General features: G+C 41.6%; 1 protein-coding gene and 1 long non-coding RNA gene across 5 annotated transcripts; one reads left to right on the top strand and one right to left on the bottom strand.

Moving 5' to 3' along the window:
• Window positions 1–30,018: 30,018 nt before the first annotated feature.
• Ptp4a1 (protein tyrosine phosphatase 4A1) lies at window positions 30,019–62,496 on the bottom strand. Of its 4 annotated transcripts, none has more exons than XM_052745241.1 (6): window positions 62,376–62,496; window positions 34,664–35,273; window positions 33,496–33,588; window positions 33,140–33,270; window positions 32,528–32,602; window positions 30,019–31,918 (listed from the first exon to the last, which is right to left on the bottom strand). In XM_052745241.1, exons 2-6 carry the CDS (start codon window positions 34,766–34,768, stop codon window positions 31,801–31,803), a joined length of 522 nt encoding a protein of 173 aa, XP_052601201.1. In that variant the 5' UTR covers window positions 34,769–35,273; window positions 62,376–62,496; the 3' UTR covers window positions 30,019–31,800. The 4 variants fall into 4 exon arrangements, with proteins under 4 accessions (XP_052601201.1, XP_052601204.1, XP_052601200.1 ...); XM_052745244.1 differs by lacking the exon at window positions 62,376–62,496 and adding an exon at window positions 38,150–38,269 and having other exon boundaries at window positions 30,019–31,914; XM_052745240.1 differs by lacking the exon at window positions 62,376–62,496 and adding an exon at window positions 38,150–38,262.
• Window positions 62,497–62,562: 66 nt separating this feature from the next.
• LOC128114885 (uncharacterized) lies at window positions 62,563–64,242 on the top strand. Its single transcript, XR_008219930.1, has 2 exons — window positions 62,563–62,676; window positions 63,965–64,242. It is a non-coding gene; the product is annotated as an uncharacterized LOC128114885 (long non-coding RNA).
• The last annotated feature ends 7,847 nt before the right edge of the window (window positions 64,243–72,089 follow it).

Genomic DNA, 72,089 nt, shown 5'->3' with positions numbered 1-72,089 from the left:
ATTGCTAATGGATGTAGGAAGGCCTAGTCTACTATGTATGGGGTGGCCTGGGATGTATAAGAAAAGCAGCTGGGGGGCAGGGGCTGGAGAGATGGCCCAGAGGTTAAGAGCACTGGCTGCTCTTCCAGAGGTCCTGAGTTCAATTCCCAGCACCCACATGGTGGCTCGCAACTCTCTGTAATGAGATCTGGTGCCCTCTTCTGGCCTGCAGTCATACATGCTGTATACATAATAAATAAATAAATCTAAAAGAGAGAGAGAGAGAGAGAAGAAAAGTAGCTGGGGCTGGAGAGATGGCTCAGAGTTTAAGAGCACTAACTGCTCTTCCAGAGGTCCTGAGTTCAATTCCCAGCACCCACATGGTGGCTCACAACCATCTGTAATGAGATCTGGTGCCCTCTTCTGTGTACATAAAAAATAAATCAATCTTTTTTTTTTTTAAAAGAAAAAGAAAAAGAAAAGCAGCTAAACAAGCCAGAAATCAGCATTCTCCTGTGGTCTCTGCTTCAGTCCCTGCCTCCAGGTTCCTGCCTTAAGTTCCTACCCTGGCTCCTCTTAATAACAGATTGTACTTTGTAAGAAGAAATCACCCCTTTCCTCCCCAGGTTGCTTTTGGTCATGATGTTTATCCCAGCAACAGAGAGCAAACGGGACAGTGCTTTTCCCTACACCTCTCTATTCCTTTCTCATTTCCTCAGAGTGCAAGATGCTCTCCCTTTCCTCTTTCCAAAATGCCTTAAAGTGGGTTTCTGTTGTTTAGGTGCTCCAAAACGCCGGACCCCTCTTCAGACCCCGCCACACTTTGTTCTTGAGTGCTCCGGCATTCTTGCGCTCAGGCACCTAGCCACTACGTCTCTTAACGCCTTCCTGTGCCAAAGGTAAGAAAGTAAGTGTAGATTGCCAATAACATGGAGGTTTTGTGAAAAATAAAGTATACCTGGCAACTCAAGTTTCTTTCTTTCTTTCTTTCTTTCTTTCTTTCTTTCTTTCTTTCTTTCTTTCTTTCTTTCTTTCTTTCTTCCTTCCTTCCTTCCTTCCTTCCTTCCTTCCTTCCTTTCTTTCTTTCTGTTTTTCTAGACAGGGTTTCTCTGTGTAGCTTTGCGCCTTTCCTGGAACTCACAGAGTTCTGGGATTAAAGGCCTGCGCCACCATCGCCCGAACTTCTCAAATTTATTATGTCTCAAACTGTCAGTGTTTACTGACACAATTAAAGAATAATTGAAAAATATGCCTGCAGACCATATAGGCATTAAATGAATCTTGTGGCCTCATGGAACAATCTCAGTCTCAGAACCTCTCTGGGATGTCTCCCCCGAGAGAAAGAGCAGCTTCACTTACTGTTTATAATAAACATGGCCGGCTCCCTGAGCACAGCTCCAAAGCAAGCTCTTCTTATGTATTGTCTGTTTGACCTTCACGCTTCTTACTGCATTGTAACGGAGTCTTTGACCCTCATTCACAAAACGGTGCTGCGCTAACTGGCTGCTTTGTAAGAAAGGTAAAATCAAGTCCCCATACTTGGATGTCAATAGCTAGCACAATCATTATAATCACTCTTCCTTGTTCATCACATGCTGAGGCCTCAAGTCACAGATGACACTGCGTTGACTCCTCAATTACAGTTGCACCTTAAGGAGGACAGAAAAACTATAGTGATCTACTGAGCTCCTCTTTGTCCTGGGTCCTGGAAGAGGTGGCAGTGGTTACCATCATCATCATTTTACAGACAAGAAAACAAGTATCTTAGAGGCTAACACTCTACATGGTTTGTTGTAGTGCAGTAAGACTCCAACCACAGTCTTCCTGGCTCTATCCCATGCTTTTAGCATGTACAGATCATGTAACCAGAATAAAAACATGGCCATTGAGACAACAACCAGCATGGCATGACAACCCCAAAGGTGCAGTAGTGGTACACACACCTTAACAATACAACAGCTCTCTAGTTGTACTTAAGACCCATTCAACGAGAGGGAAATTGTGCCTGTTTCTGGAAACCTAACCAACTACCTAGGACTAGTGAAGTCGTGGATTTTTCAGTAGACCCCACAACCAGCACTATATTAAAACCAGCATAGTCCCTAACTAGATTCTAAATATGTATCCCTATATCCACAGTTTAAGTGTAGTCCCCAGCCCTCAAGTAAAATTCTCTTTGTAACAGACAGAGACCCCTACAGAACATCACAACCAATCAAAATGCAGTTTTGGAGTTGGGGAGCCTGGTCCTGGTGGATACATATACAAAACAACTGCAGGACTTAAGGCTCAGGGAACATTGTGGAAGAGGAGGCAGAAAGATTGTAAGAGGCAGAAGACCGGGGAATTTGCTATAAGACTGTGTCTCCTAGGAATGTTAGAAGCTGCATCCAGAAAGTCTCACCCACATGACTGCCCAAACATGAGCTGAACAGGGACAATAACAACGGGCATGCCAAAGTGGATGGGGCAAGCCCATGGAGCTTCAATTGAAAGTGAGATAAATAGTCTTTCCCAGGGGAGAGCAAACCAGTTAGTTATCCAAATGGTCAGCCATGAAAATACACATACAAATAACAATATGTAGGATGAGCAGGTGTTGTATTTATAAATACATATATGCATGTAACAACAATGAAGGGGAAAAGTGGCCATAAATTTGAAAGACAGCAAGGAGTATATGGGAAGGCTTGGAGAGAAGAAAGAGAAGGGGGAAAATGATGTAATCACATTACAGTCTCAAAAGATATTTTTTCAAAAAAAAAATTAGTGGCCATAGTCACATTAGCTTGGTAAAGAATCCATCTGAGGTTTTGTTATTTGTAAATTTGGAGATTATTTTGCAGTGTTCAGTGGGAATATAACATCTAAAGCGTAAAAGAGTTAACAAAAAATTTTAAGAAAAGATTGGTCTTTATTTTCTTCAAATAGGAACACCAAATACACCCAGATATAGTAATTTTGGAGGATGTCTTAGGTTTCTATTGCTGTAATAAAATACCATGACCAAAAGCAGCTAGGGGAGGAGAGGGTTTATCTGGCTTACATATCCATATTTGATAGTCGATCAGTGAGGGATGTCAGGGCAGGAATTCGAGGCAGGAAAAGCAGAAACTGAAGCAGAAGCTGTGGACGAGTGCTCCTTACTGGCTTGCTTTCTAATACAACCCAGAACTACCTGCTCATGAATGGCATCAACCACAATGAACTGAACTCTCCCTCATCAGTCAGTAATCAAGAAAATGCCTCACAGGTTTGACTACAAGCTGATAGAGTTTTTTTTCTTAGTAGAGGCTTCTTTTCCTAAATATGTCTAGGTATATTTCAAGTTGACAAAGACCAACCAGAACAGAGGACCTGAGGAGATTTAGTATATGTGCATTTAATTGAGAACTCTGAGCTGCAGAAATGGCTCAGTGGTTAAGAATGTGTTGTGCTCTTGCAGAGGACCTGAGTCTGATTTCCAGAACTCATGTCAGATGGCTTACAACTGCCTGGGTTTGTCCTGGCTTTCATGGGCAGCTGCCAATCATAGTCACATATACATACATATAATTTAAAAAATACTTTTTTTTTTTTTTGGTTTTTCCGAGACAGGGTTTCTCTGTGTAGCTTGGCGCCTTTGCTGGATCTTGCTCAGTAGACCAGGCTGGCCTCGAACTCACAGAGATCTGCCTGCCTCTGCCTCTGAGTGCTGGGATTAAAGGCATGCACCACCACCGCCCGGCTAAAAAATACTTTTAAATGCTGAAGTAAATATAAAAATGTTGGTATTTTATCTCAGAAAACAAGAACATAGCTTAATATCCTGCCTTTTTCATCCAGTTCACAGATTACAAAATATGAATATCAGAAATTAAATGTGTTCTCCTGAACATTTTCTGGAGATGACCCTTCAGCAGGCCTATGGTTACCATTCAGTAGAAACATACACTTGTCCCTTGATTGTGACACCTTAATGACCTCTCTCATTAGAAGCTGAATTTTTGCAGGATTAGACTCTGGCTCGTTTTTCTCACAGTTTTGCTTTGTGTCAGGTAAGATTTTTTTTTCTGTCTTTCAATTTTCACTCCTTGTCTGACTTCTCCCGTTCAGAGAGAATGTAATAAAATGTTCTCCACATGCCAAGAAATATAATGGGGAGAATCCCTTCATTAAATGCAGGCCTTCATTTTGTGATTCATTATACCATTGCCTTCATCCACTTGTGCCAACTGCATTTTATGAAAGATGAAAAATTTATAAGTTAATGTAGGATGACTAGTAAATATTACAAACAGCATAGAAGCCAATAAGAGATGCAGTTCTCTTATTTAATTCTTCTTATATTTATCAGTCTAGAATTTCATGACAGCATAGAGAAAATTGAGCAATTTAAGCAAATAATGAATTACAAAGTGATAAGATAAAGCATATTCCAAAATAAAGTCATTTTATGCTTCATATACTTTGGATAGATAACTTTTGGAAGTTCAAAATAAATTAGCATTCTTAGCTTTGGATATTCATATATGAAAATATAGTGTACTAGAGGCTGGAAACTTCTTAACATTCACAAAAAGTGTTATGTCAGCAAATTTATGTTTAATTGATGATTTTGTTTTGAAAGTGCTTTGCTTTATTCTCTATTAAAAATGTGCTACGGTGGATGTCTGTCGCCTGTGTCAGGGGGCCATAGGAACCATACATGATGAAATCAGAGGGCTGTGCTGAGCTGGCCCTGTCCTTTGCTGGCCCTGGGAAAGCTGGCCCTGCCTTGCTCAACACTGCAGCAAGAGACCTGGCCCTGACTCTCATGGGAGAGCTGGCCCCCGAACTTGGGAGAGCTGGCCCCACCCCTCACCCTGGGTGAGGGAGAACTGACCCTGATGGCATGGGTATACGGAGTTGACTCTGCCCCCTCACCTGAGGAGGGTGGTTCCAGTGTCCTGTTTGGACCAGTTCAGCTACTACCCTGAGCCAGGTCTCGGGTTGGTCCATCCTAACGTCTACCCCATCTAGGACCTGCTAGAGCTCATGAAGGGACTGGTCCTGTGGAACAATACCCATGGGATCTCCATGATTCAGGGCTGCCACAGGAGATCCAGGAGGAGTTTTGATGAGGATGCAGTGATGATGGTGTACCAGAAACCAGAAATCAGACCAGTGACTCATGGCAATGAACATTTGCTAGAAAAGCTGATTGGACAAAGGGTGTACGGTGTGGCACACCGCTCCCAATGCCACCAGGATGAATGAAGAGCTGTTGGAGAGGTGGGAAATGAGAGTCAAAGAGGTTTTTGTGTCGTTGTTCTTGTTCATGTTTGTTTGCTTGCTTTGTTTTGATTTGATTTTTAAAATTTTTCTTTTGCGGGGAGGGGTGCCACAGGGGTGAGGGGAGACTATGGGGCTACTGGGAGGTGAGTGGAATTAGGGTGTATGATGTGAAATTCCCAAAGAATCAATAAAGAAATTATGTTTAAAAAAAAAAAAAACGAAAACATACTACAGGTGTGATAGTCCACGCCTTTAATCCCAGCACTTGGACAGCCAGGGTTACACAAGGAAACTCAAAACAACAAACAAACAAACAAACCAAAACCAAAACAAACCATGCAACAATGGCTGGAATGTGCTTGTTTAATTTAATCCCAGAACTGAAGCAAGAAAAATTGTTCTATTGTAAAATTCTATGATTTCCAGCCAATGATTCTTTCTCGCTATATACACAGCTACTAGATTTATTTCGTATCAGATTCCGGTGCTATGCATATACACAGTTATTAGGATTATTGTTCTTTTTGTTTTGAGCCAGTTTCATATAGCTCAGGATAGTCTCAAAGTTTCTATGTAGCCAAGGATGACCTAAATACCAATCCTCCTGCCTGTGACTCCTATGTGTCAGGATTACATTCCTGAGCCATCAGGCCTGCCTCTCAGTATTAGCTATGTTTCTGTTGCGGTGATAAGAAAAGTATAACCAAAGGAAACTTAAGAAAGACAGAATTTATTTTTGCTTATGATTCAGGATGGGTGAGTCCATCGAGGTGGGGAGACACATCAGGAGACAGGCAGAGAAACGGTTCAAACACACCTCAGTTATCCACAACAGTTTAAACTTTGAGCCCAACCCTGAGCAGTTTATTGTAAGCATTTTTAAGCACAGTACAATTTGGGGGAAAAAGAAAGTTTCCTGGTGTGACACAATCCTCTGTGCACCAGGAGGCATAATGACATAGAAACTCAACTCAAAGTCCATGTCACTTCTTCCAAGAAGATGGAGATGGAGATAGAGATAGGCTACATGCGCTATTTTAAGAGCCTGGGGGAGGATCTGGTGTGGTCTTGATCTTACACATAGTGTAGAGGTCATTTGGGATATTAACCACCTCCGGTCCTGGTTGTGGGAGCTCAGGGGAAGTGCCTAACCATGCAAGTAACCCAAAGGTCACCTAGACTATTAGCCACCTCTGGTCCTGCTTATGGCAGCTTGATTTGGTATGGCCCTACAGAGAGCACAAACCACAGGGTTGTCAATCACCTCCATTCCCAGCCTTCTGAGTGAAAAAACAAGTTCTACATCTTTCTGGTTGAAAAAGACAGTCCTGCCTGTTTAACATTCCTGATTTCCTTAGTGCTTATCTGTGAGGGCAAGGACCTTTGTGCTCCCAACAGTGGCAGGAACAGGAAATTGAGAAATCACATTTTCGACCACAAATGTGAAGCAGAGACAGCAAACTAGGAGAAGGGCAAGGTTATGAACTCTGAAAACCTGTCCCCAGTGACACATTTCCTCCATCGCTGTCTCTCTACATAGTGCCACCAACTAGAGACCAAGTGTCCATATATCCAACCCTATGGGTGACATTTCTCATTTAAATGACCATACTCTCATTTCAAGTTTTGTTGACACAACAGCAAACAGACCACAGTCTTTTTACTACCAAGATCATACATACCAAATAAATAAACATTTTAAATGTTTTGCTAATTCTTGCAATCACATTAACCAACACAAACAGAAACTCAGCAAAGGGAGAGATATTTAGGGCCTTAACACATGACTTTTAGAATATCACTTTCTGATATTCCTTGTAAAAGGCTGAAATATCATTTCTAATATATATTACATATGTATAATTATATGGTTATACACATATATTTGACTACACGTAAAAAGCCAACTGCTTTAATTATAGCAGCACTAACTAGTGTTTATATCAAACCCAAACATACTAGAGAATTCTTCACATCTCCAAAGACAGAGCTTTTTCTGAAATGTTTCAGGTTTGAAGACCAAGGAGGACAATGAGATTATTCTTTTGAATAAGAGATTTAGTAAGTCAATTCTTTCTTTCTTTCTTTTTTTTTCTTACAGTGCTGGGGATTGAAACTGAGGCTTCACACATGCTAGTACTTTAACAATGAGCTATGTCCCCAGTCATACAGTATTTATTAGAAGTTATTAATGTGATGAACAGTCAGTCAACAGCACGGCAGGGACTTTGAGGGGTGTTCAGGCCATGTGGCAAAGTGGGGATCCCCTTTTATAGGTTTCAGAGGAATGAGGGAGGTTCCCTGTCCACTGATTGATGAATGGTTCCTAATAAGCCTTGTAATCAGATTGTCACTGATTGCCAGGTGGCAGAGGAAGGGGCATGGTCTTGCCTTTTGTTTGAGCTGGATTCTAATATTTTTGTTTGTTTGTTTTGGTTTTTCGAGCCAGGGTTTCTCTGTGTAGCTTTGTACCTTTCCTGGATCTCGTTCTGTAGACCAGGCTGGCCTTGAACCCACAAAGATCCGCCTGCCTCTGCCTCCCAAGTGCTGGGATTAAAGGTGTGCACCACCACTGCCTGGCAGATTCTAATATTTTTAAGGCCTTAATCTGAGGGCACAGGAGGACAGTGATGGCAGTCCCTTGATGCAGCTGACCCCGCAGCCAACAAGGGTGCTCAGTTCTTCCTGTTGTGCTACCAGAGTCAAACTCTGTCCAATATGAGCAGTTCAAGACCCATTGAGGAGGCTGAGGGGAAAGGATCTTACATTCAAAGTCCCTACCACGCTTTGTGCTCTGCTCTCTTCCAGGGCCTCTAAAGTAGCAATTTCTCAAAGTTAGGAAGTTGGTTGATATTCTGAAATATTGATAGAAACTGATATTGGGTCCTCATCTATTTCAGGACACATACCTCAGTTAGGCAATGAGTGAAAAAGGATACGCTTGAGGCAGTGAACTAAAGATCCCTTTCAAGATCAGCACTCTCAAAGAAAACACATCCAGCCGGTTGCAGGAAACACAGCCTTTGGAATTTTAGAGTATTTCATAGGGAGATTTCCTGTAGTTCTGGGTGGTTTCTTGACAAAAATTGCCAAATCAATTTCACATACACTTGCATTGTCTACAGTGTAAGAGGCTCTGAGCATCACTACAAGTAGAAGATGTGTAAAGCCAAAGTGCCTGTTTTAGGAAATACCTATTTCCCACTGATTTCCAGAATACCCAGGCTCATTGGTAGAGTACATGTCTACTGTCCAGAAAGTACTGGGTTCAATACAGCACAGAACAATTAATTCAGTAACTACTGAAAGGAAATATTAACGATTTTAGTATAAGGCAGAAGAGGCCTCTGATGGAATCTTCTCAAGCTAAAATTTAAATTCTAAAAGCTTCATTTAGTCTGTTGACATGTGTGATTGATGGCTTAAGTCAAAAATTAAATTTCTTCTTGGATACGGTTAGAATGGAAACTATTGTTCCCTCATTATCAAGTAGTTGTTATATATTATAATACTCAAAAGGTATGAAATCCATGAAGAAACAAGAGAGGGTTCATGAGAACCAGGAATTGTTCGGCAGACATTGTTACCTCTTGGTATTGGGCCATACTTTGCCTGACTCAGAAGTCACTGTCTTTGGCAGAAGTTCTTTGAGCCCTGGGACAATAAAGTGTTCAGTACACAGCAAGAACTGAATTATAGACACTGTGAAAAGTCCCTTGGAATTGGCATCATAGAGGGACTTGAGGCTGAAGAGATGACTCAGGAGTCAAGAGCACTTACTACTCTTGCAGAAGACCCAGACTCAGTTCTAATGTCCACATCAGGATACTTGTAACTGCTTATAATCCTAGTTTTCGAGGATCCAATGTTGTCTGGCCTCTATTGGGCACCTTCATGCATTTGATACACACAAACCCATACATGCACATAAATACACATAAACAGAAATTGGAAGTATATCTTCAAAAAAAAAAGTAAAGACTCTGGAAGGTAGAGCCATTGTTGGTCTAGGCAATCCTGCTGGTTGGTGTTGGTGGCACTATTTAGGTGTTATGAATGGTCTGGTTAGGGAAACAGGAACCGTGGCACAGGATAGCTCTAGCATCCGGGAATTGTGGCCAAGCGTGTGACTTTCTCAAGAGTGGCCTAATTCTGCTGCTAGGACAGATGCATTTTTCTTAGTAGGAAACCAGGCAATTAATCTGGGATATCAATTGCTAGTGGTGATTGGTCTATTCTACTGGAACTCACTGTCCCACCAGAACTGAAACTGTGTAGGTTTGCCCTACACAGTATAGGGCAAACCAAGGAAGACATCTTTGATTTAGAAGCTAAGAAAAATCCAGGAAGCTAAATATGTAGTCAAGGTCAGGCCTTGCTTTTTCATAGCACAATAGCTATAATTGTTTGGAGCTCTATCTCCCCTACTAAACTATTAATTATTTGAGAGCAGAAAACATATGTCTCTGTATTCACAGTACCTAGGTGATGTCTTGTATTAGTATGGTGTTTTGCTATAATTGATGAACCATTATCAAATTACTATTATGAATCAAAGCCTGTAGTTTCACTTTTTTGTTTTGCACAGTTTATGGGTACTGACAAATGCATAACTTCAAGTTTTAATTATATGTCACAATAAAAAATACCCTAGAATGTATAGAAAGTTTTTCAAACCAATTCCAAGATCTCAGCATAGAGATGAGGATTCTTCCAAAATTATTTATGATTTATTTATTGCACTTCCTGTTATATTCCCAAAAAGGTTTTCATGGAACTTGGTAGATTCATTCAATATTCAAATAGATAGAGACAAAAAGGGTCAGGACAATTTTAAAGAAGAGATAAGATTATCCCTGTCAAATATCAACTTTATAATAAGTGTATTTTGATTAAATGCATGTTTTTGTTACATTAGATAGCAATCAAATAAACCATTGAAAGAAAGTGAGTTTAGGGGTTGGAGAGATGGTTGTTCAGTGATTAGGAGTATTTTCTGCTCTTCCAGAGGACCCAAGTTCAGTTCCCTACATCTGTGTTGGGTGGCTCACAACTGACTGTAACTCCAGCTCCAGGGGAACTGACACCTCTTTTAGCCTCCAAAAAACACCTGCATACATGTGGTAGACACTAACAAAGACATACATGCATGTATGCATATAAATATATAAACTACTTTTAGAATAAAGAAAGTTTATCCAGGTGCCCTGGGACAACTTGGGAAACTGAAATGGACATTCACTTGAACTCAAGAGATTGAGACCTGTATGGGCAATACACATAGCAAGACTCAAGCCCCTAGAAGGCAGGGGAGCTCTCTGTCTAAAAGACAAGCAAAGCTGAAGTCAGGCATGGTAGCATATGCCTTCATGCCAGTAATCTCAGCACTAAAGAGTTCATGGTAACCCGTAGCTATCTAAAGGAAACAAACAAACAAACACACAAGCAAAAACATCAACTTTCAAAGCAGTGAAAGGTAGGTTTTAGAAACAGATTCATATATATATACACACATATATATATATATGTGTGTATATATATATGGATTTCAATTTGTGACATAGGTATTTAAATAAGTGAGAAATAAAGGGTTATTTTGTTGTGCAAGTTCATTTTTTTTTTTTAACTTGACATATGCTATATTCATCTGGGAAGAAGAGACCTCAAATGAGACAATGTTTCCATCAGATTGCCCTGTAGGCAGGTCTGTGGGGGGCATTTTCTTTATTTATTATTGACATTGCAGGGCCATGCCCACTGTGGGTGGTGCCACCCCTGAACAGGTTGTCCTATAACAAAACAAGCTGAATAAACCTTGAAGAACAAGTCAATAAGCAGTACTTCTTCGTCAGATTGGCTTCGGCTTCAGTTCCTACTTCCAGATTCCTGCCTTCAGGTCCTGCCCTGACTTCCTTCCATGGTAGACTTCAATCTGTAAGATGAAATAAATACTTCCCTCCCTGAGTTGCTTTTGATTAGGAAACATCATGAGCCAGGCATCCACTGTCTGCATCACTCTCAGCATCACCATATTCCAGCATCCTGCTAGAATGTTTACTTTATTCAACCATTTTTCTAGTCCAAACTTCTAAAGTCTTTCACAGTCCTCCCCAAAACATGCTTCGCAGCAACATCACACACTCCAGGTACCAGCTTCTTTCTGCGTAGTTACTTTTTTGTTACTGTGATAAAATTCCATGATTAAAAGCAACTTAAGGGAGACCTTTTTTTGACTGACGATTCCAGAAGGACGGATGTCCATAATGGCGGCAAAGGCAAAGTGGCAGAAGCAGGAAGCTGAGGGATCACATCTCAACTACACAGAGGAAGCAGAGTGAACTGGAAGTGGGCTGAGACTATAAACCCAAAGTCTGCCCTCAGGAATGTACTTTCTCCGACAATTCTCCATGTTCAGAAAGTTCCGTAACTCTCTCAAACATCACTACCAACCCAAAAGGGTGAAAATGCATGAGCATATGAGAGACATTGCCTATTCAAACCCCTAGAACCTGTAACTTATTCTCAGAGAGAGGCGGGCTGAAGTGGCTTTTGCTCAGTGTTAAAGTTATTAGTAAATGCCCTTTTGTAGGTCTGCTTGTACCATCTATGCATTGATTCATAGTTCACAAATAATAAGAGTGAAATAACTAGAGAAATTAACATTCCCAGGGAATGTCCTTTGTTTTCACTATAAAATCATGATGTCTCCAACCCCCCCATATCTTAAAAGTAATACATGCTTTATTATAGAAAATGTAAAGAACGTTAGGCCATGCGCACAAATGAAGTCACTTTGTCACACAGTTTCCCAGAAATGCTTATAGTAAGATAAAGCAAAAACCATCATATTGAAGTTGGACAAGTCAACCCAACAGAAAGAAAAGAGTCCCAAGAGCAGGCACAAGAATCAAAGGCCCACTTGTTCTCACAGTCAGAAGTCCCATAAAATAATAAGCTAAAAGCTATAATAGTAGTAGTGTAGACACATGTAGGTTCTGTGCTTGCTTCTTCAGTCTCTGTGAGTTTACATGTATCTTGCTTAGTTGATTCAGAGGGCCTTGTTCTCCTCCATCCCCTCTGGCTCTCACACTTTATCTGCCTTCTTTTCCTCAGGGTTCCTTGAGCTCTGAGGGTAGGGAATTGATGGAAACATCCTATTTAGATCCTCTCTCCAACATAATGTCTGGCTGTGGATCTCTGCATCTGTTCCCATCTGCTGCTGAAAGAAGTTTCTCTGATAATGACTGAATAAGGCACTGATCTATAAGTATAGCAGACGATCATTAAGAGTCATTTTATTGGTACATCTTTTAGACCAATAGTGTTTGGTTCTACCCTAGGTCTTTGGGCTATTTAGTATCTAGTTCACGATTACCCAAGCAATGTTGGGTATGGGTTCCATCTTATGAAGTGGGACTTAAGTCAAGTCAGGCATTGATTGGTACTCCCACAAGTTCTGTAGCACCATTGTCCTAGCATATTTTGCAGGCAGGACAGATTGTGGGTCAAAGATTTTATGGCTGGGTTGGTGTTTATGTTTCTCTTTTGGGAGCCTGCAGAGAATCTTCCTGAACCAGACAGTATAACATAGAGATAAAAATCTCCATGTAGGCTGACCGTGAACTTCAACTGCCACCTGCTGCTCCTCTGACGTGGCCACACCAGCAAATCTTAAAGTATGAACTAGATTAAAGAAGAAAAATCATAGCTAGCCAGTGCCCTTCCCTATGATTTTGAATTAGTTTAATGTTTGGTACATCCTAAGCAGCCCCTACCCCTGTCCTGACTAATTTTATGTCAACTTGACACAAACTAGAGTTATTGGAAAGGAAGGAGCCTCAATTGAGAAAATGCCTCTATGAGATCCAGCTGTAAGACATTTTCTTAATTAGTGATCAATGGGGGAGGGCCCAGCCCATTGTGGGTGTTGCCATCCCTGGGCTGGTGATCCTGGGTTCTATAAGAAAGCAGGCTGAGCAATCCACGAGGAGCAAGTTGGTAAGCAGCACCCCTCCATGGCCTTTGTATAAGCTCCTGCCTCCAGGTTCCAGTCCTGTTTGAGTTCCTGTCCTGACTGCTTTTGATGAGGCATTGTTATATGGAACTGTGAGTGAAATATAACATTTTTTTTGTTTCCTCCCCAAATTATTTTGTTCATGGAGTTTCATCATAGCAATAGTAATCCAAACTAAGACATCCTCCATCACTTTTCTAAAAGAAATAAATGAGTAATTTGCTTTTTAAATCTATCACAGCATTCTGATACTGATTATTTTATTTAAAATTATGTTATTATTCACTGTACACTTGGCATACTTTGAATAATTAACTAATATTTTAAGGATCTGGATTGATATTTTCTTTCCAAGACAGAAATTGAAGAAGGAATTTCAAATAATTAAGGAATAAAGTAGCTCAGGACCCCCCATTTCTCATGGTGCTACACTTCTGTAGATCACAAAGAGAACTACCTGACTTGGTAAACAGATCATAGTTTGGACTGAATTCCAATGACCAGAGAAACTCAGCAGATGTCAAGGAAACCAAGATTAGATAAGAGGTGACCTGAGAACACCCATTTGTTTGGAAAATGTGACCTTGCATATTCATTCATTCATTCATTCATTCATATTTATGCATATATATATATATATATATATATATATATATATATATATATATATATATGTACATATGAGTGTGTGTCTACGTGAATGCAGATGTATGCTTGCTATGCATGTGTGTGGCGGCCAGAGAACTACTTCACGTATTGGTCTTCACCATCCACGTTATTTGAGAGTTTCTTGTTCACTGCTCCATACTCTGCCCTGTAAGAGTCTGGAGACTCTCCTCAATTTGTCCTTAGTTTTCGGTTCTAAATGAGGAAGGGAAGATGAGAGTCAAACTCACAGCCAGCCTCCGCAGCCCGGCTGTACCGGTGGTACCACGACACAGTGTTCTCTACCACTGGGGCCAGAAATGAAGTGGGATAATGTGTCCTGCTGCCAAGAATCTCCTGTGAGTTATTTAGTGCTGGCCAAGATAAAATTTCTTTAGCATCCTGCAGGTAAATAACCCTAATTTTGCTGATCCAAAACATGAGAGGCCCTTGAGATTCTCTTTAGGGCACTGGGGAAGGCACACTCATTCCTGTAAAGCACCAGGAATTTAAGACTATTCTAGAATGAGAACCCCTGAAGTCAAAGTGTGTCTTAGTCTCCCCATGGGTGTATCTCTTTAACTTCATCAGTGCCTCAGTACAGAGCAATAGTTAGTAACAATTTGTGGTGTGAACATAGGTTTTTGTCTCAAAGAGTTTGCCATAGTTTATCAGCTCATGTGTGATACACTGTGAAACCAGTCCAGGTATGGGGCTAGGTTCAATGATGAGAGAGAAAGACCATGAGTGTGGATAGACTCTATCCAGGAACATGGACATGTGTGCATGTCTCCTGCATATGAAACAGCTGTTAGCTCCAAATTGCCTACTCTGGGAAGACACTCAAGCCATACAGCCATGTCTGCTCTGGGGACTGCAAATTGAACTACCCCAGAGGCCAGGTAGGGTTTAAACGTCACTGTACAGGATGGACAAGCAGGAGCGGTGACAAATTGAAGACCCAGGTTCCACCAAAAGCAGAGAAGGACTGCCCATCCCCTGTTACAGGGGTATACAGAAATGTAGGTTCAGACCTGCCAGATGTTCAGTTTGCTGTTTTTCAAAGAAGTAAAAGAATTAGAGCGAACACAATGATAATCCTTCATTATAGAAATGCAACAATTGACTTTAAAAGGTAAAGCAACAGCGTGCTGAGCAAGTAAAGCACGACTGTGGACAAGACATAGACACTCTGGCTTAGATACACAAATTTGTGTGTAAATTTCGTTGTTTTAACTTAGCAAGTGGTTATGTCAAAAATCCCGTCAGATTCAGTCAAGCAAATTACAAGAGTTCTAAATGACTGAAAAGAAACTGACGAGAGTCAGGTTTTAAAAGTATCTTTTCTGAGCTGGGTGGTGGTGATAACATCTAACATCTGTTAAAATGTTTATTGACAGAGTCTGGCAGTGGTGGCGCACGCGTTTAATCCCAGCTCTCAGGAGGCAGAGGCAGGCGGATCTCTGTAATTTTGAGGTCAGCCTGGTCTACAGAGTGAGTTCCAGGACAAAACTACAAAGAGAAACCCTGTACAATGAACAAGTGGCACAAGAGAAATTGTAGTCTTTTTTTTTTTTCTTTGCTGTTACCAATTTTTATTATTTCACATGGCTGTATGTGGTATTCTTACACAGCACTGAGAGGAAGGTAAGCTTGGGTCTTAGGGGTTCTGTTGCTGTGAAGAGACACGATGACCACGGCAACTCTTTATTTTTTTAAAGAAATTTTCTACTCACCCTACATACCACCCACAGATCCCACCTCCTCCCACCCCCCAGCCCTCCCTCCCAAGCCACCCCCCCCATCCCCACATCCTCCAAATCAAGGTCTCCCATGGGGAGTCAGCACAGCCTGGCACACCAAGCTGAGGCAGGTCCAAGTCCCTCCCTGCCGCAACTTTTTTTTTTTAAAGGTAGAACAAGGTACCTCCTGAAGCCAGTTGGAGATGCCTAAATCATCCCCAGCTGCCACAACCCTTGTTCCCACCACTGTAATTGCGCTGGGGACCTCACACAGCACCATTTAGCTAAGCCCCTCAAATTCCTGACTCTCAGAAACATGAGAGATGACAATGGGTATAATTGTAACCTAAGTCTGGGAGTGTTTTTCTGTTAAGTATCCACAATGAGAAACTGGAATGTACGAAAAGGAGAAAGGATCAGTTGCCAGGTGCCAGACTACCAGGTTCTGTTACGATAGAACTAAGTAGAATGTCCTCTCTCCTTTCCATCATCATTATTCCTGGCAAATTCATGTTCCTTCCAGGGGACACACTTGAGTAATCTGCAACAACCGAGCCTTATCACCCCCTATAAAATGCTGACGCTGGGGAAGGGTAACCAATATTTCACATGTGTTTATTCTAGCCATTGTTCTTCTCACGACACATCTATGTCCGTATGGCCCAGGCAACTCTTCCCACAGTGTTGTTTTACTAACATTATTGATTCATGGTGTTTCCCTTTTGATATAAATTGTAATGTGTGCATTTATCAAAACACTATACACTTCACTCGGGTTTGGTTTTTATTTCTTTTTACATGTACTGCAGAATTAAGCAGAAGTATGTTTAGCTGTGTGGTCTGTGCATTATTTGGTCCAGGACCAAATGTATTATATATCTTTGTTTTTGTTATTTAATTTTTTTATATCCCGTTGTTTCAGATTTTTTAAATCCTGAAATAATTACTGACTTTAAAGGAGGGTAGGAAGCAGGAATCTTTCTTTTTTTTTTTTTTTGATTTTTTTTTCCAGACTTGAGGACCAAACCCAGGGCCTTGTGCTTGCTAGGCAAGCGCTCTACCACTGAGCTAAATCCTCGACCCCTTTTTTAAAATTTTGTTTTGAGCTGAGGATCGAACCCAGGGCCTTGTGCTTGCTAGGCAAGCGCTCTACAACTGAGCTAAATCCCCAATCCCGAATCTTGCAGAAAGAAGGTGTGGTGGTTTGAAAGAAAATGATCCTCAAAGGGAGTGGCACTATTAGGAGGTGTGGCTTTGTTGGAGTGGGTATGGCCTTGTTGGGGGAAGTGTGTCATTGTGGGGATAGGCTTTGAACTCTCACGTGTTCAAGGCTTGCCCAGTGTCTAAGACCACGAAATGTTGCCTGCACATCAAGATGTAAAATTCTCTGTTCCTCCAGTGCTATGTCTGCCTGCATGATGCCATGTCCCACCATGATGATAATGGACAGAACCTCTGAAATTGTAAGCCACCCCATTAACTGTTTTCCTTTGTAAGTGTTGTCATGGGCTGGAGAGATGGCTCAGCAGTTAAGATCACTGGCTGTTCACCCAGAGATTCTGAGTTCAATTCCCCGCAACCACAAGGTGGCTCACAATAATGAGATCTAGTGCCCTCTTCTGACATAAAAGTGTACATGCAAGCCGGGCGGTGGTGGCACATGCCTTTAATCCCAGCACTCGGGAGGCAGAGCCAGGCGGATCTCTGTGAGTTCGAGGCCAGCCTGGGCTACCAAGTGAGTTCCAGGAAAGGCGCAAAGCTACACAGAGAAACCCTGTCTCGAAAAACCAAAAAAAAAAAAAAAAAAAAAGTGTACATGCAGATAGAGCACTCACATAAAATAAATAAATATTACAAAAAAAAAAAAAAAGAAAGAAAAAGAGTTGTCATGGTCATGGTATCTCTTCACAACAATAGAAACCCTAAGACAGAGGGGGAAAAATCTTTCACACATACAACCCACAGAAAATTATTTTTTAAATTAAAAAATATTGACCTTGAAGTATCCAACTGAAGTACAAAAAAATTAAAACATTAGTGTTTTAGTTTTACTTCTGTTGTAATTAAAATTCCCTGACGAAAAGGATCTTTGGGAGGAAAGGGTTTATTTGGCTTGCAATTCCAGGTCACAGGCTATTATTGAAGAAAGTCAAGGCAAATCTATTCCTCATAGGATTGTCTCCAAACAAGGAGCTCACCTTACAAACCAAAAAAGTCCACCTGGGACTACGGAGGATGTTGCTTGCTACAGGGCTTGCAGTCTGTTCTATACTAAGCTAGATCTGTACACAGCGCAGGACCACCTGCCTGGGATAATGCTGCCAACAGTGGGCGGGGCCTCCTACCCACATCAATTAACAGTCAAGATAATCTCCCACAGACACTCCTGCAGGCACATTTTTACCCAGGCAACTCCTCAATTAAGGCTTTCTTCTTAGATGGTGTTTGACTGTGCCAAATTGGCAGCTAAAGCCAACCAGAGCAATTAGTTTAGGAAATATTTGTGCAGAGGCTGGAGAGATGGCTCATCTGTTAAGAGGACTGGCTCTTCTTCCGGAGGACCAGGGTTCAATTCCCAGCACTCACATGGCTGCTTACAATTATCTGTAGCTCCAGTTCCAGGGGATCTGATACCTTTATGCCAATGCACATAAAATAAAGTTAAATAAATTATTTTAAAAAATTTATGCAATCAGTAACTGGGTAAATTCCCAGAAAGTATTTGTCTGTCTATTAACGATCAATTATAATAGGTTGGGGTTATAGCTTGGTGATAGACCACTTACCTACCATGTATAGGGTCTTGAGTCAAATCCCTTGGGTCAGAAAGAGCGAGACAGAGACAGAGAAGGATGGAGGTTAGGGGAGAGAGAGAGAGAGAGAGAGAGAGAGAGAGAGAGAGAGAGAGAGAGAGAGAGAGAGAGATTGAGATTCATTTGATTAAAAAGAATGGTTTAAAGGAGTAGTTTGTATAAAATGGAAGCAAACTTTATTAAAAATCAGTAGTACACACCTTTAATCCCAGCACCTGAGATGCAGAGGCAGAGTTTGAGACCAGCCTATATCTACATAGGGAGTACCAGGACAACCATGGCTGCATGGTAAGACCCTGTCCCAAACAAAACAAAACAAAACAACAAATAAAAAAATTCCAAGAAAAGAGAAGAAAGAAAAATAAAAAAACAAAATCAGGTAGGGCAATGTGGTGCATACCTTTAATCTCAGGACTGTAATAGTAGACAGGCAGAACTCTGTGAGTTTGAGAGCAATTTTGCCTACAAAGTTTCAGGCTAGCAAGGGCTACACAGTGAGGCAAAACAACAACAGCAATAATAAATAGAATAAACATTAAATAAAAATCAGTAGTATGTTTAGCATCAAGTGTCTGGAACAGAGTACCCAAATGTCTTTATTGTCTTTGGGCTCTCTCCTTTTTTTTCTTCTTATTAATCTTAATCCCACCAATTGAGAATAAGACAACTACCACAATTTAAAGGCAAATTTGAAGCAAGCTTTAATTAAATATTGGCCTGGTAGATGGGCTCTGAGGAGGTCTATAACCAGGTTCCCGGAAAATGGCCCTGAGCAGCTTAAGAAGACCCATAATTCATGGTCTTTCCCATCGGGTCCAATCAGGGGCAACTGTACATCCTGACTTATTTCCTGCCTATATACCTCCCGCCCATATGTGATCAAGCACATCCAGTGCAGATGGGTCAAACAAACTTGTTTAGGGGAGTGAAAACATGTGGCTTGTTGTCTCCCATAAACAATAGGCTCTGTTCATTGTCCTTGGTCAAGGGGCTTGCAGATCAGAGGCATTTTTGTTTCATGGATATTAGGATTCTGCTCTCACTTTCTGGGTCTAATGTCTTACATCATCAGTGGGGCGCGGGCGACTGTGTACTGCCAGGTGGTCACACAATCTCCACCTTAAAAAGCTGCACATGGACCCCCACGCTCTCTCTCTCTCTCTGTGCTTGTCTTCCTGTGTTTCCTCTCTCTGTTCCTGCTCAGTTCCCTCCACCAGGTCTGGCTCCTCCCCCCACCCCTTTCCCTCCATTAAAGCTCTAAAAACTAATGTTGGGTTCTGCTGTGGCCGTGACTCTTCCCACGACCCACCAGCACCGTTCCATCCTTTCAACAGATCTCTTAGGCATGGTAATTAAAACTTAAACTATAACTTTCTCTCTCATACTATGGCCTACTTCTTTTGACTTGCGGATTAATACAACCATACCTGAGTTGGACTATTTCAAGGCTAAAAAGATACCGTTATTAGCTATTGTGTTCACATTATCTCTAGAGAGTAAGGGACTCTTCCCTGATAGTTAAGTTTACAAAAACCTAACAATGAAAGGTCTCAGATGGGGGCTCAAGAGGGCCACTGAAACAAATTGCTGGGGGCATATGAAGTTTACTAGAAGAGTTATTAATGCCATGGACAGATGGACAGACAGACAACAGCATGGTGAGAACTCCGAGGAGCATTCAGACCCCAGCATCTGAGGCAGCATCGCGGAGGGCTCTAATGAGAGACTTCAGATCCTATCTGGACAAATGAGACTCTTTTATTATACCTTTCTTAGGGTGGGGGGAGTTTCCCCTCACAAACCTGAGCCATGCTCTGATTCCCAGAGAGGAGGCTGGGAAGCGGAGGCAGGACATCCGGCCACTGACACCCACTTCTGAAACAAACTCCCTTTCCAGATGAGAGATTCTGGTACCTGGAAGTCTGTCAACTAAGAATGTACAAACAGCGCCCCAGTGGGTGCCTGCCAGCCAGTACCTGTGAAAAGGAAAAGGCTGATGCCTATGCTGTGGCCTACCTATCAGCTGGATTCCCACATTACATTCACACAAACAAAAATCCACGAACAACAACAAAACTTCTCTCGTGAAGTCATGACCAAGCCTTCGCTTTACTTCCACATACTTGACTTGTTTTTCTTTTAGGGTACTTCTCATCCTTCCCTGTCTTGTTTCCTAGGGAACTCATCTCTCCTTTTAGACTCTAAATTCTACCAGGGTGGTAACTACGAGCAGGTCTTCCTTTCGTTATCATCATTCTATTGTACCGTCACCTATTTCGGTCACAGCAGTAAAGTGCTGGGATTAAAGGCGTGCGCCGCCGCCGCCGCCGCCGCCGCCGCCGCCGCCGCCGCCGCCACCATCAGAGTACCTTTAAAGAATGCTTCCTTTCTTTTTAAAACTCTTGGCTTCTCTTTTATTATTCTAAACTTTTTCATTGTGTAATACTCATTTTGCACGGTACTCTGTTGCACAAGGACTTTCGAACACAAATACATAATGTACGTTGAGCCTGTTTCCCCATACCCACTACCTTCCTTTTTCTCCTTCACCCTCTTAGTTCCCTCTTGGTCTTTTACACAGCGAGGCTTTTACTTTCATTTTGTATATGCAAGCATAATTTTATGTATATTTCTGAGAATGTCTTATTCGATTCAACATGATTTTCTCCAAATGACATAGCTTCATTCTTCTTTATGGCTGAACGATGTCTGTTGTGTACACATGCCGTATTTTATCATTCCTATGTGGTTGCTAGGTTGGTTCCATAACTTGGGATCACGAATAGCGCTGCAGTAAACATGGATGTATGTGAAGTATCTCTGTGATGTGTTGCCTTGGAGTCCGTTGAACGAAAGAGGAATTTGCATGGATCTGAGTGAGTGAAACGGGAGACGTTGCACTCAAAGGTCACTGACTGCCGTGAAGGTGGGTGAAGGACAGAGGTGGAGATGCCCGGAATCCCAACACTTGTCCTTTTGCTAATTTGTTCCGAGTTTTGCCTCTCTTGCCACCTGCTGGTCTCCTCATCAATAGCAATCCCTGAGTCATCTCACCCAGTGACTAAGCTCAGGAACACCTCACTCGAAGACAGCCATTTCCCCCGGGGGACAAAGTCAGGAGACCACTACAGGAACGCGTTCTTTGTAATTCTGCTTTGGCCACTGTCGCTCTTGCTGTTCTTTGATTTCCCTATGAGCTGCAGTTTGTCTTCCCACACAGGCCTTTGAGGTGGACTGCGGAATGCCTATTTCTCTGGTCCTCTATCTTCTTCCAGACCTTCAGTTCTGCACCAATATTCATATGTGTGTGAGAGCTAATTGCTACAGCAAGTCCTCTCAGTGTATTCACAGAAGGCTTTCTTCTCCTAATGGAACTTTCCAGTCTGCGTTCTGCCATTTCGATTGCATAAGCTGTGTCCTCCCGGTAGTTACAAAATGGCTACCACCCAGCGATTGCCTATTTAGCTAACCTCAAATTCCTTCTCCTAAAATCTTCTCTTACTTTAAGAAGGGAAAATTTTTACCGAAGACTCTACAAAATCCCTTGTTTCATCAGTCAAATCAGAGCCATGCATTCTCCCTGGACAACTCATAGAGGGGCTTAATGGCCATGACTGGTTTAGACCTGTGTTTCTTCCTCCTGTCTGTACATCACTGTAACCTGGAATGTCTTTTGCTTTGGGTGATGTTGCTGCTGCTGCTGTGTTTGAGGCAAGGTCTTGCTACGTAGTCTGAGGCGAGGCCACAGACTCTGGAGTGCTGTGACGATAGTTTTGTATCCCCATGCCCAGCTGAGGAAGTTTTAAAAACACATTTTTACTTAGTTCATAACTCACTGAAACAGCAATTGCATTGTTGTGGGGTGGTATGTTGTCATTAGTGCTTGTCAGCTTCTGTCACAGATGCTGGGGTGCCACAGGAGCTCAGATTCATTGCTTTGATCAGACACAACTCATTCTCTGAAGCGTTTTCACAGTTTAACTGACAAAATCTTTTTTTTTTAAACAAGGAGGAAGAGATGGGTGGAAAGATAAGGTTTATCCGTCCAGATGATCTCATCTGAGGATGATCTGCAGAACTGATAGAATTATGACTCAAGTCTCCCCTTGCTTGAGTCATAGGAAATTATTGAGGACCAGCAGATTCCACACAAGTTCTTTGATTGATTCCTCTAGGAAAGTCACTAGACTGCTGGTCTATCCTAGACTTTCCTGAATGAGCTATGACATCACACAGCGCCAGAATCAAGAAGTAACTTTTTTGTGTGGGTATGGTGGCACATGCTTATGTTCCCATCACTGGGAAGATAAGGTAGGAAGGTCCCAAGTTGAAGTTTAGCTTGAGCAACTCAATGAGACCCTGTCTCAGAGTAAAAAATCAAATACGGAAACGACTCTTAATGACATTCTGCTACACTCACAGATCACTGTGTTGTTCAGCCATCATCAGAGAAGCTTCCTCCTACAGCAGCAGATGGGAACAAATACAGAGACCCACAGCCAGATATTACAAAGAAAGTGAGAGACCTTGGAACACTCAGCCCTAAATAGAATGTCTCCATCAAATCCCTCCCCTCAGGGCTCAGGAAACCCCCCGAAGAAGAGGAGGTAGAAAGAGTGTAAGAGCCAGAGGGAAAGGAGGCCACCAGGAGAACAAGGTTCTCTTTGTCAGCGAAGCAAAGCTCATATGAACTCACAGAGACTGAAGCAGCATGCACAGGGCCTGCATGGGTCTGCACCAGATCTCTTGGTATGTGTTGTGGCTTCCAGGTTAGTGTTTTCATGGGGTTCCTGAGAGAGTGAATGAGTGGGTCTCTGATCCTTGTGCCTTCTCTTGGGCTCTTTTCCTTCTGTTGGATTGTCTTGTCCAACTCCAAAGTGAAAGTTTTTGTTGCATCTTATTTTATTTTATTATATTTTTAAAAGTGAATGAATGAATGAATAAAAACATAACCACTAAGGATAAGGAAAAGGTTAACAACTGTCATTTATACCTGTTGGGGGAGAGAAAATCAATTTTCTCCAAGAGAGTGACACTGGGTATGCCAGCCACTTCAGGACAGGTCTCATGTTCAGCAGGGATTGACCCACATACAATGGACTCCACATAAACCTGATAAATTTGTTGAGACATTCCTTAAAAAGACTTTAGTTTCTGAACTGGCTTCCATTCTGGAATTGAATAAAAAAATCATGAGCACCTACCTATAGTGGCTACCTACATGTGCCAAGCAATATCCATTTCATTTCTAGGGACCCCATGATCCATTAGCTAACATCAGAGGTCCTCAGGCAAAACACTCAAATTACCATTTCACTTAAGAGGCTTAGTGTAGTAATTTTATGTGTGATCTCCGACAATTTCACACTTGTGACTAACCTTAACACTGAAAGTCCCCGTCATCTCTCTGGATATGAACATTCTACTTTGGTATCCTGAGCTAATTTTGTTTTATACAGGTGACACTCATGATAGACAACATAATGTTTTGGTTATTCCCTCTTAACCGGTTTCTTAATGGCGAGGGAAATGGCAAATCCTCAGTACAGAAGCTGTGGTTTGGAGTGCACTCATTGTGGGATGGCTTTCCCTGGGGAAATGTACTTCTTCCTTATAGAGGATCAAACCAAAGTACCATTCCACCAAGTCTAACTTGAAGAACCGATGAGTTTATTGAGCTTGTTTACAGAGTGTAGGTGACTTCTATGGTCATGGGTGACCCCAAAGTAGCCACACCACCAAAAAATTCTTATCCTAGAATAGAACAGAATCTCCATAGCTTCATAGATGGGATGAATTGCAAATCAAATAATTTTCTACAGTATATTTACTCTAGAACCCCCTGAGATCAGTGTCACATGCAGAATTACAACCTTGCAGCTGGGAATTGCAGGAGAGAGTGGGTGAAATCTCAGGCAAGGGTCCAGTGACCCTCTGCCAACCCTCCTTCTATGAGGGACCATCAATAGCTCTGGTTTCTAGTCATCTCTTGTGTTGGAGACCAGCTCCCACTTTTACTCTAGGGACTCTTGAGGAGGGAGACGTGAGAAATATTTAGATAGAAATATAGACGGGGAGAGAGAGAGAGAAACACAGGATAGCTCAGGAGGGCCTGGATCCTTATCTTCTGGCCCCTCTATCTCTTCTAAAGGGCTATTTAGCCGGGTGGTGTTGGCACACGCCTTTAATTCCAGCGCACGCCTTTAATCCCAGCACTGGGGAGGCAGAGGCAGGCTGATCTCTGTGAGTTCAAGGCCAGCCTGGGCTAGAGTGAGTTCCAGGACAGGCACAAATAACAACAAAAAAGTTAAGTCCGAGAAGCTGCTTTAATTGTGTCAAGCAGTGTTAGTAGAACTAAGCCACCATAGGCTTTTTCCTCTACTGGTGTGAAATAGAATTAGAGGGCAGAGTCATTTTTCAAGTTGTTAGTGAGTTCTAGATCCTTTATATATTAGGTCCAGGTTTAATTACCTAAAAGCCTCAGGTGGACTGAGAAGCTATAGAAAGTAAAGTTGACTTGACTGATAACTGTCAGAATTCTGCCTTACTGCAGTTTCATGACCATACATGCCCAGTTCAGGAGTTAAGCAAAGGGTCTTGCATCTTATGTCATCAGTGTGCACTGATGATCATGTACACGCTGCATGGTCACACAATCTTCACATGTGTGGCGTGGCTCTGTAAGCCCATCTGTGCCTTAAAGAGCCGTGACTCAGACCCCACCCTCTGTCTCTCTCTGTTCTGCTCTGTCTCTCCCCACCATCTTTCCCTCTCACCACACATGCTCCTTTCCCAGGTTCTTCTTCCCACCCCTCTTCTTCCTAATAAAGCTCTAAAATGAATACTGGGTTCTGTCATGACCAGTGCCACCACCAGCGCTGTTTATCATTCATTTCAATAACACCTGTGGGAGCTTCTGATCACATGATCATATACTAAACCTACTGGTATCCACCACTTCCAGACTGCAGGGGAACCGACCCATAAACTCTTCTGTCCCTGAGATTCCCCCTTTTCTAGTCTATGAAATCTCAAGGCCCCCAGGCCTTGTGCACAGTCTCACTTCCACAGAGAGACTGCAGTTCTTCAGTTGTTGTGATGAAAGAACAATTCTGCTTCTGGACATCGCCTCCATCGATCCCTACTTAACACCAGGAAGAATCTGGTTTGTAAGTGCAATCAGCCAAACAACTCAAGGCCAGTGCTCAACTTCCAGATGTTCATAAGAATTTTCTCTTTGAGATGTGCTTTTGTGAAGAGTTTGAATACCTGGATGTGCCAGTGAGGCATGTCAAATTCACCTGGATTTATTTTAATGCATAGTATAGCAAGCATAACTACGTTTATCATTTCATTAATGTCTACATGTTGGCTTGAAGTCTGTGTTTTAATGGAATTCTGCTGACAGCTACCCATAAAAATCATTTGAATATATGTGCATTTTTAGCAAGGGCAGATCAGTGTTTCTTTTGCATACCAAAACATTTTTTTGGGAGAGGTTGTTTTGGTTTAGATAACACTATGTTACACCCAGCAGTTACAAGTTGACCTTGTACTGTTAATCCTACAATTGCAAGGTTTAAATGTAACCTTACGTCCTCAGTGCCCAACACCTGGGATGTAATTGTTCATGCAATGAGGTCTATTGATTCATTATGAATTATGGATTCCAGCCCAGTAAGAAACTAAATCATTCTTTGGAGCTGGAACCACAACCCTCCTTTTGACCTTAGCTGTAACTAGCCAGACTCTACTTTCTAGAGGAAAGTGATTCCTCTGGGCTGGAGATGTAGGTCAGTGGGTGGAGTGCTTATCTAGATACATGAGGCCCTGGGTACATCTCCAGCACCACATGCCTACAATTCCAGAATATGGGAGTGGAGGCAGGAGGATCAGAAGTTGAAAGTCCTATTCAGTTACGTAGGGAGTTTGAGGTCAGCCAGGGCTACAGCTTGTCTCAAAAACACCACCACCGGAAGGAAAAAGAGAATGCTTCTCCCAAGATGTATCTGTCCTCGTTTGCTTTGGTGCTGTGACAAATGATCAGAAAAAGCAATTTGAGCTGGGCGGTGGTGGTACACGCCTTTTATCCCAGCAGAGGCAGGCTGATTTCTGAGTTCAAGGTCTCTGGTCTACAAAGCGATTTCTGAGATCTCCAGTTTACAAAGCAAATTCCAGGAAAGCTAGGGCTGTTACACAGAAACTGTCTCAAAAAGTCAAAAGAAAAAGAAAACCCACTTGAGGGAAGAAAGGCCTCACTAAGAAAGTCAAAGCCCACCTGCCCAGGGGCAATAGGGCCCACAGTAGGCTGGTCCCTTTCACATCAATTAGCAGCCAAGAAAATACCTCACAGATATGACCACAAGTCCATCTGATTCTTACAATTCTTTTCAGTTGGAGGGTCTCTCAAGTTGATAATCAAGATTGGCTTTTATAATACTGAATTTAAAAAGTGAACAAACTTGACATTTAATGTCCATTAAATTCTAGCACACACAATACAAGTGTTACATACAAAAAAAACTGACAAGTAAAACCAGAACAGAACCAAGAATTTTACAGGGACAGGGCTGTTTTTGAATCACCTCAAGTTCTTTATGATTGCATTCAAATTAAGGGAAATGTCTGTCTACAGAGTTCTCCAAGAACTCTTGCAAAGACAAGAAGTATTTAAGTGTTGAAACTTGACACATTTATCAGGACACATTTGTAAACATTTAGCTAAGTCTTTAGTACAAGGTGATACCTCCTATGACTTAGACATTATTCTCCCTATTTGCATTCCTGGACTTTCAAACCATCTTGTAATAAATGTGAAGAAAAATTAAGTGCAAAAATAAGTAAAGCATGATCTTACCACTTTGGAGACAGAAATCAGTAAATATTTTCCTGTGACTTAAAAACTGTCAATCTTGCCTGTTTCTGGACTTTTAGCCTATAACAAATAAATATATTGTAGCATATATAAAGTGTTTTTTTATCTTATTTTGAAAGTATTACACAGGGGCTGGAGAGATGGCTCAGAGGTTAAGAGCATTAACTGCTCTTCTAGAGTTCCTGAGTTCAATTCCCAGCAACCACATGGTGGCTCATAAAAGTGTTACATAGTTGTCTAAAAAGTATTTTAAAGCTGACACTAATGCACCTATATTCCATTATATTGTATTAAAGACTTAGAAAAATGTTTGTGTCCCAATGAAATGTGTCAAGGATGCACCTGTCTTGTTATAGAGTGACCAGTAATTTAAATTTTTACCAAGATTTTAGAGACTTTTATTTGAAGAGATGACTTATTTAAAAATCCAAAGTGTCAGCCATCAGATATTTCTCTATGGTTATGTCTCAGAGTGATATCACCTTGCATATGTTGACATGTTATTACTTTTTATAAGAAAAACAATCAAGTTAAAAATTCTAAGCCCTAATCACTCCAGTAAGATAATCTTTTAAACCCAGAGCTGGCTTGATGGAATGGAGGTTTGGTCCCTGGCATTCAGAAAATGGCTTATCCAGTGACTGAGTTGTCAGCCGTGAGGTCTGAGGTTCTGAAAGGCAGTGACTACTGTTGCTTTAGGATCCCTGGCTCTGTGGACCATATTGGTGGGGAGGGGTGGGTGGGAGGCGCAGACAATAAATTGCAGCTTGGGACTTAAGACTTTCTTAATCTGTGAATATTTTGCTGGGTTACACTGGAGACAGTACTGAGAATTGTTCCATTGGATTAAGACTTCAATTTTTCTTTAATGAATAGTAGAATCAGATTGCCCATTCCAAAGTCTTTTCTCTGATCATGCAGAACAAATGTACATCTTACGATGGTGGGGGAAAAAAGGGAGTTTGCAAATAAACTTCACAATACTTAAAGTGTTGAAACTACTAGTGAGTCAGGCAGGTTATCGTGGGTACAGATGATCATCATGCTCCATCAGGCTGGATTCCTTTCTTCCGTTCCTGACTCCCTCCCTCCACGTTCTTTAGTTGTTCGTGTTTTTTGAGACAGGGTCTCATGTGGTACAGGTTGCAACTCTGGCGAATCACATGTATGCATTTACATAAGCTGCATGGCTTGGTATACAGCTATGGAGCTCTGCCTGTCACCGATAAAGAGTGCACCACTCTGCTCAGCTTCAGTATTAGTTACTTAACTGGAGGCTCATATCCTGTACATAGAGTTGCAACAAATCCATTATCAAGCCCTTATATAAAATTGAACTATGAAAAGCACTTGACAGTCAATTACTAAGTGGCAGCTATCAACAGTTATATTACGCATTATCTGGTTAATACGGCAGTATGTATCTAATTATACCCATCAGTTCTATTCTTAACGCATAAACTTGCTTAATCTGTTAGAAATGAACATAATTTAGTTTACTTTCAATACCATTTAGTGTAGTTACCCAAAAGGTAATGTAGAAACATTGTCAGATTACTTAAAGCAGTCTTTAATTTTCAATTCAGGTTTTAAGGAGACACATACACATATTCAAGGAATCAAGAATGTGGAGCATAAACGTGTACAGTAGATACTACTTTGTGTATTTTAGCCTTTCGTTTACAAATTAAAAGTCACTTCCATTTGAAGCATTTTTACCAATAAGATTTCCTGAAACTTCAACACAAAAAAATTATGTTAGTGGTAAGGGATGGGATAATTGTTGACTAGAATCTGGCAACATTATATTTTACATCCTTTGCAGTACTCAATGTTGGAGTAGCTATTAGCCAGATAAATGGAACAAAACAGACCCTGAGACTGAGATTACAGCTAGGCTATGGAACCAGTTAAGTCATATCATACTAGGACTTGATCACATGCTATGGCAAGCAGTGTCTGAGTGTGGAGGGATGTTTAAATGTGGATGGGGAATCATTACCCTCAGTGGGCACTAAGAATAAAGGAAGTTTGCAGGCTACTGCAGAATGGCCGGTGATACCCACTTTTCAGGTCTCCCCTGCACCCCCCATAGGAGCCTGCATTTTATTCTGATTCAGTAACCACATTACTTGTATCAGGAACATCAGAAGCCCCAACAGTCACTATTAGTAACTACTGAAGGTACCTAAGCTCCAAGCAAATTACACATTTAGACACAGCATTTCATGCACACCAGGCTGGCTAAGTTATGTAGCTGATGACAACCTTGGATTTCTGATTCCTCTATACCACTATGCCTGATTTATGTGGTGCTGGGGTTCAAACTTGGGGCTTCCTGTCTGCTAGGCAAGTACTCTGGTCACTGAGCTGTATTCCAGGCCTCCAAAGAAAATTTTATTACATCTGCCAACTTCTTGCATTGAAGAACTCCTTATAATTCTTCAAGATATTTTGATGTTATCATAGGTATCACTGTATTTACAGATACAGAATATCTGACTAAAGAGTAAATATATTATAATGCACAGGTAAGTTTATAAAGCAAAGTGACTTTTAGCACCATATATACAATCTCAATAAATACAACTTTTTAAACTTAAAAGATCTTTCAATAATCATGACAGCACCTTTCCTCTCCAAATAAGAACAAATGCTTGTTTATGGGCTGTGTGGTAATAGAGTAAGAATCAATGACCTACACCAGGAATTTTTAATGCTAGACTGGCATGAAAAAGACAACAGAAAATTTTTAGAGCACAAGATCGAATATAATTTTTCAATCCAATTTTCAATTTACATTTATAACTTTTAAAAACAAATCCTGTTCATTTAACATAGCATAAAATATGGAAATGAAACATTTCAGATTATTGAAAGTTAAAATTTATTAAGCCATCATGTGCCAAATACTCAGGTTCAAATTAATTTCAAAATATATACAGGCATGTAATTAACTTAAAAATGAGAAAACTGGATCGGAAACTGCACAAAACTATTGACTGATGGGACTGAATCTTAAGAATCAAGGTCATCATCTATTACAAACTGTTTTCCCTCAGTACACAACATTCAATTGGTTCAAAATTATCTAGACCTTTAAAGAGTAAAATTTATAATAAAAAGCACTTGGTATTCAACAGTGCCCATAACCCTAACAAATTTGTTCATAAATTCAAATATTAACTGAATCCATTGTTTTCTACAAAATAAGTTAATTTTAAGCAAAATAACAGTGACAAACGCATTTACTTAGATGTTGAAGCTCTTGCACTAAGTTTTTACAAGCTGGTGAACACTGACATATTATTTCTCCCACAGAACTATAACCACACATTCCCAGACAGTATAAATATATGGTTGAACTAACAATACACATCACCATTTTATCGATTACATAATAAAACAAATGATCAAGTATCCAATTATTAAGTGACATAGCTGAAAAGGCATATAAAATATGTCTGCTCAGTTCATTAGCAGATCCCACGTCTTTTTTGCAAGAGAGGTTGGGAAGAGAGGGGAAAACCATAATTCAAGCAAGTTGGAAAACATATTCTGATAGGTATTGGAAAAAACAATTTCAGAAATTTTGATTAAGAATTGGTTAGCTACAACAATGTATCTACCTTTTAAAAATATTTACTAAATTAAAGAGCATATTCTACATGTTCTGCACAAGACAAAGGCAACATTTTACTAAAAATATTTAATAGCCTCCTCCCATTCTTTTATCAGGCCCTCCCTGTTAAGTTGCACCTTTGAGTGCAAACATTAAATTAACTATAAGGCTTTTTGTCTGGAGACATTATTGAAGAAATGTGCTTCTGTAACAAATCGATTTTCAAATGGAGGTTTTTCATAACAGCACAAAATAAGACAAAGACATTAAATAATCAGCACAAGACTTCCTAAAAAAATATTGATGGCTAAGCAAACCTGATGTATTCTGGTATGAGTGTGGGAGATGTAAACAGAGTGAGCAGGCAGATAAGGAGAGAAGCCCTGCAGTGTTTGAAATGACTGAAGGAATAAACCATGGAAGGTCTAAAGTGTTCTTAGTTCCTGGAATTTTGGTTCTGTATGATGCTAAAAATATACAGGTATTGTGCTGGGTCTTTTGGCACCTAATCTTTCTAAATTCCTTATATACTAATAATACTCTGGCACAGGGGTACATTTAAGGACATAACTCAATACCGTATTTTAGGAAAGGTGAATTGGTACAAATAATAAGCACATTTTAAATGCTGACCAGCAAAGATCTTTTGCTAACTGTCCAAACAGGTTGATCAAACCCAAATATAGAGGTTGCCATTCTGTCAAGCTTATGGCCTGGTAAAACTGGTTTTCAATATTACTGTGGAAGCTTCAGTAGACTTATTCAATAAGCCCATACGTTAGTTAATTATGTATGACAAATCACGTCCCATCTGAAGTTCCACTTCCAAGGCAATGGCATCAGGCACCCCAGTTTTATTGAATACAACAGTTGTTTCTATGACCATTGGAATCCTTGAAGCGCAGCCGCATTTTAGGACGGTACTTCTCCAGATACAAAAGTTGCTTGCTGTTAAAAGCTCCACGCCGCTTTCTGGAAGAAAAAAGAGAAAGGTAACTGAAGGATGCTCCTTCCTGCAGCAAGAAAGATGACAACAAAGACCAAAAGACCAATCTAGAGCACTGAGATTTCTAATTAATATGCTAGTTTGTATTTGACTTTTATTCTATGAATGATTTTGAGACCACCACCACCCAAAACTAAAACCAAAAAAAGCCCCCCAACTTTAGCTCTAAATATCTCAGCAAAATGATAACAAGCACACAGAGTCAATAAAGCATAATAAATCATTCAACAATCATTTGTACAAATGCAAAAGGTTGGATAAGGTCCTTTTCTCCTGGCCTCAGTAGTATCTTAAAAATTACAATGGAGGGGGTAGTAAGAGCACTTGCTACTCTTTCAGAGGACCTGAGTTCAGTTCCCAACACCCACATGGTGGCTCACAACCATCAACTTCAGTTGCAAGGGATCCAATGCCCTCTTCTGACCTCTAGAACAGGCACACAATACAGTCAGACAAAACACACACACCAAAACAAACAAATCGAAGACAATGGATACACGATTTGGATTTTGCTTCATTTAGACATTGAATAATAAAATACAAGCAGCCATGAAAGAGAACAGTCCATTACTTACTGTCTTATGAACTGTACTGCATCTTCATATTTCATTCCACCTTCAATTAATGCTAGGGCAACAAGCACTGGAGCTCTGGTAAGGTAAAAATTTTGATGAATCACTTTTTTAAAATTAAACCCTATAAAATTCATTATTTGAATATCCCCAAATCAAAAAATATAATTATCAATCATCCTGCAATATTAACACTTCAAAATTAGCCTTGTATTAATCTTAGGACTGATTTCGATGCTACAGGCTTAGAATCTCAGCTACCTGGAAATCTGGGGCATGAAGATTACAATTTCAAGCCTGCTAGGAAGTGAGTTTAAGACCAGCTAGGGCAACTCAGTGAGGTCATGTCTCAAAATAAGATGGCTGGGAAGCTAGAGATACAGTACAGTGTTTTCAACCTGTGGGTCGAGATCCCTTTGGAGGTCACTTATTAGATACTCTGTATATTAGGTATTTAATTATGATTCATAACAGTAGCAAAATTAGTTATGAAGTAGCAACAAAAATTAATGTTATGGTTGGGGTCACCACAACATGAGGAATTGTATTAAAGGGTCACAGCATTAGGAAGGTTGAGAAGCACCCACCTGGAAAGAAATGAGGTGATTTTCTTACCTGCCAAGGCCTGCAACACAATGGACAGCAATACAGCAGCCAGGTTCTTCACGAAACTTAATCTTTACAAGACTTAACCAGTCATCAACAATCTGGTTGGATGGTGGTGCACCATCATCAAAAGGCCAATCCTGAATCAAAAGAAGAAATATTTTAGACCTTTAAATTAGCTAGGTACATTGGTACAGTCTTGTATTCTCAAAATCCAGGAGGAGAGGCAAGTGGATTGCTGAGTTCATAGCAAGTTCCAGGCTGACTGGGCTAATTTTGCCTTGACTTATAATTGAACTTCTTCAAGTCCAACTTGAATAAACTTCCCGAACATAACAGAAATATATGAAAACTCAAGTACTTACAAGAACATGAATGCCTTCTTTCTCCACAAGAGTAGTGTCGTAAGTTGCTTCACATACTCTTACTATTGTGGTAACTCCATACTTCTTAAGTTCCTAGAAAAAATACATTTATTAAAAAAATTCACTCATGGGGTCTTTAGAACCACATCGTTATTGCTGTCATCTGCCATTTTTACCATTTTTGATCATGCAGGTAAATGAAGAATGGCAGAGCCTGTTATGAATGTTTAACACAGAGGCAAATTTAATCTGCTTGTGAATAATATAATGTGAAAGGAATGCATTTTCAGCTCGGCGAGCAGGGAAAAAAAACCCCTTAAATCTGGTTTCTATGGGTACTTGGGTGCATTTGGAGATCAGAAGTCAACTTCAGGTCTTATTCATCTCATTTTTGAGAAATGATCTTGTCCTACAGCTTGCCAAGAAGGCTATGCTGGCTGGCCACTGAGTCCAAAGTGTCCCCACCTCCCCAGTACTGGGCTTCCTAGCATGGGCCACTGCTTACAGCTTTTTAAATCTCGGATCTGCATGCATGAGCAGTAAAGCACTTTACTGACTGAACTACCTCCCCAGACCGAAATAATTTAGAAATAATCTCAAAGTCTCAAACCCAGACTTCAATTTAAAAAGCCATGCACCATAAGAAACTACAGGCTTGAGGATATATTAAGTAATTATAATTCAACTTCATAGACATTTAAAAAAAATGTAATTGGAAATTAAAAAAAAAATGTAAGTAACATTCAAACACTCCAATAAATTATTTGCTATCTTTTGTACATCTGTAGGTTTTAATAACTTGATAAATGTGTGCCTAGATAAATTGGCATTATTCCTTCCAAGAATAGGCTGGAAGACTACACATGTCTCATGAGAAAACAGCAGAATTACAAGGTGAAAAGTAGAGCCAGAGTACAAATGAAGTCAAAGACATTAGCTAATTGTAGTTTATCCCATTAGGATAAGAGGATACATGAAAAAAATCTGTAAGTGGTGGTCTCTGCCTTGTAAATTTAACTAAGCAAACTCAAAGGCACACAGTTCTCAAACTGCAACACCATAAAGACATTTCCTTTCTGAGTACCAAAACTATAGTTATAACATCTTTCAAGTTAGCCCCACTATTAATCAGCAAAACCAATTAGGACATTAAAAAAGTTTAACTTACCTCTATAAATTTGTTTAAGGTCGCATTGGTTGGATTGTGTGTAATAAGGAATCTCATGTTCTTGTATGTGACTTCCACAGGAGCAGGGCGGTTCATTCGAGCCATGTTAATTTAGTTTTAAAAAACACCCAATAGGGTTATGAAAGAATTAAAAAATTGAATACAGAAATGATGCAAAAAAAAAAAACCCAAAACCAAAACAAAACAAAAAACCAAACCAAAACAAAACAAAAAACCTGAAGTCTACTTCAATATTCAATATACTCCACTTGAAATCTCAGTGCTTTGAGTATGAACTTGGGAGAAATGGGCAATGAAATGAACCTCCTAACAAGAAGCAGTGATTCTTCAATCCAGTAATACTGAGGCAATACAAAGGAAGTGCACTGAGGTTTACCCCATCCAGGTCTGAGCTCTTGTAAAATGCTCTGCAGATTTCAATTCAACACGTCTGTGTCCAGGTTATCCACTCTTATGGGGGCTTCTTGGTGGAGTAGTAATGAATTTCTACAGTTCACTTGTCTGCATAGAGGTCGTGCTGTGCCTGGCAGTAATCTCCACTGCCCTTCAGAAACTCCATAAATGTGTGACCAAGAACACCACAGAACTGCTGTTTAGAAGAAAAAGAAAGAAAGAGGGAAAAAAAAGTTATTTTCCAATTCAAAAGGAACATGTCAGGCTCTTCCACTAAGCACACAACTATGCTCATATTAAGAGACACCAAGAAGTCAGCTTTTACTCGAATTACAAAATTCAAGGTGACTGCATTTTAAAATCAATAGGCCTACTGTATGCAGTCACAAGCCCATTAAAGTGAAGTTGCTAGTCAATTATAAAGAATATTCAAAGCAAGTCACTGCTACATTTGGTAGAATTCCCAATATACACATCAATACACAAATATATTACATTAATTACTCTTTTAAGTTATTTTTATACAGGTCCAAACTACATGCATTATTTTCTATATCGACTTATCTTGCTGTTTACACACTAGTATAAACTTCATGTGGTTTGAATCTCTCAGTTTTTGCATAATTTACTGAACTCATACTGAGAGACACTTTGTATGATCTTTCTACAAAGATAGTATTTTAATGCAATTATTTCTCAATAATTAGCCTTTACATTTTAGTCACTAAAGCTTAAATATGATGCAGTCATCCCCACGTTTCCCTTTTGCATTTTCTATCATCTCCTTGACATTTAAAAAGAATTCATGTGCAGTTACATTACAGTTATAACAGGTTCTAAGTGTAAGAACTCATCAAGCATGTCTCAAAAGCATGGAAAGGGACAAAAACTCTTCTGAATTGTGTGAGGGTGTGATTCTAGCCTGATGGGACTCATCCGTAGAAGATTGACTGGAATGCTAGGCTATCTTGTTTCCATAAACCACATTGCATTGAATGATTACTCTCTACGTGAAACCACAAGAAATTTCCTGCTTAAAAATTAGTAACTCCTAAGAGCTTTTATATTTTCATGTCATCTCTTAGGTTTCCAATTAAATTGGCTCTTATAAATACAATTACTGAAGGGGTCTTCAACCACATAGTCTTAAGACAAATTATCTTCAAATAAAATATACACAACTTTACCTCTTTCCTATTTTTAAACTCCAATTTCATTTATATGCTCTAAACTAAAACCCAAAGGAATTAGAATAATTTATGTTAAGACTTTTTATATGGTCTCAAACACAAGGTGACTGTGATTACTAACTTATAAATACATTTCATTTTCCCTAAGTTCCTCTTTTAAAATTAAATCAGTTTCATGTCTGCACCAAATAGAAGATTAATATTCACAGGGCATTTTTTTCAGAGTATGTGCATAAAAAGCTTTTCGAATAAACCGATTAGAGGTAGATGAACATTAACAAAACGCTTTGCCGTCCATCTACTCTAGGCAGGTTGTGTATAAATTAAGGAATGCACTCAATGACAAGAACACTCAAGGACAAGCACTGCCCCAAACACATCGTCTGTATCCTTCAAAATGAACTGCCAAAGTAAAATCTTCAAATAAAATCAGTCAAAATTCCAGTCTTTTTTTTTTTTTTTGGTAAAAAATAACTAATACTAAGATTTTATTTACTAAAAAGGTACCACAATCAAGACAACTTATTCCCATGTTTTCTGAAGTGACTCCTCACAAGATACTTATCTGCCCCGTGGGTTAAAAAACTTGGCGTCTAAATTATCAGTAAAGATATTACCACTTCAAGGAGTAGACTCTAATCTTTTGAGGCATGGTTTCTTATCCTAAACAGCCTTTTAGTAAATTTGGCACTTTTCTGACCATACACAGGACGGGACACAAAGCTTTTTAAGAGTTCCATTAGGAAGCTGGAAAGCAGGGGGGGAAAAATTCCTGAACTGGTATGAAATGAGTGGAGCCACCCAGTGGCTGGAGGACACTTCAATTAAGAGTGGTGACCACTGACATCCTTCTAATATGTCCCCATTCCCTCACAGGCAAAAACCAAACATGATAGGCAGCTCAGACACACGAAGAGATCTTCCTACTTTAACTGCACAAACTAACAGCACACAAAACATAGAGAAACGAACATTGTGTGTGTGTGTGTGTGTGTGTGTGTGTGTGTGTGTGTGTGTGTGTGTGTGTGTGTTGTGGCATTAGCTTAAGTCAGTTTGTCGGATTGCAGAATCAAGCCAGTCTGTAGAACCCTCTACTTTATCCAATTCCGTTCCAAATACACTCAGGTTTCTGGTAACGCACCCAATCTAGCGCGTGTAAAACGCTGTTTCTTTCTGGAACAGGTCTAGCTTTTCTGATTTTTTCAAACGATCAGCCGGCACGACGCAAACCAGGATAAAAATATAGAATAAAAAGCAAGCCAGGAAGCACGACCCCAGGAATCTAGACCTCAGGTCCACACATCGGTCCCAAGCCGGAGTCCCTTCGGGCTCAACAGCAGTGGAATGGTGCAGGGTTGCGGCTCACTCAACAGGAGCCTCGCAGTTCTGACCAGCTCCTGTTGCTCCCGGTCCAACAGCAGGCAGCCCCAGGCGCAGCTCGCCGCGGGGACCGGACAGGGACCCCCTCCACCAACCCCCCGGTCGCCCCTACCGACGCCTGGCAGAGGTCGGGCAAGCCCGGGCTTGAGCGGCGCGCACAGCCGCGAGGTCCGCAATCACGGGGTTCGCGGTGGCGAGCGCGGGCGGCCACCGAGGCCATCTTGGGAGGGAGGCCCCGGGCGCCGGGTCCCCCGGTCCCGAGCGCCCCGCCCGCCCCGCCCCGGCCCGGCCACGTCCACGACGCCCGCGCGGCTTCTCGGAACAAAGGCCGCCGGGGTCGCACGCGCGCAGAGAGAGCGGCTTCTCGGGCCCCCGCCGACCGCTCCCGGGTCCCCGGGTCCCCGGGTCCCCGGGTCCCGGTCCCGCTGGCCGGCGCCTCCGCCCGCCTCCCTTTCCCCACACAGCCGCCCGCTCTAACAAAGGCCGGGCCCGCGGTACTCACAGGAATATGTCTACTCATTGAAGATTGTGGCCTAATCATACAGCCGGTCCCGAGGCGGCGCAGGCGGCGGCGGCGGCAGGGCAGGCGGCGGTGGGCGTCGCGGGGCGGCGGCGGCGAGGGCGGCGGCGATGCAGGCGGCGGGGGCACCAGACGACCATGCAGTGAGCTGCCCGAGGAGCGTCGCCGAGCCGGCCGCAGCCCAGAGCCAATGCGCGCGCCTAGGCGCCCTTGCGTCACAAGCCCGCCCCTTTATAGCCGGCGCGACGTGCGCCCCGGCGGCGGCCAATCAGGGCGCGGGACGCCAGCGGCGCGGGGCGGGGCGGGGCCCGGGGCGCCGACGTCACGCGCGGCGGCGGCGGCGGCGGCGGCCGCCACCGGTGCGAACCGGTTGATGAATGGCGCGGCGTTGCGAGCCTGTTCCCTCGCTGCTTGAACACACAACGCTCGGGCCGCTAGAGCCTCGAGTTCGCCTCGGCGTGGGACGCCGCGGCTCCGGCAGGCGGAACCCGGTCGCCCGAAGCCATAGCTCAGGCGCGCTGGCCAACGGTTTACCTTGGCACCTGCGCGCCCCAGGATCTCCGTCATCACCCCATATTCATGTCGCATGACCGCTGGGCGGGTGACTCACCGCTCCAGTGCCCGGCCCGGCCCTAGGCTGGGATGAGGGATTCTCTGGTCGCCACCCTTACTTCCACGTGGGAAGGCTCTCCGCAGAGTTTAGCCCCTGGAACTCGGGAAGTGTCTGTATTTTTTTGAGGCTTGTTGCTCCCGAGCCCCCCGCACCCCCCCTTTTTTTTCTTTTTAGGTTACACCCCCCCCAAACTGCTGATGCTGGCAACTGCATTTGGCTCGATTGTGGCATTTCGAAATCACATGCATCCTTTGTACTGCTGCTCACTCACAGATAATGAAAGGTTAGCCATTGCTAAGGGGAAGCCTTTTTTGAATTAAGAATCTTCGGCTTTATCAAGGACTGATGTAATTTTTTGCGTCAAAAGCTAAGCCTCCCATTTTGTTGATCTCCAGTCCTGTTCCAGTGTCCTTTTAATCTAGACCTCTAAGTGAGCTGTAGCGCAATTGTTTGTGCTACACAAGGGCAGCTTTCATCACCTGAAAAACCCTTCTGCTCAGTCGTCTAGGACTGGTAAACAGGACCTTTACCTGCTTTGAAGAAAACAGCTTTCCAATAACATTGAAGCCTTTTGTCTCCTGTTTTTCTACATACACATTAGATTGGAGCAATAAGAACCAAGTTGTGCCCTGTCTCCCTGTAGTGCATTTTAGGATTTATTAGCACTTCTATTTAGAGACTTTCCTTGCATAGTCACTCAACTTTTTTATAAACATATACTCTGTAAGCAAAATAAGTGCCTTTGAACAGCAACAAAGTAGGCCCAACCTTTAAAGTAACAACAACAACAAAAAAGCAACTCATCTTCGTTAAAAATGGCTTGCCTGGAGATCCATTTAACTCAAGGGAACTTGAAACATATATCCCTTTATGAGGTAAAATAGGGTAATGTTTAAATTATGTAAGTCCTAAGAAAATACAGGAAGATTAAAAGAAAAGTCTTGGGACGGGAAAGTGAAGTTGATCAGACCAGGAAACTGAACAGAAGACAGATTCAGTATTACAGACTTAAAACCTTTCATATGACCAGTGACTTTGGGTAAGTATTAACTTCAGCTTGGGAAAAAATACAGGCAGAATCAATTAGTGAATTTGGCCAACTTGTATAATAACATACTTAGACATGCTAAATTGGCCCCTCTTACTCCAAAGGTTGGTCAACACAGTGAAATACGATAATGAAACCTTTTGGAAAGGGGGAATTTGGTGAGCTAAAATAAGTCAGCAAATAGTAAGCAAAGGTAAGTCAGTGTTTTAGGTAGTTTTGCTGTGGAACTTGTGATGCAAATTGTGAGCTGTGTAATCCACAGATCCTGTAATTACTACAGGTAGTGCTGATGTGTCTTATTCAGTTAGCTGCCGCTGAGCTCTAGAAACTGGACTCCAACTATCAGGAGGACTAATCGGCGCCGAGGGTCCTATTCTTTGACAAGGAAGTACCACTTCATCCTATTTGCTGCTGAAAGAATGTATCTTAAACCAGATGTAGACTTGCTGGCTGATCTACTAAATTCTTAGAAGGCATGCATGGCCTGTTGCTTTGGCAGCCGATTACTGGGTTTCCTGTGCCACAGTGGTTATCCATGTGCTGAGGGTGACTGTTCTAGTTATTGAGTAGTTTGAAACTGCTGATTCTCAGGAATAACCCATCCCAGCATTGAGCAGGGAGATCCCTGTGGACCAAAGCAATGTAGACCTTCCCCATTTGTGCTTGGAGCATTAAGCACTTCTATGTAACAGACTTGTAAATACTGGTCCAGACTTTAAGAGAAGAAAGAAAACCTTGAGAAACTAGTGATTAGACTCCAGAATCCCTAAATGGAAGAGAACCACTTCTGCCAAACAAGATGCCAACTGGAAGTTACTTAACAAAACTTGTCCTTTGAGCTTATATCAACATATTCCTAATATAAAAAACAAGGCCTGTAAGATAAGCGGGATGATAGGACTATTATAAGGCAGGTGCCTATGGAAGATTAAAGACCTCAGAAGGCAACAGATGTATCCTAATGATTATAGAGAAAAATCTTACAAGCACAGGACAGCTGTAAACAATGATTCCATTTATACCAAGTCTATAAAAGGACGATTTCACCCTCACAATCGTCAGATTGTTGTGGGGCCATGAAAGAGATTGATTGACAACACTCACATAGCAAAATGTTATTGTTCCACTGAAAGATCACATGTGACAGTATCAATACTAAGTAAGGTATACATGAATCAAGTCTATTTGGTATGGGCAAATATCCAGATGGATGGATAGAGCTGAATAACTGTGTGGATACTTGGGCAGAGGGTGAGCTCCCATTACCATATTTAAGAAAGGTTAAAAAAAAAACCCTGGATAAACAGCAAAATGGTCACTATCAGTATTGTTTAGAATAACAATTATTAAGGTGAAAAACGTGTAGCATACTTAAATCTTTAATGAACATACATTTACATCATTAGTGCTAAAAAATTAAAACATACCCATAATATCTTTTTTTTTTTGGTCAGGCATTTATTTATTTATTTTTTTAAGTTGGGCCTGTAATCCCAATTACTTTGGAGATTTAGGTCAGAGGATCCAGAGTTCATGCTTTCTCAAAAAGCAGAAAAGTACTAGAGAGATGACTCAGTGGTTAACAACAAGGGCTGCTCATCTAGAAGCCCTGAATTTGTTTCCCAGCACCCTGTTGGACAGCTTACAATCTTCTGTAACTCTGGATTCAGGGGTTCTGATGCCCTCTGCTAGCCTCTGCAAGCACCACTCCAACCCCACACAAATACACAAATAAAAAGCTACAAGTGAGTTGGGGATATGGCTCAGTGGTTAGAGTGTTTGCCGGGCAAGGCCTCGGGTTTGAGCCTCGGTATTGCAAAAAAGAAAAAAAAAGGCAAAAGGATATATTACTATAGTCAGATGTTTTGATGAATAAAAACAATACCATGTCAAAAATTCTATAGGAATTTTAGACAGCAGTTTCCAGTGAGGAGCTAAAGTTTGTTGCAAAAAACCTTTCAAGGAATCTAACCTTAAGAGAAAGTCCAGAGGCCAATAGATGTAGACTATTGTGTTTTATATAGACTCAGACAACATAGAAACTTTCAGTCATATAGAAGATTATTATAGATACAAATGTTCATGAATGAACTCAAGTGTGTCAGTATTAAATATCTTTTTGAGTTCTGTGGTTTTTGTATTGTGTATTGTCTTCTCATGGGATGAAGGCTGCCCCCAAACTCACTATGTAACTGAGACTGGCCTTAAGCTCCTGATCTTTCTCATTCTACCTCCCAAGTGGTAATATTCCAGGTATGTCTCACCATGCCTGGCTGAAGTAAAGATATTATCACATACAATCACTAGAAGTTAATAGTTTCTAAAATTAAATTGAGTCAGAGACTCAACATTTTTAAAAAGTTAAGAAAATTCCCTGGGCTACCAAGTGAGTCCCAGGAAAGGCGCAAAGCTACACAGAGAAACCCTGTCTCGAAAAACCAAAAAAAAAAAAAAAAAAAAAAAAAAAAAAAAAAAAAAAAAAAGTTAAGAAAATTCTCTTTAATTTGTATTATAGGCATTTTCTTTCCCTTCTCAGATTTAAATTGAATACTTAGGCAGTATTCAAACTAGATGAAAATGTTTTGATTCTAACAACTTTGATACTTAATATAAAGAATACTTCTCTGGGAGTTCTGTCTGCACATTAAGAAGCGACAAGACAGATTGGTCAAGAGAATAGTATTTTTCACTTTGTGATAAAATAATTTCCTTCAGGCTGAATAAAGGACTTACTATGGCCCCAAATAATTCAGCATTTTCATATCCTGAGGTTCACATTCTGGTACCTGAGGAAATCTAGTTTGAGAAGTCTTATTTTTAGAAAACCTGGCAAAATTTTTTCTTGTGCTTCTGTAGCCTGAATACAAATCATTTGGGAATTGGAAATCTGTAGGGCTATAGTTTCCATGTGACTGTCTAGAACATGTTGAATTATGCCAGTTTGAAAGGAAGCAAAAAATAGCTTAGGAAAGGAGAATTTAATCTGGCTAGAGGAAAGAAATGGAGTATAAATAAATGTTAAAGGTTGGCTATGCATACTATGGCAAAGTTGGCACTTGACAGATTTAATTTACAGAGTTGGCATTTAGGCCGTAGATAATCCAGACAGACTGACTGAGCAGCATCACTCCGGCAGTCTTACATAAGAATATCATCAAACTGTTATTGAACTGTTTCCTGCAGACGTGGGCTTTGAAAAGCTACAGTAGCCATGCTTTCCCCTGGCTAACACATGCTGTTTGCTTGCGCCAGTGGAGAAAACATTGCTACCTGTGTACTCAGTTAATCACTGGAGGACCCTGAGTAAGAGGAAACCAGTGCAAAAACCTACGGAGGTTTTGAAAATGCAAAGTTCTCATATTATGAATTTCTTTCTTTTGAGACAGGGTCTCACTGTGTAGCCCTGGCTGGCTTGAAACTCACACTGATCCACCTACCTCTACCTTCCGAGTGCTGGGATTAAAGGTGTGTGCTACCACACTGACTAATTATTGATTTCTTGAATTCTTAAACTGTTAATCCACATAGCAGATATTAAATCAATATTTAGATATCAAGTAATTTTTCTACCTAAAATCCTTGAATACCCACTCCTCGTTTTCCCAAACTTCCTTTGCAGCCTTCCCCTTTAACAGTGTGCTTGTCAGGGTTTGGTCCTAGGACCGCCTGGTTTCATCCTCCGCTCAAGATGGAATTTTCATCCCTTTGGCTAGTAGACTTTTCCACCCCAACATGCATTTGATAACTGCTTATCTCATGCCAGGTGCTCTCCTAGCTTGTTGTTGTGGTCTCTATCCCAATGGAACTTTTATATAGATGAAGAAAAATTAAAAATCACAAACAATGGGAATGAGATCTGGGCATGATAGCGTATGCATCTAATCTCAGTGTTTTGGGAGGTAGAGTCAGGGGGATCAGAGGTTGGCATTACTGGGAGGTCAGATCTGAACAAGGCTCTGCATGTTACTATTATAGCTTTAAGTGAATCTGTACAAACTCAATAATTCATTCCTGAGTCCCTGATATTAGTTGTCAGTTATTACTTATTTCTTGAAATAAAAAGATTTTTCTAAGCGGTAATATAAACATGGGTTTTAGGAGAAATATACAACTATAACAAAGGAAAATTAGTAGATAATCTGTAATGGTTAGCTGATACGTCTGCCCATTATAAGCATCCACTAGCTTGATTCTACCTTCTAATCTCATTGTCTGATGCCAGATAGTTTTCTCAGGGTTTGTTTCTACCAAACAACAGTGCAGTCACCAAAACATTATCAATCAAATACAAAATATTAACACAAAATGTGCTAGTTGTTTATTAAATATCTGCCATGTGCAAAGTAATGTTAGGCACAAGGGAGTTAATATAATACATCCTCTGCTATGAAGACATGGAACATAAGAGAGAGAAAGGGTCTAAAAAGGATTAGCACAATATGATAAATGTCATAGAGGCAGGCATGTGCTCAGCACAGCAGAATACAAGGAATGGAGTGCTCTGGTGATTAGAAGCCAGCAAAGCTGAGGAAAAGCTAATGTTAAGGTTTTAAGGAGTAGTCTAGAAAGAATGTCCTAAACAAAAGGAACTTTGGATCTAAAGCTATGGAGGCCCCAGAAAGCATGCTGGAAACCATAAGCTTCAAATGACTAGAAGGGTAACAAGGCAGAGCAGAGCACAATCTTAGTGCTTGCTAAAGAGTCTGGACTTTATCTGGAAGTTATTGGAGTCATTGGAAGATTTTGAGTAATAGTAAAAGATCAGATACTTTTAGAATATCACTAAATCAAAGAAGTCACTAAGCCAAATTATTGCAATTATAACTTAGTAAATATGGTAGGAGGGAGAGGGAGCAGAACAGAATTGGAATGAAAGGGGCAGTTTCTGCCTTCTGAGTGCTGGATTAGAGGCAAGTGCGACCATGCCTGGCTGGCTTTGGTTTGGCTTTATTCAAGGGATGGGGAGTTGCTCTTAGAGAGTTTGTTTAGCACATACAAGCCTAGGTTGAGTCTCCAGCACCAAAACCAAATTACAACCAAGTAAAGCCCTCAGCAGGGCCAGGTGTGGTGGATCATACCTTTAATCCTAGCACTCAAGGAAGCAGAGGCAATTGATCTCTGTGAGTCCTAGTCTAGCCAGTAGCTACATAGTGAGATCCTGTCTTAAAGCAAACCAACTCAAAGGTGTGGGAAACCATCCAGTTTTTTATTTTTGGGAAAAAGACCTTAGGAAGAATAAGAGAAACATCCCATCCAAGTGATCACAGAAAAGTATCACTCTTCTCAGACCCTAGGGGAAGTCCTCAACCGGAATGTACCTTGCTTTCCTATGGAACTTTATTCCAAGTGACTTCCTTTATACTTATATGATTGTGTTTTACTGACCCTAAGAGAGTTCCATTAAAGAGTTACCCCAATTTATAAAAGGACAGATGGGAAGAAACCCAGTGAAATGAGCCAACCAAAATTGAAAATTGCTTTCTCAGACTCATTTTTGTTTTCATAAAATTGGGATCTGCAGGGTGCAAGATAAACATTCAGATCTCCTGAGTCACCAGGATGGTTCTGATTTGCAGGATGGTGCCTGAGAATGCCCAAGATCCCAGACGCTATCATTTTCAGGAAACTCATCACTGGAGGCAGAGGGAAGGCATATGCTATGCCTTTGGGAACATAAAGTAGGTGTGTGCCACCCAGGGAGAGAAGACCTGTTTCTAGTTCAGTGCATGCATAAACTTTTTTTTTTTTGTAGTTCTAAGAACTATGATTGCATCAGCAGCAATAGCAGCAATAGAAATGCTCCTGGTAACCGAGGTTCAATTCCTCTTAGGATGAAAATGGGAAAGTAGGGAGGCGAGATAGCTCAGTGGGGGAAGGCCTTTGCCAAGAGCCTAACAACCTGAGTTCTGTCTGTGGGACCCACATGGTGACAGCAGAGAACAAATCCTCTGAGTTGTTCCCTGACCTCCACATACATGCTATTGTGTACACGTTAGAAAAAATTATTTTGAAGAGATGAGGGGAAGAGTCTATCCAGTAATTCTGAGGGTCTAAGTCTACTTGGAATTTTATTAACATTTGAAAATATTTTTAATTATTTCATGGTCCTGGGGATTGAATCAGGCTGGATCCCTCGACCTCTATTTTGTATTTTGACCCATGATTTTACTAAATTGCCTGGGTCAGGTTATTGATGATGTTCGTAAGGTAGGATCTGCAACTCAGCATTCTCCAGGAATTGAGAGGCTCTTTTCTCTGTCGAGCCAATGAGATCTCTTTTGAAAAAGGGCTAGAGCACTGTCCTATTATTAGACAGGAACAGCAGTTCTAGGAGTGGGAAGGATGAGAAGAAATAGAGGAATTGAGGTCTGTAGGAATGCACAGAGTACTTGCTGCCCTGCTCGGTTCTGTTCTTATGTCAACCACAAGTTAATATCTTCAGCAGAAATCCTACCATGTGCTTCAGGACTGCTTATACTGCTACTCAAAAGGCCATTTGGTTGTCCTGGCATTGTTATAAGTTGTGGATTTGGGCCACGTGTGCTGCAAGCCTTTAATTTCAGCATTCAGGAGGCAGAGGCTAGCAGATCTTTGTGAATTTGAGGCCAGCCTTGTCTACATAGTGAATCCCAGGCCAACTGGGGTTATATTGTGAGACCCTGTCTCGAAAAAAGAAACAAACAAAACACAAAACAAAATGTATGGATGTACAGGCATGAATAAGACTGTTCCCAAATATGATGCAAATGTATGTAAGTAAAATATTGTCTGTTGACAAGGTATAACTAAATAAAAGTTTGCTTTGGGTGTCATTGGAACCCTGCAGAGGACTGCTTAATTCAGCCTGGGGAATTGGCATATTGTAAGGGAAGTGAGGTCAAGATAATCTTCTAGGGAAGAACTAGAGTCTAGAATAAAGAGTATAAAAATTTCCCATCTCTGAGACAGACACTCCCAGTATTATAATAGAATCCAAAGAATAAGATTCTTTTCATGTGCTTTGACATTTTCAAGAGATCAGAAACTTGAGAATAGAAAAAGATTCTTCCATAATGAAGTGCATTTTTTAAAAAGGACTGAAGAATTGAATTGTAACTAAAGACACTCCTGGTGAGAATTGTAAAGTTTGTATTGCTTTGGCTGAGAGCAGTCAACCATCTGTTAATTTGAATATTTGTGCTTTTAGTCTTCTTCATTTAAAAAAACATATAAAGCACTAAATAGAATAAAAGAAAGAAAGAAATGTCTTTGGCATTTTCTAGTTTGGTAATGGAATTTTCCACCACACCTATAAGTTTATTGAAATAAGACCAGACCACTGATTTGGATGCTCTGCTAGAATCTTTTCCTACTTTCTGCTTTCAGCAGCTATAGCAATTACCTCTTAAGTGACCCAAGTCAACTGTATCCCATTACAGTTGCAGACCCAGACTGGCCATACCACCATTTCCTGAACACTTTTAGTCTCTATAAACTTGCAACATGATTTAACTTCCCTACCCCTGCATACACAAATACCAAATACCAGTTTCCTCCTAACCCAGTCAGTGATGATGCAATACATTCCTTGCTAGTAAACTACATGTTCCCCTGCTGTCACTCTCTGAGGCCCCAAGATCTAGACTATTTGCTGACATTCAGGGAGGATCGATAAACCTAGCACTATTGAGATGTAGCACAAATCTTGAAAGGCCTTATTAATAAAAACAAACCCAGGTATTGGGGTAAATTCTGAAAGATCAGAGAGACAGAACAAACAAGCCACAGCTACCTCACCTTGCCAATTCCTCAGCTGATCCTGTTTCCTCAGACTGGAAACCTTTGTGTCATCCCAATGGATCTCAGCTGGACTGCTGCTAAAAGCCTAAAAGCTTAACCGATTCTAGTTCCTGGTCCTCACACCTTATATACCTTTCTGCTTTCTGCCATCACTTCCTGGGATTAAAGGCATGAGTCACACCAAGCCTGGCTGTTTCCATTGTGGCTTTGAACTCACAGAGATCGGGATGGATTTCTGCATCCCAAGTAATAGGATTAAAGGCGCGTGTGCCACCATTTTCTGGCCTCTATGTCTATCTAGTGGCTGTTCTGTCCTTTGACCCCAGATAAGTTTATTCGGATGCACAATATATTGGGGGGACACAATATATCACCACATTGAGACACTAAAATAGTTATACCATGTGACAGGATTCTAGGCCAGCTTTAATTCCTTCTCTTGGGTGACAACTATTTTTAGGCCACCCTTGTAAATGTTTGTAAGAAGGAAACACCATAACCTTTGGCTTTCATTCTTGAGCAGACACAGAATTGCAAACGGTGTGAAAAATTATTCGGTCGTCACAAAATCAGTCACCAATGATATCTTACTACTTTATGACCTTAAAATATGTATGTTTGAAAACAATTTTAACCTTATGTTGAAAGCAGATCTATGGTTTCAGCAGATTAAATCACTAAGCATAGGAAAGACTTCCTGGGGACTTGTTGATTAGGGAAATAAGAATTTTGAACTTGAATAGTATATACTGAGGAACAAAGTTTGGATTTAAGCAATATATGTAGCTATACCTTCTGTTTTGCAGTTTATAGAACCAGTTAAATATAATTCTGGTCCACCCAGAACATTCCTATGCAACTATTAACATCACAGTTCCCAAGAACATTTGATTTATGGGCTGGGAGATTACCATAAGAGATAAAGACAGAAGATGCAAACCCAATGGACTGAGGTCTGTCTCTGGGTCCTAGAGTCCAAAGAGAGAATTCACCTATCCAAGTCCTCTGAGCTCTACTTGTACTCTGTGACACACACTACCATATACAACCAGAGAATTTTTGAATAGAAAATGAAATACAGCCAGGCCAGCCAGGGTTATATAGTAAGACATTGTCACAAACAAAATGCAGAAAGAAAAGATAAAGGGTGGTGGCAAATGCTTTTAATCCAGCACTCAAGAGGCAGAGCTCAGTGATAGCCTGATATACACAGCCGGTTCCAGACCAGCCCGGCTGCACTACTGTCTCCAACAATAAATAACACGATACGTACATTTTACCAGACAAGGTAAAGAGTGTCAAGACAAAGAAAGAAAAACACAAAATGCAAATACATAACTTTAAAAAGTGAACATTATTTGAAAGCAAACCTATTCATGGGTGAATGTTACGCTCAAGTCCTGGCAAAGAACTAGGGCATAGCTCCCAAGACCTGCAGCTTTCCTAAGAGAATTTCTGTCGATTGGGGGCCAGTTGGCCTGGGGTTCACTCACCTCTCCGAAGGCCTTCTCTCTCCGGACAGATTGAGAAGAGAGCCCCTTGCTGGAGCGGCCGCTTGCCTCAGCTCTCTAAAGTGTGTTGTCTCAAGTCTCTCCCAACTCCTTTTATACTCCAAAGGACCTTCCCCTCCCTGAAGAATCTTACTATCTCTGATAATTAAATCATTACAATCCAGGAAGGGATAGCAAAGAAAGCAATGTAGCCGGGCGGTGGTGGCGGCGCACGCCTTTAATCCCAGCACTCCGGAGGCAGAGCCAGGCGGATCTCTGTGAGTTCGAGGCCAGCCTGGGGTACAGAGTGAGTTCCAGGAAAGGCGCAAAGCTACACAGAGAAACCCTGTCTCGGAAAAAAGAAGAAAAAAAAAAAGAAAGCAATGTTTGGGATCTATGATATAGATGTCACAAGAAAGTACTGTGGATAATTTAGTGTGAGTTCCACTAAGTTTCAGTTTTAAAAATCTTCAAATCTTAGCCGGGTGGTGGTGACACACACCTTTGATCCCAGCCCTTGGGAGGCACAGACAGGGGGAACCTCAGTGAGTTTCAAGGCCAGCCTGGTCTACAAAGTGAGTTCCAGGACAGCCAGAATTATTACAGAGAAACCCTGTCTTGAAAGACCAAAAAAAAAAAAAACAAAAAAAAAAAAAAAAAACCCATGCGCAACTTGGAAGTATTTTTGCAAAAGTATACTCATTTTCTAAATGAAAACCAACTATCATCACTATTATTAGTCAGAATCCTCTATATAGAAACAGAATTTATACAATGAATCTCTGTATACATAGAAAGGGGTTTTTTTTTAGAACGACTTACAGGCTGCAGTCCAGCTAATCCAATGGCTTGCTATGAATGGAAAATTTAAGAATCCAGAAGTTGCTCAGTTCACAAGGCTGGATGTCTCAGCTGGTCTTCAACAGACACTGGAATCTTCAAGGCTCTATTGTGAGTGAAAGAATGGACTTGCTCTCAAGGTGAGGGCAAGCTGGCAATAAGCAAAAACTTCCTTCTTCCATGCCCTTATATACACCTCCAGCAGAAGGTGTGGCCCAGATTAGAGGTGTATCTTATGAATCAAAATGCAGATTAAAGTTGTGTGTCTTCCTGCCTCAAGATTCAGTTCGAAGTGGATCTCTCTACTTCAAATTAAGCAAAAATTCCTTTCAAGTATGCCCTCCATTTTTAAATTTTAGTTAATTCCAGATATAGTCAAGTTGACAAGTTGACAACCAAGATGACCGTCAGAACCACTTTATTCCTTTATTGATCTGTGTGTTTTAAAAGATGGGGAGAAGGTTTTGTTCCAGTCTTAGACTTCTGGGCTAAGTGACAATATTGTCTCAGCCTCCAGTACAGTTTGCTTGTTCTGTGATTCAGAAAGTCTTCACCATATAAGGGAGTTCCATGGAACTCAGTATGTAGATCAAGATGACTGGAACTTTTGGTGATCCTCTTGTCTCTGCTTCCAGAGGGTTGGGATCAAAGATGTGCACCGTCACACCCAACCTGCAACCTTCAGAATAGCTGGGAATGAGGACACACAGCAATGCATTTGGCTAATCCAGTGTTTAACCTTTTAAAAAATTTTATTTGTGGTTTTTTTTTTTTTTTTTTTTTTTTGATACAGGGTCTCACTATGTACCCCTGCTTAGCCTCAAACTCACCAAGATCTGCCTGCCTCTGCCTCTGGTCTGCTGCAATTAAAGGTGGGCACAACCATAGTGGGCCTTATTCTTCATTACAACCCTGTCCCCCAAAACAAGGTTTCTCTGTGAAGCCCTGGCTGTCCTTGAACTCGATCTGTAGACTAGGCTAGTCTCAAATTCAGATATCTGTCTGTTTCCGAGGGCTGGCTGGTATTAAAGTCATGCACTACCAGGATCAGCTGGATATTTGCATAATCTTAAAGTATTATTCTAGAGACAATTATTAATGGCAAAGAAAAAATAATTATTTTAGAGAATGAAGATTTGGTAGTTACTATTTTAACAAAAAGGCCAAAGCATTTTCAGTAATGGGAGAAATATATCAAGTGTCTCCTGATCAGGAGAAGAAATAATTTTAGGGACATTCCTGGCAGATATGTATAACCTGACTCTAATCATGAGAATGTATCAGAAAAACATAAGCTAATGGACCTTGCAATTAGCGTGTACTAATCAGAAACATCAAGATAATAGATAGTAAATACTGAACTACTGAGCCAGGCATGGTGAGACATGCCTATAATCCCAGCACTTGGCAGGTAGACACCAGAGAATCAAGTTCAAGGTCACCCTTGGCTACATAGGAAGTTCGAACTAGCTTAGTCTACAAGAGAGAAGATCAGTTTTTTTTTTTTTTTTTTTTTTTTTTTTTGTTGTTGTTTTTTTAAGAGAATGTTTTTCTGTGTAACAGCCCTAGCTGTCCTGGAACTGGCTCTGTAGACCAGGCTGGCCTAGAACACACAGAGGTTCACCTGCCTCTGCTGGGATTACAGGTGTGTGCCACCACCACCTGGCCTGAGTGAGGACCAGTCTTAAAACAACCAGACAAACAGAAGACGGAACTACTGTTGATGAAAGTACAGATGAATTTCCAAGTTGATCCAGAATTATCTTTTTCTATAAAAACATTACTTGGAAAATTGTGGAGATCACATGACTGTGGATGAGCAGATAGAGTTATACTGTTTTCTTTTTTTAGGTTTTTCGAGACAGGGTTTCTCTGTGCAGCTTTGCGCCTTTCCTGGATCTCGCTCTGTAGACCAGGCTGGCCTCGAACTCACAAAGATCCGCCTGCCTCTGCCTCCCGAGTGCTGGGATTAAAGGCATGTGCCACCACCGCCCGGCATACTGTTTTCTTGATTTTCATAGTTTTACTGCAGTTAGACAACAAAATGTTCTCACTTCCACTTTGAGGGTTATGGGCCTTTCAGGACACTAAATGGTCCAAATCACAGCTGTCACTTACTTGTGACTGGTTAAGTGGACATGATAATGTATCATATAGAAATAGAGATGCATGAAACATATAGCAGGAAGCTACTAACTGGGGAAACTAGGTGAAAAGTATGTGGAAATCATTTGTATTTTTCTTTTTTGGTACTTTTTCCCCCAAGACAAGGTTTCTCTGTGTAGCTTTGCGCCTTTCCTGGAACTCACGTGGTAGCCCAGGCTGGCCTTGAACTCACAGAGATCCGCCTGGCTCTGCCTCCCAAGTGCCGGGATTAAAGGCGTGCGCCACCACCACCCGGCAAGAGTGGATTTTTAGTGGGAACATTAGACTGTAAACAAGGACCCAACTATTTTAACATTACAATTATATCCTGTAATAAATTCCAAGAAGTAAACACAGTATGTTAGGATGAAAGGCAATAAAAAGACTTCCAGTAGGAGTCTCATTACTTTTAACACCCAAGTAATCAGAAAAGAGAGTGAGACTGGGGGGGTCCTCTGAGATGTGAAACTTGTACTTTATGAAGGATGCTCTTGGGCTAGTGGAGACTATAGCTACCCTAGCATAGGAACAATTCTCTCATTCATTTACTTTGAGAGAGGATCTCCAGCTTAGGCTGGCCTCTAACCTCCTATGTAGCCAAGGATAACATTGAACTCCTGATGGTCCTGCATTCATGTTCCCAGTGCTGTGCCACTGTATTTGGTTTTATGAGTTGCTGAAGACTGAACCCAGGGAGGTAGAGGCAGGAGGATCAAAGTCATCCTCAACTCCTCTGAGAATTTATTTGGTAAAGAGTGGAAGCATTTCTAAGTAACAGGAATAATCAACAAGTATTGGAGTTTAGTTGTTACTCGTTTGAAGTTAAGAATTGCCTTTCTGAGGGCTTCTAGTTGTTCAATTAAGTCTAGAGTCAGGTCAGCAACCTCAAGGTGACATGTGAGAGGTGGCTAGCAATAAAAATCCTAGTTTTTGGACGCTGACACTAGTGCTGGGTTCCTTTGCATCTTGAATTGGAACCTACCAGTACAAATCAAAAGACTGCAAAAATTGCAAATCTGAAAAATTGTCGAAAGCAAATTGATGATTAAGTGGGTCTAGGCTAATGAGCCGGGAGGCAGAGGGACTAATGGATCGAGAGCTGCTCTGAGTGTGTAGGATGTGCTGTCGGGTTTTTTGAAATTGTGTGGACCCAGGTCAAGTTTCTTGCTCTCAGGATGTGGCACACTGTTCACCCACTGTTGACTGGTTTCTTTTTTATTCCTTTTTAATGCCTATTTCAGTACTTTCATTTCTTAGCACTTTTGGTGTGCTTGCTGTATATCCTTGTTTGGAATATGTTTTCAAAATTACATAGATGGTGTTGTGATAAGAGACTTGTTTTGTATTTAATGTCTTTATTTTTTCTTTTTCTTCCTTCCTTTCTTCCTTTCTTTCTTTCTTTCTTTTTTTTTTTTTTTTTTAGACAGGGTCTTTCTATTGTGTAACTCTGGCTGTTGTAGAACTTGCTGTGAAGACCAGGCTGGCTTCAAACTCTCAGAGAACCACCTGCCTCTGTCTTCCAAGTACTGGAATTACAAGTGTGTGACTAGGCCTAGCAATTTCAGATGCATGACTGGATTTTGAAAAACGTGTGAGCCTTGTTTCCTGCTTCTTCCAATTGCTCGATGGTTGGTAGCTCAAGGAGGAAGCACATGCACATTTTTTTTTTCCGTTTTTTTTGAGACAGGGTTTCTCTGTGTAGCTTTGGTGCCTGTCCTGGAGCTCGCTCTGTAGACCAGGCTGGCCTTGAACTCACAGAGATCTGCCTGGCTCTGCCTCCCGAGTGCTGGGATTAAAGGCATGCACCACCACCGCCCTGTGGTTGGTTGGTTTTTTGAGACAGGGTTTCTCTGTGTAGTCCTGGCTGTCCTGGAACTCACTCTGTAGCCCAGGCTGGCCTCAAACTCACAAGAGATTTGCCTGCCTCTGCCTCCCAAGTGCTGGGATTAAAGGCATGCGTCACCACTGGCCGGCACACATGCACATTTTATTCATCCACTCCCTTCATGGACATAAGATTTCTCCAACTTCTACTGCCATCTTCAAGAAAAGAAAAAGTTATGCATGGTGGTCTACACCCTTCATCTCAGCACTTAATAGGTAGAGGCAAGAGGATCTCTGTGATTTGAGGATAGCCTGCTTTACATAGTGAGTTCCAGGACAGCCAGGGTTCCATAGAGAGACCTGGTCTCAAAACATAAAAAAACAACCCCCCCCCCAAATCCTTAAGAGTCACATTGAGAGAACACAGATTCAATGTCTGCGAAACGTCTTTTGGGAACAAACAGCAGAGGAACAGTATATATATATACACACACACACACACACACACACACACACACACACACACACACACATATACATACATATATATATATAATAGCTAGGTTGATATAGCAAGAAATTCTATATTGTTTTCTAGAAGGTTGTGTGAATGTACCCTCCTATCAACAGGTGTGACTCTTCTGTATCTTCTTTCTCCAATACTTGGCATTATTCAATGCCTTAACCGTTTACCAGCAATACCTATAAATCTTGTGTCCCTGTAATTACGGATGAGTTTGAACTTTCCTTCATGTGTATATTTGCTGACCCTTTGAATTTCTTCAGAACTTTCCCTATTCATGTTCTTTCACCATTCTCTTTGTGATTTCCTGGTTCTTGTTGACTTGTAGCAGTTCCTTGCAACCCACAGAGCAGAGCAGCGATCCGACATGAAGGCAGTGATTGCCATAGTTGTTAGAAAAGGAGTGAAATCCTCACAGATACATAGGTGGTTACAGCTGCAGTGGGAAGTGAAATTCTTCAAGTTACGTAGTGGGTCAGTGATAGTCATCGACTCATTCCTTGTTTCGTCGTAAATCTTGTGTGGTCTTTGATTTTAAAAAGGTTCTACATGCTAGAATGTGCTCTCCTCGAAGTCTGTTCTTCTCATAGAGAGGTCCACATAGCAGGGACACTCGCTTCTCAGAGAACACATGGGGGGGGAAATCCACTGGCACTTCAGATGTCTGGGCTCAAAGTTCTGGGAAAGGGGCTCAGGGGTTGGGTGTATTTAGCTTCTCAGATAATTCTGGACAGCAAAAGTTTTTTAATTAAGGGAAATATTCTTCTTCTTCTTCTTCTTCTTCTTCTTCTTCTTCTTCTTCTTCTTCTTCTTCTTCTTCTTCTTCTTCTTCTTCTTTTTTTGGTTTTTCGAGATAGGGTTTCTCTGTGCAGCTTTGCGACTTTCCTGGATCTCATTCTGTAGCCCAAGCTGGCCTCAAACTCACAAAGATCCGCCTGTCTCTGCCTCCCGAGTTGGGATTAAAGATGTGCACCACCACCGCCTGGCAGGGGAAATATTCTTTAGCATATTTTTATGCTATCTAAAAAATAGTACTGTTGAGCTACCTTCCAAATATGTTCTCCATCTTTTATTTCTTATTTGTGTTTTTTAGATACAGAGTCTCACATAATCCAGGCTGGTCTTTCACTGTGTAGCTGAGATTGACCTTGAATTACTGTTCCTCCTGCCGGGCCCAAAGGTGTGTGCCACCACATCAGCTCTTCATTTTTTTTACCCCATGCTGTATCTTGGTATCTGCAGTATTTTATCTGTCTGAACCAAATTTCAAAATCCTATTTATTATTTATGTTTATGCAACACTACCCTTAAATATGTGTTTAGCATATGTAATTTCATCACTAGGTATCTTCAATTGAAGGTTTAACCCAATTCCTGTTGCATTATAATGGAATATGTGACATCCATCTTTTATAATTCAATTTCTAAACTATTCAGCTTCAGTTTTTTTTTTTCATGTCTGTCCATTTTCATGGAGACTAGAAACCAATTAACATTGGTATTTGAAGGGTTTCAAAACAACTTCTCAAAGCTTTGAAGCTAGAGGAGCTACAGGAACAGTCCTACATTTCCATCTCTGATTTGGGCCTCTGACAAGAAACCTTGGAAACACCCTCTTTAGAACAACCTGCCATTTCCGACCAGCGAACACCCCAGTTCAGATTCCAGAGAACTTTACAGGTGATGATTAAGTGCTTGAAAATTTGCATGTGTGTTTGTCAGCAAACTTCGAAATTTCCCCTCTATTTTGCAAAAGTTCTGCAGAGATAATTTCTATTTCTATTCCACTAATCTCTGTTTAGCTGAATAAGGCTAGTTCTGACGGAAGTGAAGTTTATCCATGACATCATAGCTGCTTTCCCCTTTGGACAGTCCTTTGTCTGGGCCTGCCTGTACCCCAATGGCTGTACCACTGCTCCCTCATGGCAGTTAAGCCTCCTTCTCAGATTCTTGACTGCTGAAATGTCCTCAAAGTGCAGAAAGGTCGGGATGCTCAGTCCTTGTCCTTTTCTCCTTTCTAAACAACCAATATCGAGGGTCCTTATCCCCTCAGGGCTTTCATCCACAGACAGATATGTTAACGGATTTTGGCAGAATTGACCTTCACTTTCAATGAAAAGGAAGTGAACTCCATCAGGTTTCAAGTCCTCTGGTTGAAGGTGGATTAGCTTTGGAGCCCAACCATTGGCTCTATTCTTTGGAGGTGGGGAGATCCTTTAAGGCAGTGGCTTTTCACCTGGAGATCACTGAAAACAGCATGTCAAGATCCCAGTCCCAGAGATGCTGATCTCATCAGCCTGAGCCTGCAAGTCATCATCTTCGTCATGGCCGACCTAGTCGTCACCAAATAAAACACCAGGTAGTAGTTGACCCAAGATACTAGCTTCTTAGTTCCCAAAGCATTTGGGACAAAGAGACACATTGAGGAGAGAAAAAGGAGGGCCGTGGAAGCATTTCCTATTAACTAGAACCCCGTGAGCGGGTGTGCAGTGCTTGGAGGAGACTTTTTGCTTTGGGGTGGTTTAGGGCAAATTTCAGGTTACAACAAGGCTCTTAGATGCTAAGACTGTCAAATAGTTATATAAACATTGCTTGTTTTCTGAGGGGAATGGATCTAGAATTCCCTCAGATACTAACGTCTGGATGTGCAAGGCTTGTTAAGAATGGTGCATTTGGACCGGGTGGTGGTGGCACACCCCTTTAATCCCAGCACTCGGAGGCAGAGCCAGGCGGATCTCCGTGAGTTTGAGGCCAGGCGTAGTCTACAGAGTGAGTTCCAGTTCCAGGACAGGTTACACAGAGAAACCCTGTCTCAAAAAAAAAAAAACAATAAATGAATGAATGAATGAATGAATGGTGCATTTGTGTAGCACCTTCACAGACCATCCTGCACACTTTAGGGAACCTTTAGCATGCTTAATCCAATGTAACAGCTCCTCTGTAAACAGCTGCTATGCTGATGATTGAGGGAATATGGACAAGAAAAATGTTTTGTATATATTTCAATACAGATATATCCCCCCCCCCAAGTTTTTTTTTTTTTTTTTTTTTGTTTTTCGAGACAGGGTTTCTCTGTGTAGCTTTGCGCCTTTCCTGGAACTCACTTGGTAGCCCAGACTGGCCTCGAACTCACAGAGATCCGCCTGGCTCTGCCTCCCGAGTGCTGGGATTAAAGGCGTGCGCCACCACCGCCCGGCATCCCCCAAGTTTGTATCCATGATTGGCTGAATTGATGGATGCAGAATCCTTCTACGGAAGGTTGACTGTACTGAAAAGCCACAAACAGGAAATGATAATCAGGCTTGCCTTTCCTTATAGTGGTGTTTCTTTTCTTTTTCTTTCTTTCTTTCTTTTTTTTTCCGGAGCTGAGGACCAAACCCAGGGCCTTGTACTTGCTATGCAAGCGCTCTACCATTGAGCTAAATCCCCAACCCCATGGTGTTTCTTTTCTATAAAGTAGGAATTGCTTCTGCACATTTATTGTTCCTGAGATTGAAACTCAATGAATATTAATGTTACAGAGGAGACTGTGAACGATTCATCAGTCTGGGTTAAATTATAGACAAAATAAGGAGGGTTTATTTTCTAGGAGGTCCCTGGGATATTTTTACCATGGTTATTTTAATCCACTCCTTTTCTATCATCCACCCTTTGTGGCCGGCAGAACAAGAACCAGCCAAACAGTGACAGCGTGACCTGTGCCCCAGATAAACATGGCTGTTGACTTTCAACTAGTCCAAGTGTTGTGGAGGGCTATCGGCTTTCTGATCTTTGGTACACGTAGGCAGGCTCATTGTGCCTGATTCATTTGAGGCTATTATGTTTTTGTGTTGCTCTAGGGATCATATTGTTAAAAACATTTCTATTTTTATTTGTCGTCACATTCAGTGTACCTTAATAATGGCAAACAGATAATTGAAAAATGCCACCGATGTTAGTTATAAACACAATTTCCTTACCATTTAATTAAGAAAGACAACAAGAAAGCCACGTTATTATTCCAGTTTTTTGGGGTTTTTTTTGGTTTTTCGAGACAGGGTTTCTCTGTGTAGCTTTGCGCCTTTCCTGGAACTCACTTGGTAGTCCAGGCTGGCTTTGAACTCAGAGATCCGCCTGCCTCTGCCTCCCGAGTGCCGGGATTAAAGGCGTGCACCACCACTGCCCGGCTTTATTCCGGTTTTAATGCTACCAAATCCTCTTTTACTCACAGGGACCATTGAAAAACTTGTAGCAATGTTATATATATAACTTTTTCTTTTCTTTTTTCTCTCTTTCTTTTTTTCTTTTTTCTTTTTTTTTCAACACAGGGTCTCTCTGTGGTTTTGGTGCCTGTCCTGGATCTCGCTCTGTAGACCAGACTGGCCTCGAACTCACAGAGATCTGCTTGGCTCTGCCTCCGAGTGCTGGGATTAAAGGCGTGTGCCACCACCACCCGGCTTTTTTGCTTTTTTTGAGACAAGTTCTCACCTTGTAGCATTGGCTGGCCTGGAACTTACTGTGTAGACCAGGCTGGCCTTGAACGCATAGATAACCACCTATCTTTGCCACCTCAATGCTGGGATTAAATACGTGTGCCACCACAGTCAAGCGTATATAAAAATGTTTTATAAGTACTGGGTATGTTGATTTAAACCAATCCCAGATTTTTTTTTTTTTTTGTCTTTGTTTTGGTTTTTTGAGACAGGGTTTCTCTGTGTTGCTTTGGTACCTGTCCTGGCGCCTGCTCTCTAGACCAGGCTGGTCTCGAACTCACAGAGATCTGCCTGCCTCTGCCCGTTCGACACCGCTGCCAGGCTTAAGCCAATCCCGGTTTTAAGAATGTGTGTTAGGGCGGCTCAAGTGTTATTCACTTCCAGTCGCTGTAGCAGTCACTTAGGTATAGAAATTTGGGGGCCAAATGCCCTCTGAAGACCACTTCCTCCCAGCTCTGAAGCTTGGGGTAGAAGAGAGCACACAGCGGCATGGAGACCCTTTGTCTCCTCTGTGTTTCCACTTCCACTGTCCTGACGTCAGCTCTGAAGTGCGGCGTTTTAGCAGAATTGCTTTGCTGACTGACCGGCATTCAGTTCATCCTGGACGGTGATGTCTTCATTTAAAAATGTTTGCTCACCCGGATGGTGGTGGCCCACGCCTTTAATCCCAGCACTCAGGAGACAGAGGCAGGCAGATCTCTGTGAGTTCAAGGCCAGCCTGGTCTACAGAGAAAGTTCCAGAAGAGCCAAGGCTACACAGAGAAACCCTGTCTCAAAAACAAAACAAAACAAAAACACTGAATTGTGATCCCCACACGTTTCTCAACACAGGTGCTCGTCAGTGTATTTAGGACAGGTTTTCCAGCTGCACAAGGTCATTTAAAATTCGAGTCCAGTTCCAGAACGTAAGACTCAGTGATTCTATCATGCTATTCTCCGTGAACCACACACTCCAGTCCATCAACCACACACAGATGAAAATGCTAAATAGCCTCAACTCAGCTCTAAGAAGAAACACACAAATTCCGTAGTTTTGTAAGTACAATTCCTTGAAAACCCTCAGTATGAGATTAAGACGCTATCCATGCCAAGACATATATTTTCCCGTCTTCTTTTTGATCTATTAAGTCCTTTAAAGCAGAAAATAAGGACAATTATTTTGATGCCTCTGTCTTTTTCGTTCGTGTCTCTCTTCCTTCTCCCCCTCCCCCCTTCCATTTCCTTTCTCCTTCCCTTTCAGGGTCTCACACTGATCCTGTTCCTTCCAGTGCTACACACAGCCCTGAGCCACTGTGTCTGTCCCTCTAGGTCAGTAGTTCCAGGATGGCAGCATTGGTGGTATCTTTCAGTTAACGCTTTGACACTCTCTGGTTCCACAGAGTCTAGGAGGCACAAATCAGGCATGCAATGTACTAATTATCACTTCATAACCAAGTATAACTTCATCATTAACAGAAAAAAATCTATTTTACATTTTTTCCCCTCAGTGAATTTGCTTTGGAGGCAGAGTCTTACTACGTAGCAAAAGCTGGCCTTGAATTGGAGATGTTCCTGTGTCCGCTCCATGAGTGCTAGGATTCCATGTCTATGCCACCAAGCCTGGTTCCAGTTTCACTCAGGGATTTTTAAAAAACATATTCACAAATTTCAGGAATTCAGATGTAGATATCTTTAATTAATTAATTAATTGTGTGTATGTGTGTGTCTGTGCACCGTCATGTCCTCGTCCAGTCCCCCCCCAACACACACTCATGCATGTGTGCCTCATGGGCATATGAAGTCGAAGGACCATTTGTGGGAGTCAGTTATCTACTTCCACAATGTGAGTCCTGGTGATCAAATTCAAGTCAAAGCTTGGCAGCTGCTGTGTGGTTCAGCAAGGGGCCATTTGTGTCCAGGTGCCGGACGGAGGCTTCCAGGTTACCTGGAGCATCTTGGACCATCCAGTTAAACTGTAGCCTTGGAAATGGAAAGCAGGCACACCTTTTCTGGATGCCTTCCAGTATCGCCCTATGAGTTCAATACTGAGCTTCTGGGCCCTTTTTCTCAGGCTGGCTTTGTCTGCAGCTCTGTCCCACGGCTCTCCTCTGACACGGCTCTGCTACCTCTGCTTCACCCTGGCAGAAATGTGCTGACTCCCGTAGATGAAAAAGAGTGTTAAGTAATTAACCTCGTGGCTGTTTTAATGATTGTGTTTCATTATTACATCATTTTGCAGGGCTCCAGGTTGACTTCTCTCTGCCGTCTGTTTGGATTGATTTGCTCATTTTTAGGACTCCATACCGTTGTTATCTTTGTGATATCTCAGGCAACATTTAATCTTCATGATGCTAATTTTCTTTTTGTCACAAAAAATGAAACATTGTTCATAGTCCAATAAAGGTACCAAAATAATGATGAACTGCCAGGTTACATAATAATTTATAATAACGAAACATCCTATTTCTCTTATAGTGAAATACTGACTTACTGGTCACGGCTGACTTTTTTTTTTTTTGGTCCCACAATGTAGGCTTTATATTTAAAAATCAATTAATTTTTAGACCTTTGACAGTTCCTGCAAACTCCTAATAAGTACATGTTTTTCTGACATAGGACGTGGGTGGCTGAGACGTTTCTCAGAAAAACTGAACCTAATACTCTGCTGTTATCATGACCTTAGGAAGCAACAACATGGGTAACTCAGCCTTGGTTCATTAAACATCTCATTTTCTGATTTTTATTTTATGCCAACAGGGTAGGCTGTTCAAATTAAGTTTAAGAATAGATGTAACAGACAAATGAGCTCATTAAATGGCTAGAATGCTTCTCCACAAAGGGAAAGAGGGGAGGAGAATTAGAGGAGAGAGAGGTAGAAAGGGAAGCTCAGGCTGTCAACAAAAAGGTGGAAGAGAGTCGAAAGAGGCCTCAGTGGAGAAGACACGGCCAATCTGGTCAAAACTTCTGCTTAAACGTTTGTCCAATGGTATTAACTTAACTGATGAAGGAAGTTCTAGACCTTCGTTCTAATCCAATATTTGTCTTGTAAGTAGATATTTTTATATATCATATGCTATGAAGAGACAAGTGAGATACTATTCTTTACAGCCTGGGAAATTCAAACTAGGGCCTCACAAATGCTAGGCAAGTCTCCCTCACCTAAACAAGTCTCCGGCCTTCTTTTATTTTGAATTTTGAGACAGGGTTTCACTAAATTGCCCCAGTTGCCCTTGAACTTGAAATCCTTCTGCCTCAACTTTCTTAGCTGAGATTACAAACCTGTAAACCACCAGGGCTGGCTTAATACTCTATTTTAAACTCTAGAAAGACTCGGTATCTGTCTGAAGTATATGAATGCTCTGTAAAGTTGTTGTATTTTTTTGTGATAAGTCAACCTATAGTCTAGCTATACATCCTCTGTAGGGCGAGCGTGCCAGTAAAGCGACCGGAGTGCTTTTAGGGTGGGAAGAAGGGAAAGGAGGGAGCCCCACCTACCTCTCACTGGCTGGCCTTCCTCCTCTGGTAGCCATGCTCCTGGCTGGGAAGGAGGGTGGGGAGAGATGCTGCAGGAGCCACAGCACAGCAAACAGCCTCGAGTGCAGTTGTTTCCCTTTCTGCCCCTGAGATCCTTTTCTAAATCCAGCAGACATCTGACTCCCGGTGTGATCATTACACTCCTGGTCAGAGCTGCAGCACACGAGCTGGCTGGCGCTGCTGCTGGGAACTGTGACTCACTCCTTCAGGTTCTCCCTGGTGCGGAAGGAGTCTCCGAAGGGGAAAAAGAGCAGTCTGTCAGGTGAGCTCATCACTGTCAGCATCACCAGCTTCCTGAGAGACCAGGCAGTGTAAGGGAAAAGAGCACCTGTCAGACTCCTGGAAAAATCACTGTCTCATGTGACCATGAGAAGGTTAGTAAAGCTCTGAGAGCCTCGGTTTTCTCAGTGAAAGGTAAAAAAATCAATCCCGAAGTAGCACTAAAACGGGTATGCCTAATGTATGGGCAATATTATGCAGTGGTTGGTTTGAAAATTAAACATCCCCAAAAGCCTCATGAGTTAAAGGCTGTGTCCCCCAACTGGTAGCACTCTAAAACTACTTATTTACTTCGACAGGGTCTTCACCTGTTTCTGCCTTCTGAGTGCTGGGATCAAAGCAGTACTCCACCATGCCTGGTGTCTGGCAGTAGTCTTTGGGGGTTGTGGAAACTTTAGGAGGTGGGGTTTTGTTGGAGGGAGTAAATTACTGGAGGCATGCCTCGGAAGGCTGACTCTTGCCTGCTCCCTTGTCTCTGGTTCCTGTCTGCATGAGATGAGACGTTGCTCACGCCCCACCACGGTCTTCTGCCCAAGTGTGTAGAGCCAAGGATCTGAACCAAAGCACCAGAAACCTCAAGCTAAAGCAATTCCTCTCTGAGATGTTTGTGCTGCTCATCCTGTCTGTTGTACATTCTGCATGTGCAGATCAAGACAAAGAGAAAAATTATGACACTGTATACATCATATAAGGCATTTAGATGTTTATAGTCTCTATACTTGAGGAAATACTGGACATGACTACAATATATCAGAAAAAGAAGGAATGACTGGTGAACTAGATGACTATTCACTAGACCATTTATTCACTTTTAAAAGTTTGTAGTTACTTCACTGCAAGTTGAAGTTCCTAGGATATATAAGACACATTGTCCTCAAAGAATTTGTTACTTAGAAGGAAGGATTGCACATAAACAAGGTTGGATGTAAAACACACACAGAGAAGAAATGCCATGGCCATTCAGAACAGACTGATCCTAGAGGAGGGCTTACTAGAAAGAAGGCAAGGCAAGCCAGTTTCAACATGTGTTGAGTCCTCATTATGAGACATCTCCAGAGATTTGCATGTTCAACAAGGACCTGCAGACAGAAGAGGCTGAGTCAAAGCACAGAGGCAGGAATCTGTAGATAAGGTGGGGGTAGAAACAAGGATCAAATAAGTGGAAGCCACATCCTAACAAAGATGGAAGTCATTTTTTAAGAAGTGCCCAAGTGTGACATCATGGGTATTCTCATACATAAAGCTAAAGCTTATTTTTTTTTCTCTTGCAGATAATTGATGCAATACATCCAATGGAAATCTTTAAGTTGATTAAAATTCTTCTGAGAATTTTTTTCCCCATTTGAAGATTCATGCATGGATCTTTTCTGTAGAATGAGATTAGTCTTTTTATCTAAAGAAGACCACAGAATCCTTCATTTTCTTTGTTTTTCTTTTACTCCTTCATCTTTCATCTTCAAAAATAAAATTTAACTTTGTAACAAGCTTATTTGGAACTGGAAGCTTTTAGAAAAAATGTTAATGTAATAAAATACAGTGACTGATGTTACTCTGTCAGACTGATTTACTGGTACCAAAGGAGGAATTTCAACAGCTGATAACTGAGGGAGACCATGGGGGAAATGTATCCCTAATCCTCTAAGTCACTAGCACTCAAACATGTCAGTTTCTGTCAGATGTGTTTGTGTGTGTCTCTCACATTCATGACCTCAACAGAGGATTTACTTGGAGCTATTTAAACATCAGAGAACTGAAAGGGCACCGGGAGCACTCACATTGCAAGAGGTATGGAAGGAAACGGAGCCCACACAGAATGAGGGGAGAGAGCGTGTGGACCTAGAAGTTCAAAAAGAGGAGGGGTCTATCTGTGCATCAGGAGGGCAAGGCACTGAGGAGAGGCAGCTGCCTGGAAGAGCTGCTTCCTCAGAAGGGCAGAGCCCTGTGGAGCTGGAATCCAGACTTGGATGATGCGGCTGTTCTGAGAACCATCATGCTGGCTGGCAGAGACAGGAGGAGATGGCAGCCAGGACTAACTGCTGGTGGAAACAACCGGAATTTGGGGAGTGGAGAGGTGACATCTGGGTGACACTTCCTGGGACAGTAGGCGCATCAGAGGGGAATTAGCCTGTTCTGTCTCTCTCCTGTTGCCTTCCGGTCTCTCACTAGTGTCCCCAGCCGACAGAAACTAGCCAAGGTCCTTATGGCAATGGCAGTGTGGCTGCAGATCTCGCCTCAGTATCTCCAGGCCCAGGATAGAGGGGTGGATAGAGCCTGAAAGTGTAACTAGCCAGCACCACATGTATACAATTCACCAGACTTACCTACCACGCAGTTTCAGACCCGAGTTTGAAGGTCTCTTTTAGAGGCTTTCGAGTAGGCCCAGAAACCTTCACTTTTGAAAATAGCATCAAATTGTTGTATCCAGAGTCCCCCAAAGACCACCAAGAGACCTAATCCGATGCAAAAGCACAGAGTCTTTGTATTGTTACAAGTTAACTCTGGACTCTCCGTCTGCCTGATGCAGCAGCAGAGCAGAAGAGACCCTGAGCAGCAATGGGGCAGGGTTTTTAAAGCAAGGGGGGCTTGGGGTCTACAGACTACATAGGAACAGACTCAGGATTGGTTTATGTGAATGGCAATCATGTTAGTAACTTTTAACTGGCTAGGGTTAGTTGGGGGTTACAGTTATCCATTTTGGGGCAGGCCTGGACAAGTCCCAGGCTTTGTCCTTGAGCTGCCATGGAGGCTGGCTGGCTTAGCACGTACTGACTGTGGGGGCTGACTCAGTGGCCCAGGCTTTGTCCTTGAGCAGCCATGGAGGCTGGCTGGCCTAGTACATACTGATTGTGAAGGCTGACTCAGTGGCCCAGGCTCTGTCCTTGACTTACACATGTAACTCTAAGTTGGTGAGAGGTCCCAGACAGTAAACAATTGGCTGAACCTTGAACAGTCAGAGTACGTGCAGAAAGGGAGCTACTGCAAGGACTATGTCTTTTGTTCACGGCTCTCCCAGAGACTGCTTGCTCAAGTCTCAGGAAACTGAAATGGAGGCCTGATCTCTGAGAGAAGACTGAGCAGCCTGTTATGGCATCTGCTCGGTCCTTTCAAAATAATCTGATGGTGTCTTCAAACACTCTTTCAGAAATGCTGGTTCTCTCTATCTCTGTCTTTCTGTCTCTCTTTGTGTGCGCATGTGCACGCAAGCATACATATATGTGTGTGTGTGTGTGTGTGTGTGTGTGTGTGTGTGTGTGCTGGCACCTGTGAACATGGAGGCCCAGTGCCTGGGAACATGGAGGCCGGAAGTTGACACTGGGTATCTCCCTCAATTTCTCTCCATTTTCTGAGGTTTGAGGGCAAGTTCTCTCCCTGAAGCCAAGGCCCACAGATTTACCCAGTTTTTCTAGCCACCTTGCCCGGTGGACCCGACTTACCCTCCTGTAGGCAGACTACTATGTGTGCTTGACTTTTATATGGGGGCCGAGTCTCTGAACCGGGTGTTTTCATCTCATTTGCCTGGTAAGCCTTTATCCCCTGAGCTGTCTTCCTAGTACTGATGTCTTTCAGCTGAGTCCCCGAATCAAGTTACAACAAGAGTTTAGGAAGAACCCAACACTAGCTCAAACAGCCCCAAGACAATTCACTTTAAAAATTTCCATTAAGACATGCTTAAAATGTGAACTCCAACACTCAGGAAGCAGAGGCAGGAAGGTTGTCACAGATTTGAGGGCAGCCTGATCTACATAGTCAGTTCCAGGACAGCCAGGGCTACATATCAAGACTGCTAAAAGTACACAACTTAAAAAATGTCCCCACAGCAGCTTCAAAACACTTGAACATTTTGACCCTCTTAATATCCAATATCTGTCACTTTCCCATTCATATACACTTACTAGAGTGATTTAGTACTAGGAAAAGTATTTAGCTTTCACAAGAACTTGTATGCTTTCCTTTATCAGTGCAAAATAAAAGAATACATTGATTTCTATTTGTTTTGGCTGCTGGGTAGATTAGAATTATTTAGTGTAATCCCAGCCAAGCCTTCCCTTTTAACCATCCTTTTTATATTTTTCAATTGATGACATAAATACATACATACATATATTAAATTAATGATATCATAGTTTTCAAAGTATTTTTGGATATAGTACATTAAAGCTTATCACTAATTAACTCAAGTTATCGAGAAGGCCAAAGCTGCTGTTCTGTAGGGGAGGCATGGGAAGTCTCCCTTCTTGCCTATGAACTATTCTTTGAAAGACTGCACATCACTAATATGCCCCCAGGCTTCTGCATATTCATAATGCACATGGAAAGTCCATTTGAAACTTTCTATCTTAAAGAAATCCTCTATTTAATTTGATTCATTCTCCCTCTCTCTGTATATGTGCGTGGGTGCACACACGTCATGCTGTGCATGCAGAGGTCAGAGGACAAACTTTAGAGTTAATCCTGGGTCCTGGGAGTTGAACAGAGGTTGCCAGGCTTTGTGGCAAGTGCCCTTGCTCACTGAGCTATCTCATTGGCCTTACAAAATCCTTTTATGTATCTACATTATTTCTGCCGCTTTTTAAAAAAAAATTTATGTATTTATTTATTATGTATACAGTGTTCTGGCTGCATGTATACCTGCAGGCCAGAAGAGGGCATCAGATCTCATTACAGATGGTTGTGAGGCACCACGTGGTTGCTGGGAATTGAACTCAGGACCTCTGGAAGAACAGGCAGTGCTCTAAACCTCTGAGCCATCTCTCCAGCCCTATTTCTGCCACTTTAAAAATCATGTCTTGGACACTTGGGATTCATGGCAAGATATATTTTTTTTCTGAGAGTGAGTGATCACAGAAAATTTCTGGCACAGACCGATCTAAATAAATATGCTGTCTTTGTCTTGTTTTAAGTAGGCTTATGGTAGAGACATTCAATTGTTTTTTTTATCTTAGTGGAATTTAATTTATAAGCACATATTGTGTACAATACTCAAGAATGCACTTAAACATTGAAAAAAAAAAAAAACACCCAGGACGCTTGCTTTATAACTGTTTTCTGATGATCTTTACAAGTGGTTCTCCTTCACGAGGAAGTTCATTTAATTACTTCTGCATCTAAGCTGTCTCCCTCGGTGACTGCAGTGGGCCCACTGAGGAGCAGGACCTGCCGCTAAGCAGACAGTACTATGGTTTGCCAATAGAAAAACCAACAGGAAATACACAAGGCAATACAGGCTGTGTGCTTTTTTTTGGTTTTTCGAGACAGGGTTTCTCTGTGTAGCTTGGCGCCTATCCTGGAACTCACTCTGTAGACCAGGCTGGCCTCGAACTCACAAAGATCCCCCTGCCTCTGCCTCCCAAGTGCTGGGATTAAAGGCGTGCGCCGCCGCCGCCGCCGCCGCCGCCGCCGCCGCCGCCGCCGCCGCCACCACCACCACCACCACCACCCGGTGATGTGTGCTTTTAATTGATGCAAATACTGTAACTTGGGGGCAATATGCATCTCCCAGAGTCTTTTTTTTTTTTTTTTTACCTCAAACAGAAAGTGCTTCCTACTTCCTCCTCATTCTGCTTCTCTCCATCTGCCATGGAAACAGTCTTGGTGAGTGTGGTTGTTGGTCTTACCTACCGATTAGATTGCGAGGAACCCAGAGGATTAGGAAAGCACACAAATTCCTTTTTTTGAATAAAACTACCTTTTCCCCCTAATTAACTCACAAATAAAAAACATCACACCACTATTTAAGGAAACCACTCTAACACTGCCCAGCCCCAATTCTATGCAGTTAGAATGGCCGTCCTGGCCCAGTGGAGGTTCACTTAGGGTTTCACACCTGCACTAGCAATGACATTAAAGAAAAACGATTTTTAAAATTATGTGTGTGTTCATGTATATGTGTGTCTGTGCATGTGTGAGTGAAGGTACTGAAAGGGTACTGAATTCCCTGGAGCTGGAGCTCCAGGTGACTGTAAATTAGCCAGTGTGGGTGCTGGGAACCGAACTCTGGTCCCCTGCAAGAGAGCAGTGTGTGCTTTTAACTGTTGAACAATCTATCCATGTCTTCAATTGCGTTTTTTTTCGTTTATCCATCATGATAAAGAAAAAGCTCTGAGAAAGTTAAAACTAGAAGAAAAGCATTAGTTTTAGGTTTATATTCTTTTTTCATGACTCACATCTCTATTTGCCCACCTCTGGCCCCGCTCCTTACCTAATTGTGGTGGGCTGAATGTAATTGGCCCCCATAATCTCATAGGGAATGGCACTATTAGGAGGTGTGGCTTTGTTGGAGTGGGTGTGGCCTTCTTGGAGGATGTGTGTCACTGTGGGAGTGGGCTTTGAGGTTTCCTATGCTCAGGATACTGCCCAGTCAACTTCCTGTTGCTTGCAACATGTAGGACTACTCCAGTACCACGTCTACCTGCACGCCACCATGCTCCCTCCTCATCATGATAATGGACTAAACTCTGAAACTGTAAGTGAGCCACCCAATTGAATGTTTCCTTTATAAGAGTTGCCATGATCCTGGTGTCTTTTGACAGAAATAGAAATCCTAACTAAGACACTAATAGTACCTTCTCTTGTTCTCCGTTTATATTTTAAACTATACCTTGAGTTATACCTGTTTATGTAGGTACATATTGTGGGATTTTTTTTTTTTTTTTTGTCAACTTGACACAAACTAAAGTCATTTGAAACGAAGGAACCTTAATTGAGAAAACACCCCAAGCCTATAGGGTATTTTCTTGGTTAATGATTGAAGAGCCCAGTCCAATTTACGTGGTACTATCCCTGGTCAGGTGGTCCTGGGTTGTGTAAGAAAGCATGTAGCTAGAGAAAAACCTAACAGCATTCCTCTGTGGTTGAAGTCTCTGCTTCCTGCTTTGAGTTCCTGCTCTAACTTCTATCAGTGATGGATTGTTACTTAGAAATGTAAGATGAAATAAACTCTTTCCTGCCCAAGTTGCTTTTGGTCATGGTGCTTTAACACAGCAATAGAAACTTAACTATGTATTATGGGCCAGGACCAGAATACAAGTGAGAACATGTGGTTTATTGATTGATTGATTTTTGAGTTCAGATAATCATGTAAAGCATACTCTGAGTGTGTGCCTGGGAGGGAAGTTCCAGAATTAGTTAGATGGCAACCCAGTCAATGATTTTTGGCCTATTGATAGAGAGGTCTGTTGGGAGGTGGTAGAATTGTGCAGGGTGGGGCCAAACCAAAGGATGTGTCTCTGGGAAATATCTTGAATGGTACACCTAGGTTCTGGTCTCTTCCTGGTCCTGTTTTCCCCTTCTGTTTCCTGGCTGCCAGGAAGTGAGAAACTTTACCCCTCCTGCATGACTCAGCCTCACTACCACACAGAAGAAAATGCAGCTGGCCAACCATGAACTGAAAACTCTGAAAGTTTGAGTGCCAACACATCCTTCCCGCTTCAAATGGGTTCTCTCAGGTATCTGGTCACGATGAGGAAGAGTCTAACTTCTTTTTTTATTTTATTTTTTTTATTTTCCGGAGCTGAGGACCGAACCCAGGGCCTTGTGCTTGCTAGGCAAGTGCTCTACCACTGAGCTAAATCCCCAACCCCGAGTCTAACTTCTAACTTCAGAGGATGGCATCTGAGGACACCTTGACTTGTTTTATCCATTGTGAGTAAGCTTCTCTAAATTCCCAAAGTGATCTACCCTGGGGACTATTTGTTTGCTAGCATTGGCTTGGCTCCTCTCCCTAGAGTCTTCTTAGCAGGTGTGTGTGATCCTATTTAAATTTCATATGAATCCTGGAACTCTTATTACTATAATTACACAAATTATTTAGCTAAAGTCAGACGGAAGAAATAATAGCTGAAATTGGTAATGGAGCTTTTGAAAACTTTCTGAGAAATTGGGGTGTAAAATCCTATAAAATAAAAGAAGCATAAACGTACAGTGGTGAAAATGACCTCTAAGTCTTTTGGATCCAGCTGAGAAACAGTCTACATATGAATCCAACATATGAGTCATGATCCGAGGTGTGTGGGAGAGAGCACTGTCGATGTAGGCAGAGATGAGTTCTGGTCTGGCTGTGCCACTGGGTGAGTGTATGATCTTCTAAGCATTTAAAAACTATTTTATTTTACTTGTGCCTGAGTGTATGTATGTATACTACCTGTGTGCAGAAGCCCACAGAGGTCAGAAGAGATCTCTTCTGGGTCCTCTGAAACTAGAGTTATAGGTGGTTGTGAGCCATCATGTGGGTGCTGGGAATCGAACCCAGGTCCTCTTGCAAAAGTAGTAAATGCTCTTAGCCACTGAGCCATCTCTCCAGCCCCTAAGTCAGCACTCAGTGGCTATCAATGGTGTCATCTGTGGACTGAGATAATCGGATTCACACATTTGATATGATTCCCATTTCTCTAACAGTTTAAGCGTTCCATCAATTAATTATCCAAGAAAATAAGAACTCTTCATCTTAGGAGAAGTAGATTTTCAGATTGACAGTTATTTGGAATTTATTCTGTGTAGGAACACTGGACAAGGCAATCCAGGGCCGAGGCAGAAACCAGTGAGTTTGGTTTTGGAAGATGGCTAAGTGATTAAAAACTTACTGTGAAGCATGAAGATCCGAGTTCAAAAAGCTGGGGCAGGGCTGTTGAGATGGCTCAGTGGTATGTGTACTTCTTGTTCTTTGAGAGACTGACAGAGATACACATTGAAATAAAACATAGAAAAGAAAGTAAGCTTAATTCCAACCGTTAATAAAATACTGATATCGAAAGCAGTGTATTGACTGTGTTTACTTTGCAGTATGTATAAGTCAATTAATAGAGATTCCCTCCCTCCCTCCCTTCCTCCCCCACCTCTTTTGTTCTGTTTTTACAGGTTCATCTAAATGTATCTTTTTTTTTTTGTTTCTAAACTATGCTACTTTAGGATATATAAAATATATATATTTCTTTTTTCTATATTCTGGTTAATGGTAATTATCCCTCCATCATCATTTATACCTTAAAGGTATTATGTATATTTTGTTTTTCTTTGTTTTGATGTAATTAGCTACGTTGATGAATCCCACACAAAGGATATAGCCTCTTGCTGTAAACACAGGGCCTTCTGAAATAATTAGACTGGGGTAAAGTTGAATGAAACCTGATTTTCTTTCTGTTTTTTTTTTTTTTTTGAGACAGGGTCTCACTATGTAGGCCTTGGTGGCCTGGAACTTGCTATGTAGACCTAAGTAGCCTTGAACTCAGAGATCTTCTTGCCTCTGCCCTCAGAGTGTTGGGGTTAAAGGCGTGTGCTGCTGTATCTGTCTTGAGACCTGATTCTTTCAAAGTGGTGTTGGAAGTTGCTCCAGGGCCACAACCTTTCCCTTTTCTCTTCTTTAGTTTGGATGTTGACCAGAGCCCAAGTGTGGTTTCTCTG

This window comes from Peromyscus californicus, unplaced genomic scaffold, assembly GCF_007827085.1.
Source record: "Peromyscus californicus insignis strain IS unplaced genomic scaffold, ASM782708v3 Scaffold_19__1_contigs__length_69161282, whole genome shotgun sequence".
In the NCBI taxonomy this organism is placed as follows: domain Eukaryota; kingdom Metazoa; phylum Chordata; class Mammalia; order Rodentia; family Cricetidae; genus Peromyscus; species Peromyscus californicus.
Note: the sequence above shows the minus strand (reverse complement) of the source record. Positions and strands in the feature narration are given on the sequence as shown.

Bases quoted from the DNA above. Each gene is read 5' to 3' on its own strand.
- Ptp4a1 (XM_052745244.1), bottom strand. From the start codon at position 34,768: ATGGCTCGAATGAACCGCCCTGCTCCTGTGGAAGTCACATACAAGAAC. The intron at 33,589-34,663 runs GTAAGTTAAACT...TATTTTTTCTAG, and splicing joins CCTTAAACAAATTTATAGAG to GAACTTAAGAAGTATGGAGT. The intron at 31,915-32,527 runs GTAAGTAATGGA...TCTTCCAGAAAG, and splicing joins GCAGTACAGTTCATAAGACA to CGGCGTGGAGCTTTTAACAG.